At 43.5% G+C, this 72,089-nt stretch overlaps 1 protein-coding gene across 2 annotated transcripts; it reads right to left on the bottom strand.

Annotated features, from left to right (window-relative positions):
• Nucleotides 1–13,403: 13,403 nt before the first annotated feature.
• LOC121569823 (cadherin-20) lies at nucleotides 13,404–57,732 on the bottom strand. 2 transcript variants are annotated; one of them, XM_041881041.2, is made up of 12 exons: nucleotides 57,457–57,732; nucleotides 42,916–43,277; nucleotides 41,619–41,913; nucleotides 40,672–40,791; nucleotides 27,847–28,014; nucleotides 26,677–26,864; nucleotides 26,100–26,353; nucleotides 20,276–20,412; nucleotides 19,203–19,324; nucleotides 18,815–18,932; nucleotides 15,758–16,009; nucleotides 13,404–15,485 (listed from the first exon to the last, which is right to left on the bottom strand). In XM_041881041.2, the coding sequence occupies exons 2-12, from the start codon at nucleotides 43,150–43,152 to the stop codon at nucleotides 14,956–14,958; spliced, it is 2,421 nt and encodes an 806-aa protein (XP_041736975.1). In that variant the 5' UTR covers nucleotides 43,153–43,277; nucleotides 57,457–57,732; the 3' UTR covers nucleotides 13,404–14,955. The 2 variants fall into 2 exon arrangements, with proteins under 2 accessions (XP_041736975.1, XP_045077377.1); XM_045221442.1 differs by lacking the exon at nucleotides 57,457–57,732 and having other exon boundaries at nucleotides 42,916–43,720.
• Between the last annotated feature and the right edge of the window lie 14,357 nt (nucleotides 57,733–72,089).

The raw sequence follows: 72,089 nt of genomic DNA on the forward strand, positions 1-72,089 counted from the left end.
AATCTGTGGCGTAGCAGGACATTCAGATTGCTTGCATCCCCCTTACGGAAAGACCACATGATTTCACATGGAAAATCACATGATTTCACATGTGAAAACACATGTTTTTGGAACATTTCACATTACATTTCACATGTGAAAACATGTGTCTTTGGAACACTTCACATATGACATTTCACATGTGAAAACATGTGATCACGTGAAATCATGTGCTTTTTCCATAAAGGTGAGGACTATGTTAGGATATTTGCAAGAGTTTCTCAAGACATTTGTTTTACCAGTCGTCAGGACGTTACGTATAATACATCTCTACACTTAGCAAAAAAGAGCCATCTGCACAGGTATTTTAGTTATCAATTAATCTGACTATTCTCTCATCATTGATTTAATTTACTTTTTTCAGGAATTTGAGTGTTTTCTTTATAGCTGTCTAATGTTGGTGGGGCATATTATTCTGTTTCAATGTTACTCCTGAATCACTATGATAAACATAATAGTTTTTCTTGAGTTTATTTTAACAAAGCTGAGATTCACTTTGAAGTCTGAAGAATACAGGTGAAATCAGTTATTAACAGAAAGGCTTAGCAGAAAGGGAGGACACGTTGATTAATAACTACTGCAATGTAGCCATGTAAGTTGAACACACTGTACTGCATGTTAAAAGCACTTTGTGTATCATAACAACTAACTTTTGTTTTCCTATGTGAAAAGTCATATGTGAAGTGTTCCAAAAACACGATTTGACATGTGAAATGTCACGTGAAGTGTTCCAAAAAACACGTTTCCTACTTAGCATGTGGTTTTTCCGTAAGGGAGGGAGGCAGCGAGGGAGGGAGAGATAGAGAGAGGAAGAGGGAGGGAGGGAGGGAGGGACTGTCCCATCACCCATTTAATTTATTTACCCTATTATTGATTCAGTTATTTATTGCCATGCATGCCTTACAGCAAATTATTGACCTATACTACAGAGTATTGACTTTATAAACCTTTATTGTCCCATCATCACGTACGCCAGTAAACCATTTTCTGCATACAATACATTTTTTACACTTACACACATTTAAAAATGAGGCATGGAGAGAAGTGCAGTGTGGTGTGAGACCTGTTCCTTGTCAGGCAACGTGGTCTTAGAGCATTTCGTATTATTATGTATGTAAATCCGAGACACTAGTTTGATATGTTACGTTTTGTATGGTATGTATTAATTTGTGATTTCCATCACTCATTTGGTATGATATGTTGCGAATTACAATTCGTATGATATGTTAAGAATTGCAATTCGTACAATATGTTGCAAATGAGCAAAATGTACAATATTTTACGAATATGCAAAAAGTATGATATGTTACGAATTCCAATTTGTTGTTACTAACGTTAGCTAGGTGGCTAACGCTAACGTTAGCTAGCTTTAGGGTTAAGGTTAGGAGTTAGGTTAAAGGGTTAAGGTTAGGTTTAGGGGAATGGTTAGCTAACATGCTAAGTAGCTAAAGAGTAGTACGTAGCCTAGTTACAATGTTGCTAATTAGATAAAATTGTCTGTGACGAGATTCGAACACACAACCTTTGGGTTACTAGACGTCTGTGTTATATGCCTGGCCTCCCTCCCTTCCTTCTTGCCTTAAGTAACCTTCTATCTTATGTAACCATACCAAACATAACATATCATACTCATTTTAGTGTTCTGGATTTACATTTACTATGTTACATCTAGTCTATGAGACCAGTCTTTCTCAGCTCAGCCCTTCTTGCTGCCTTCAGCATGGCTAATCCATCAGAGTGTGGAGAATGCAAGCAGACACATACACACACGCCACATATACACACACACGCACACACACACACAAACACACACACAAACACACACACACACAGACACAAGCACACACACTGTGGAGAAAGCGCTAGACAAGGCATTTTCACTCAATCCCCCTCCATCAAAGTCATCAACCTGCCAGCCTGTTCCCACCTGTCTCTAACTGTGTCCCAAATGGCACACTATTATCTATTTGGTGCACCACTTTTGACCAGGACATATAGGGAATAGAGTGCCATTTGAGACATAACATAACCTGCCCCTGTCTGCCTCAGCTCGCAGGTTTAACATTTCACACACACTGTCACCAGCCCCTGTCACGACTCATCTAATCCGATCTAGCTGATCCGGCTGAGGATGGGATAAGTCGTTAGGAAACGACATGCTGACAGCCTGTCTGCTTCTTTGTGTGAGAGAGGTAATCTGTTTAGGTTTGAGTGTGTTTTCTTGTGTGTATGCTTGTGTCGAAGTTTGTGAAAGAGAACATCAGAGCTCTTAGCAAAGCATTGGTTTATTAATAGGATAGGCAAAGGATGAGGAGGGACTTTCTATGCGTTCCTGTCTCTGTCTGTATCCCTATCCTATCCTGGCAGAGGCCATCGCTGCCCTCTCTTCTGGAGTGCAAGAAGTAGTGTGTGTGTGTGTGTGGGAGGTGGGGGGGCATTTCCTGTCTGTCTGTGTGTTTGTGTGCGTGTGTGCCTGCATGTGAGCATATGAGTCACTGTTCTTATAATATCTGCATCCTTCTGCCCGGTCGTACCGTGACAGATGCCTAGCTGGCGAACATGTGGTAAATGGCGGTGCATGGCAGTTGCATGCCATGGCATGCCTCCCCTGCCCTGTCACACTCCTATGTGAACTCAGGTGGGCTTGGGCCTGACTAATCCATGGATGATGTCATGACTCTCTCCTTGGTGCCATATCAGCTTGGCAAATGGCTGACAGATAGCCAGACCCCCCTCTCTCCCACACGAGAGGAGAAGGGGGAGTTAAAGTGGGGATCTAAAGAATAATCATGTCATATTGTTTATTATTTTGTGATGTCATTAAGGATGGTATCAAGAAATAACTGTAACTCGGAAAGTGTACATATTCTATCTATCAAGTTTACATCTAAATGTTGTATAGAATATATTATTAAGTATGAGAGTATTTTGGTGAAGATAGGAATGTGATTTTAGTCTTCTAATGAGATCATACTTTTTCATATAAACTATGCACAGTGACTATCCACACCCCGAGTGACATCAGAGATTGTGTCATCACGATGGAATGCCCCTTTTACCCAGAGGGCATAAAAAGCCTTGAAAAACAAATCAACCTTTAGACCAGAAAACGTGAGAGTGGCGACTGCACGTTTAGAATGGTTAGAACTTTAACATTGGAGCTGTGGCTACACGGCTTAAAATGGTTGAACCTCTACAGACCAGCCGACGTGCAGCGGGAGCTGAACGTTACAAATGTTTGACACTCTACAGACTAGAAAACATGAGACGGTAGTCCATACGTTTGAAATGGAGAAACTCTGTAACTCTCAATCTCTACACAAGAAGAAGACCACATACTAGACCTTATCATATCAGTCTGCAGCTCTACATGTAAAGTTGTCTAGAACTTTCACTAAAGACACAAGTTGGGAAGGACAATCCCTCTCAGACAACCATTGGTCTGAGAGGTATCTATTCTAACGAACACTCCATTCGAAGACAAGCCAAGTCTCACCGAAGTGGGATAGGACACTCAAACCCTTTTTGAGAAAGTGGTTCAACAGAGAGACGACGATCAAGGACAGCTACGCGTAAATATGCATTGCATTTCTTATCCGAATGAGCGGTGGTTTCCAAATGTCATGATGGTTGAATCTCTTTGTCTCTCCCTTTCACTCTCTTTCTATTGACCCCTCCTTCCCCTAACGAAGCAGTCATGCTATTGGTAGTCCAGTCCACTAGGGACCTGTTTTCATTGTATTATGTTAGTAATCAATAACCTATACAATGTGTGTGTGTGTTTATGTATTCTGTGTTATTATTTAGTTAGTTAGTAAATAGCTAATTAAGCCAATTTGTGTATTGCTGATTCATCAATAAGGTTAGGGTTCTTGCAGGTTCACGGATTATACGACGTTCAGAATGAGACTGATGAGGTAATGATTTAATAAGTGACTGTTATCAATATATAACATATATATCTTCTAAGACTTTAATTTGGGAGATGGTAACTCGTTAAACAACCTCTCAACTGTGTTGCCCCAAATTCCTAATGAGTTAACCTCTTAAGGATTGGACCCTTTTTTTCATTTTTTGCCTAAAATGACATGCCCAAATCTAACTGCCTGTAGCTCAGGACCTGAAGCAAGGATATGCATATTCTTGATACCATTTGAAAGGAAACATTTTGAACTTTGTGGAAATGTGAAATTAATGTAGGAGAATATAACCCATTAGATCTGGTAAAAGATAATGATGTTCCATCATCTTTGAAATACAAGAGAAAGGGCACAATATAATATTGCAATTTAGGTGCAATTTAGATTTTGGCGACTAGATGGCAGTAGTATGTGTGCAAAGTTTCAGATTGATCCAGTGAAGCATTGCAATACTGGACAATTTTATATCAAGTCTGCCCAAATGTGCTGAATTGGTCAATTGATGCATTTTCAAGTACATAACTATAGAGAACATACAAAAATGATATGGTAATATAAAATGTAAGTTTACACACTCCCAGGAATGTCATACATGAGCTTATACACTAACTTTCACACAACTAGATGGCCGGGCGGGGTGGGTGTGGAGCCAGAGACAGCAGGGGTTCAAACTGTAGAACCCAGTTCCTACATTTGAATTTAAAAATAGATTTTATCAAACAAAACTATGCTATATCTTATCTCTGGGACCCTTAGGATGACAAATCAGAGCAAGATTACTGAATGTAAGTACATTATTTACCTTCAGAGGTGAATGTATCAAACCAGTTGCCGTTTTTGTTGTTGTGCACTCTCCTCAAACAATAGCATGGTATCTTTTCACTGTAGTTGCTACTGTAAATTGGACAGTGCAGTTAGATTAACAAGAATTTAAGCTTTCTGCCCATATATGTCATGTCCATGTCCTGGAAGGTTTACTGTTACTTACAACAGTCATGTTAATCACATTATCTCATGTTAGCTCAACCGTCCCGTATATGGGACACCGATCCCGTAGAGGTTCATTGTTCCATTATTAATTTAATAGAGTGACAATTAAACATAGTTAGTTGATTCTATAAATAACAGTCATCACATTAATGCAAGTCACGTCACAACAATGACTTTGCATGTTTGGCATATGTGGGCTGCAGTCGAGGCTGCTGAGGGGAGGACAGCTCATAATAATGGCTGGAACGGAGCAAATGGAATGGCATCAAACACATGTAAACCTATGTGTTTGATGTATTTGATACCATTCCACGAGCCCGTCCTCCCCAATTAAGGTGCCACCGACCTCCTGTGGTGGGCTGAGATGGCCTGTTGTTTTCTATGAGAGACAGGAATTAAGAGAGAGAGATACTGAGAGCTAGAGAGAGAGAAAGAGAGAGCGGAGAGAGAGAGAGAATCAGAGAGAGCGCATCAAAATGAGAAGGCTAGAGAAGGCTTGAGAGTGCATGAAAATGTATGTGTCAGCCTTCCACATCAGTAGTGTTGTTTCTCTATCAAAGTTGTTGCGTCTTCTTGCAGGTAAATATGAGATGCTTTTGACCCTGTTGGCCACCTTGGTTGCTGTGTCTATTTCTACCTGTGCCAATGTATGACATCGATCTGTTTAAGCCTTCAGAACAGAGTGTTAATTAATGCACAGGGGAGACTGGCGAGCGAGCCACGCTGGATTAAAGGAGGTCACGCTCATAACAAATGCACCTAACCCTGGGAATATACATTGTGCTGCTCTGTTTACTCGGTCCTGACAGGATGCTATGTCCTAGACGCTATGTGTGTGTGTGTGTGTGTGCGTGTGTGTGTGTGCGTGTGTGCATGCATTTGTGTGTAGCTCTTCTGACCTGTTCAGTTTCACCAATTAGTTATTCTATCTAGGTCCATACATCAGTGTTCAGTTCTGACTCTCCAGATAAAAGACGCTCATTGGAATAGTCTGGCGAGGTAATTCACCTTGATAAAGTGTGGCTATTATATGAATGACCCTTACTGAAAAACTACATGAATTTCACGTGAACACGTGAAGTGTTCCAAAAACAAATGTTTTCATGTAATCACGTGATGTTATGTGAAGTTTATGTGATAACATGTGAAAACATGTAAAGCAACATGTGAAAACGTGATCACATGTGAAGTGTTCCAAAAATACATGTTTTCACATGATTCCACATGTGAAATCATATGGTTTCTCTGTAAAAGCAATTGCCAATTATATGCTGTGTGTGTACACAATGGCTGCAGACATTGACTTGGCATATGATAAGTATTCAACACAATTATGGAACTGAGGGTGAAAAGCGTAGAATGTAGAATTCACTTGTCAGCACAAGGTTTTGAGAATAACCTGAAAGTGGACTGTTATCATTACAGAAGAATATCTAATAATAGTAAATTCAGGAATAAATGAAAATGTGTTCATTGAGAACTGAAGTGTGATGATATTCATGGTATCTCTCTTATCCTGTCTCATAAGCTGAACCCTGTGATGTGTACTCATAGTACTGGCATGGTCATCTTCTCCAGTCCTTCTCAGAAACAATCCTGGAGTCATCAATACAAGACTCTCTCACGCCCCAGTGCCTTCCGAGCCTGAGGTGAACCCTCTGCCCCGAACTCCCCCTTACCACCTCCTCACCCGCCTCACCCCTGCCTCACCACCTACAATCCAGCTGACTAAACCCCCAAGGATGAAGAGGAACTTGTAAGGAAATTACTTCTGCTGCTCCAAAGCAGGGGGAAATTATAGTCTTTGGTCCCAAATGGCAACATATTCCCTATGGGCCCTGGTCAAAAGTAGTGCACTGTATAGGGAATATGGTGCAATTTGGGACGCAGGCAGGTTCTTAACCCCCCCCCATTGCTGATGTGTGTCGGATCTACTTGAGACAAATTAATACTCACACTCAAGTCCTGAATGTAATCTTAGCCTGTAAGAAATGAAACTCTTACTGACTCATTCTAACACATTTAAAGCTGGAATCCTTGATGGTGAAACCGCCACGTCTGTTTGCAATATTGCGACAACAAATACGTTACTGCAAACAACGAACACTATTCCTTCTGAGATCATTGCACGCGCAATTTTTCTTTAGCAAAAACAATAATGGCCATAGTACGTACAGCGGTGCTGTTTCCCTTACTGCAGATTCCATCTTTAAGGAAGATTAGCGGAACAGTAAAGCTACTAAATTACATTGAATAGTATAGAGGAGAAGAGGCGAAGCATTGGTTCTGTTCTGTCTGTAGGGGTTTCCTTCAGAGACAAAAATATTGATTCTGTAGAATGTCAAACATTGGCAGAGCTAACACAGAAAATACGTTGTCATGCAATATTCCTCTTCCTGCACAATCACAGACAGACAGCCTATTGCTAAATAACATGTGAGGACAGAAGAAGTAAAATAAACAACATTCACAACAATACATTATTCAATTACCACCTTCCTGGGGCCAGATGTTTCCATAACTCCAACTGGTATCGGAAAATTGCCTCAGGAGGAAAGGTAGCAATTCAGTTCTCTGGAAAACAAGCAGGCCGGGAAAAGGGAGGAAGAAAGGAGAGGAAAATAGATGAGAGGAGAGGATTGGAAGGGAGATGAGTAGAGGAGCTCGTAACAACACCCTCACAGAGACGGACAGGTTTATTTCACTCTTCCAGATAATGATCAGACAGGAATACATACAGGCCCACCTACACAAGGCCCTGCCACTGCCATGATGGACGGACTGACAAAATCAAGAAGCACCAACCCAAAAAATGCCAGAGGGCTTGTGAGATTGGCAGCTCAATACAAATGTTATCGGTGTGTGTTGCATACATACCCAAAACTGAACAGTGAACCATATCCTAATCTAACACACTGCCACTGATAAAACTTCATAACAAATGCTCCCAATGCTCCAGATCTCTCTATTTTTTTGCAGTTTTCCTCCACTACTTTTCTATTTGTAGGAAAGTAGCATTTAGTCGTTGTGGGTATTGGGCTAATACACTCCGGGCCAAGTCCTATTTGTCAGATCCGGCTTCTCCCATCAGCTTGGACAGTTTTCTAACAGCACTGAGAGCAACTCTGGGTCCATCTATGATTTGTTTGAAACCAGCAACAAAAATGTGTCATTTTGGAGAGGTGGCAGGGATGGGACGAAGAGGAGATGGAGGAATGGAGAGGGGGAGGGAGCGATAGAGGAGGGTCAGGGGACAGTTAGCTATCCGTTTTACTTACCCTTCTCTGACATAACCCATAGCCTCTGACAAATGCAGTTAACACCCCACATATATCTCTCATTCTCCCCCCTCCCTTCCCCTTCTCCTCCAATCGTCTACTCCTTCTTTCCATGCACGTACAGTATGTGGTGGCAAGATAAAGGTGTCTGTCAGCAGCATTAATAATAAAAGTGCAGAACTGGTAGCTAGCAGGACTAGGACTGTTTGCTGTGTTTGTTATGCAGTAATTTATCCGAATGCATAGAGGGATAGGCTTCATTGGATTAATACCTGATGAAAATGTGTTCTCCTCTTATACAGGCATTACTACTTATCCAGTAAGGTTGCGTCCTAAATGGCACCCGATTCCCTACTTAGTATCAAATCAAATCAAATCAAATTTTATTGGTCACATGCGCCGAATACAACAGGTGCAGACATTACAGTGAAATGCTTACTTACAGCCCTTAACCAACAGTGCATTTATTATAAAACAAAAAAAGTAAGAATAAAAAAATAAAAAAAAAATAAAAAAAAAGTGTTGAGAAAAAAAAGAGCAGAAGTAAAATAAAGTGACAGTAGGGAGGCTATATATACAGGGGGGTACCGTTGCAGAGTCAATGTGCGGGGGCACCGGCTAGTTGAGGTAGTTGAGGTAATATGTACATGTGGGTAGAGTTAAAGTGACTATGCATAAATACTTAACAGAGTAGCAGCAGCGTAAAAAGGATGGGGTGGGGGGGCAGTGCAAATAGTCCGGGTAGCCATGATTAGCTGTTCAGGAGTCTTATGGCTTGGTGGTAGAAGCTGTTGAGAAGTCTTTTGGACATAGACTTGGCACTCCGGTACCGCTTGCCGTGCGGTAGCAGAGAGAACAGTCTATGACTAGGGTGGCTGGAGTCTTTGACAATTTTGAGGGCCTTCCTCTGACACCGCCTGGTATAGAGGTCCTGGATGGCAGGAAGCTTTGCCCCAGTGATGTACTGGGCCGTACGCACTACCCTCTGTAGTATAGGGATTAGGGTGCCATTTGGGATGTAGCCTCAGTCATTTAACCAGCAGCTAGGTACAGTATGAATCCATCCATGACACATCCATCCAGGCCTTTAAAATGTTTGGGGTTATAGTGGATACACAGAGAACACACAGCACAGTTAAACAGATTGACCAAGCAGCAAAAAACACAAGCTCCACTGTAGCTTAGAGAGATAAAGTGTAAATCACTCATCACGCTGCACAGATCTCTCTCTCTTGCTCTCTGTCTGGGGCAAGTTAGTTTGCCTTGCCTCCAGTTTCAGCTGATCGAGGGAGTGAATCTTTTTTGTACAGCATGGTATTAGAGGATGATTCAGTGGGTTCTGCTCTGCTGTGAGTTTACCCTGAGCAGGATTAGTGAAGGGAGCCAGCAGGCGTCTTATTAACTTGTGCTGCAGTTTGAAACCCTCTCATGGGAGACAGAGCACCGAGGCTTAAGACAAATTACCCCTGACGCCTCTGGATAACACTGGGACAGGAGTGTGTGTGTGTGTGTGTGTGTGTGTGTGTGTGTGTGTGTGTGTGTGTGTGTGTGAGTGAGAGAGAGAGAGAGAGTGTGTGCGCATGTGGGGGCATGCCTGTGTGCGTGAGAGGTGGTGGCGGTAGTGATGGAGGGGTAGGAAGGAACAGGGAAACTACAGTAAAGGGTATTGGGAGGATGTTGGAGACAGAGGTGGGGGGTTATTATAATGATACATGCTCTATATGCTCTGTAGAAGGGATTTAGGCCTGTAGCAAGAATGATTAATAAGGAGGTTAATCACAGCACATCATTAATATTTGTCATTTAGAAAAGAGAGGATTCAGGGGAAATGTGAAGTTAACTTACAGAGTATTTGATGTCTGCAAGGTTTTTCTCAGTCATACTAATTAACCACTTCTCGTTTAAACAGATTGACAATTTGCATAATGCTTACATTATCTGATTAATCATATTGGGTGCACTGTATTTTACTAGTTGGCTACAATTTCCATGTTTTCCTTGTTCTTTCTTGTATAGAAGTATCAGATACTTCAAAGGATATAGTGGCTGGACGTGTTCTTTGCAAAATGGAAACGTCATGCACTAAAAACAGGATAAATGACATGCAGGACAATAGGATGTCATTGACCTTCAGAGTGCTAATATGGATGTGCTTATAATACATTAATGTCTACAACAATTTTCATAGAATAGAGCTGAATGTACAGACAAAACAAAACCGTTGGCTTGTAATTTGAGTTTTCCACTGTGATGTGTATGCTTCTCAATGGCTATAAATAACAAGCAGTAGAAAATGTTGTGAACAATGTTCCATTTCTCTCCTCCTATCCTCTCTTTCCTTCCTCTCTGAAAAAAAGTATCATTAATTAATTCAAGTCATTTGAGGCTAGAGGAGCTTACATTAGTGTCACAGAACATAGTAGTGTATCATTGTCTGTTTGTAGGCTAAGTGTGTCTGTTGCAGGGTTGGCTGGTGGGCTCATTGTAATGGCTTGAATTGAATAAATGGAATGGTATCAAACACATGGAAACCAATAGCCTCCTCTGGTCTGTTGCAATGTTAGAGAGAAACACAGACACAAATGCCATATATACAAGGTTCACTTTTTGAATTCCAACAGGGACTTCTTTATGCTTTTAATTAGAATATGGAATTAATATAAACTCTTTGTTTTATCATTACACCAGTGGTTGAAATGGATTTTCATAGTTAGAGTTTCACCTGGGAAGCGTGTCTGTATAATTGTTGTTGTGAAAATAATGGAATGGAAGCCTCCCCGAGTTGCCTGTTAAGCTTTACGCACAGGTACTGATATGAGGAAAACATGGGGAATGAGATTTTAATCAACATTTTAAATCCAACTGCCTCCCAACAAAATAAGTCAAGCAAATTAAGTACTAGAAGAGGCAAATGCAATGAAAATGGAGTCATCTGCAATAACACTTTGGAGAACAATTTAGCATATATGATTGCAAATTTAAATAGCTGCTTTATCTTTTGAAAGCTTACAATTCTGTCATGCTTCAGGGAAATGCTGCCTAATGTTCCTTGCAGGGGAGAGAAGTAATTTATTTTTCCAAAGTATGCTCTCTTTCCAAAGTTATTGCTAAAATACCTGAAGTACAATACCTTTATTTTCTGCTCTCAGAAGCGGAGAATCAAAGCCACGTTGCAGACAAGTACACAGCACTTGACATTTAAAGTCATTTCCACTTGAGCCAACATCTGCAGCATTTACCATGATTGCGATCTCCGCGAATGTCTGAAAAAAGCCACATTGTGTGCAGTGCTTAAACAACACGGATTTCATTGAATCCCAGCCAACTTGGCAACTTGACTTGACGACAGCAAAATGTTTTCTTTTCTTGTTTTATTACCAAGTATACAACAAATATCTACATTCAAATACCACATACTGTAGCATAACTGACACCACACATATTTCAAGTAGAGTCCACCCAATCAAAAACTATCAACATTTCTTCCTATTATTTCACATCATCTTTGAGAAAGAAGTCCCTTTGTTTATTTGGCGTTGTTTTGCTGAAGTAAATGTTTTTCTTTTTTACATTTGGCACTTGAAGAAGCAGATTATCAAAGTTATCCACAGTTGAAGTCGGACGTTTACATACACTTAGGTTGGAGTCATTAAAACTCGTTTTTCAACCACTCCACAAATTTCTTGTTAACAAACTATCGTTTTGGCAAGTCGGTTAGGACATCTACTTTGGGTATGACACAAATAATTTTTCCAACAATTGTTTACAGACACATTATTTCACTTAAAATTCACTGAATCACAATTCCAGTGGGTCAGAAGTTTACATACACTAAGTTAACTGTGTCTTTAAACAGCTTGGACAATTCCAGAAAATGATGTCATGGCTTTAGAAGCTTCTGATAGGCTAATTGACATCATTTGAGTCAATTGGAGGTGTACCTGTGGATGCATTTCAAGGCCTACCTTCAAACTCAGTGCCTCTTTACTTGACTACATGGGAAAATCAAAAGAAATCAGCCAAGACCTCAGAAAAAAAATTGTAGACCTCCACAAGTCTGGTTCATCATTGGGAGCAATTTCCAAATGCCTGAAAGTACCAGGTTCATCTGTACAAACAATAATACGCAAGTATAAACACCATGGGACCACGCAGCCGTCACACCGCTCAGGAAGGAGACGTGTTCTGTCTCCTAGAGATGAACGTACTTTGGTGCGAAAAGTGCAAATCAATCCCAAAACAGCAGCAAAGGACCTTGTGAAGACGCTGGAGGAAACAGGTACAAAAGTATCTATATCCACAGTAAAACAAGTCCTATATCGACATAACCTGAAAGGCCGCTCAGCAAGGAAGAAGCCACTGCTCCAAAACCGTCATAAAAAAGCCAGACTACGGTTTGCAACTGCACATAGGGACAAAGATCGTACTTTTTGGAGAAATGTCCTCTGGTCTGATGAAACAAAAATAGAACTGTTTGGCCATAATGACCATCGTTATGTTTGGGGGGAAAAGGGGGTAGCTTGCAAGCCGAAGAACACCATCCCAAATGTGAAGCACAGGGGTGGAAGCATCATGCTGTGGGGGTGCTTTGCTGTAGGAGGGAATGGTGCACTTCACAAAATAGATGGCATCATGAGGAAGGAAAAGTATGTGGATATATTGAAGCAACATCTCAAGACATCAGTCAGGAAGTTAAAGCTTGGTCGCAAATGGGTCTTCCAAATGGACAATGACCCCAAGCATACTTCCAAAGTTGTGGCAAAATGGCTTAAGGACAACAAAGTCAAGGTATTGGAGTGGCCATCACAAAGCCCTGACCTCACTCTATAGAACATTTGTGGGCAGAACTGAAAAAGTGTGTGCGAGTAAGTAGGCCTACAAACTGAATCAGTTACACCAGCTCTGTAAAGAGGAATGGGCCAAAATTCACCCAACTTATTGTGGGAAGCTTGTGGGAGGCTACCCGACACGTTTGACCCAAGTTAAACTATTTAAAGGCAATGCTACCAAATACTAATTGAGTGTATGTAAACTTCTGACCCACTGGGAATGTGATGAAAGAAATAAAAGGTGAAATAAATCATTCTCTCTACTATTATTCTGACATTTCACATTCTTAAAATAAAGTGGTGATCCTAACTGACCTAAGACAGGGAATTTTCACTAGGATTAAATGTCAGGAATTGTGAAAAACTGAGTTTAAATGTATTGGCTAGGGTGTATGTAAACTTCCAACTTCAACTGTAAGTCCACGGGACGGGATGTGAGGGTTGGGATCAAGCAACAAATGTATGGCGGAGTAGGCCTACACCCCTGATCATGGCTGATACCCTGATTAAATGCTTTTTACCATATCATACATCCCCTGGATTTACTCATCCAGGTATGTTTGTGATGAGTAAAACATTGACGGTAACTGGCCATTCTCCATTTCAGATAAAGATACTGTAATGTCCCACTGTGGTATCATGGACAGTTCATCTCAAAACAAGAGTTTGAAGATTGTGTATGCATCCCAAGTGGCACCCTATTCCCTATATAGTGCACTACTTTGAATATGGTGCAATTTGGGACACACAATGTCCTGATGAATGCATGATCATGCGTTATGCTCCTAACCAGAAGCAAAACAACAATGGGTTCAAACTAACAAAATATGGATCGAAACATTTAACAAATAAATCTTAAAATCCAAAGAGGATTACTGAGTTTCCATCTCCCTTACTATGTCTGAAACAAGACACTGAGAAATGCTGGGAGAAACATTGTCTTTGAAACACAGAATTGCAATTAGACACCATTTAAACATTTATGTTACATCATAACTCTTGAACATATTTGAACATATTTTATGCTGATCCCACAACCTTGGGATAACATCCAACACTAGTCCAGTGTTTGTTTGATTCCCCAAAATAAGTTATACGAAATATAAATACAGCACATGAAAAAAGAAATATATTAATAAGAGCCGGCCACATAATGGAGTTACCATTAATGGAATAAATTGCAGTTCATAAATCAAAATGGCTGCAACAACAATGACAAACAGGTCATCAAAACATTTATCTTATTCTTCTCTTTTTTTTGTCATAGTGGCTTGGAATACAAAACGCAAAATCTTAACCAAAAAAATCGTCAAAACAAACCAACAAAAAAGACATCAGCATTTCGTAGCTGTCTCCTGCGTAAGTGTGGGCAGGAAGGTAAGGCTACGTATGTTGAGTCCCTTGTTTCCCCCTCATTCCCCTCTCTTGTGTTCATCTGAGGGGAATGGGACCCTTAGAACCAAAGAGCTGCTGCCGCCTGTGGCTAGGGCCTGGGTCGGCCAAGAGAGTTAACTAACGTGTGCTTTGAAGCCCTTTGCTTTGAGGGCCTTGTGGCGCTAGCTGTCTGTCAGTCAGTCAGTAAGTCCGTCCAGGCTCCTCTCAAGCCTCTCCTGGAGATGGGGAAGGGTGGTGATGGCAGCTACACAGCTAGGAAGCAACACAGCTCAGGTCCGTCAGGGCTTCCAAGGCTATAGAGAATAGGCGATGCTCAGCGGTGCTATCGCAAATTCTACAGTTACACAGCGAGCACACCTTTCAAACTCATTCTCTCTATTTCTCTCTCTCTATTCCTGTCTCTCTACATGTCTCAGTTTCAGTCAGAGTCTCTCTATGTTTGGGTCTCTTCTTTCCTCTAAGATGTGTGTATATAGGGGTGAGTCTCTCGTTCCTTCCTCCCCTCTACCACATGGGAGGGTTGTTTGTCTCCAGAACCCCATACATCTCTGCCAGTTTCTTAAACCTTGGCCCCCAGTCATTGAGATAATCATACTCGTGATCGGTATTGGAACACCCAGACTGCAGCGAGCTCAGGGACTCGGCCACCGATCCCTCGCCCTCATAGGCGTAGGTCTGCAGGGAGTCGTAAGGCGGGGCGCAGGGGTCCAGATCCGCCTCCAGGAGCTTGGATAGCACATACCCCTGCACATTTCTGTCTCCACCAACACAAACGCTCCCTGGCCAGCCCATACATGCAAGGGGAACGTAGCGCGACAGGCTCTCGATTACGGGAAGCATGTCCTGACGTTGCTTCTCCACTAGGTGGGCCTCGCAGGGGTTCCACATGGCTGCAATGTCGAAGGCCTCTGTGTCTTCCTCTCCGCCCCCTTCGTCATCGTAGCGGACGATGTTCTCGTGGACGTTGTCTTCCTCGTCGTGCAAGTAGGGCTTCTTATGGTGGCTCCGGAGGGACAACATGAGCAAGATCATCACTAGTGGAGAAAGAAGAGACATGGTCAGATACAACATGAACCCCAAATATGGAAGATTATTAATGGTTGCTTCAGTAAATTCACTGAGTTGGTGTACCATACTAAGACATTCAAAAGAAGAAGCAGAGATATGGTAAAAGAGGGTTTCTATAGAGTGGAATATGATGTTACTGTATACATAGACAATACGAACATACAGTAGCTTATGAAGTATGTATAAAGCAGATCAGCAGTGGAGAAAATCACTTCAAAAGAACAAGATCTTGACCTACCGAGCAACACGAAGATACATGCCAGTATGGCAATGAGCGCCCCTCTGCTCAGACTAGCCGGTAGGTGGTAGGCCTCAGCATTACAGGACATAACATTGCCCTCCACATCGCAGCTACACACACGGATGGTCAGGGTGCTGGTGCTGGTCTGGACCGGCAGCTCTCCGTCTGAGATAAAGATAGGAAGGTAGTAGACTGACTGGTCCTGCTGAGACCAGCCCCCACGCCGCGTCAGGATCCATGCTGTGTTGTCTACATCGGGGACAGAGAGAGAGAGGACCCTAGTTAGATACAGTATATACACTGAGTGTACAAAACATTAGGAACATGCTCTTTCCATGTCATAGACTGACCAGGTGAATCCAGATGAAATATATGATCCCTTATTGATGTCACCTGTTAAATCCACATCAATCAGTGTAGATTAAGGGGAGAAGACAGGTTAAATAAGGATTTTTAAGCCTTGAGACAATTGAAACATGGATTGTGTATGTGTGCCATTCAGAGGGTGAATGGGCAAAATAAAATATTTAAGTGCTTTTGAATGGGGTATGGTTTGAGTGTGTCAAGAACTGCAACGCTGCTGCGTTTTTCATGCTCAACAGTTTCCCATGTGTATCAAGAGTGGTACACAATCCAAAGGACATCCAGCCAAATCGACACAACTTTGGGAAACATTGGAGTCAACATGAGCCAGAATCCCTGTGAAATGCTTTCGACACCTTGTAGAGTCCATGCCCCAATGAATTGAGGCTGTTCTGAGGGAAAAGTGGGGTGCAACTCAATATTAGGAAGGTGTTCCTAATGTTTTGTACACTCAGTGTATGTTACATCATTACCAGGAGCAGTGTTTGTCAGATAATGAGACATCCCAAAAATGGTTTTTCTCACGAACAGTTTGACCTACAAACTAGCATGGCCATTCTATGGTTTTGCTCTACGACCCCCACAAGTTTCAGGAGACTCGTCTGAAGTCGGTACCGTCGATGTGCCAACCTCTGTTTGGTAGCGTCCGAACTGTTTGGGCTTCAAACTAAACTCTGTGGAAAGGGGAGATTCTCACGAACACGATGGTGTTCTCCGTTTTGCTCTATGACCCCCACAAGTGTCACGGAACTCGTCTGAAGGTAACCGGTACCGGTTTAAAAAAAACTAATGGAAGTATGAAGTGAACTTTTTTGGGTAGGCGAAAAACGTTTAAAAAAAATATATCTCCTAGATTTAGGACAGACACTTCAAAACCTTGTTTCTTATTATTTATTTTTTGACTGTCCCTTTTTGCCAATGATGAATGTATTATTAATTTAGTTTCCATGCGCTTTAGTAGTAAAGGCAAAAATCAATATTTCATCAAATATATACACTGCTCAAAAAAATAAAGGGAACACTTAAACAACACAATGTAACTCCAAGTCAATCACACTTCTGTGAAATCAAACTGTCCACTTAGGAAGCAACACTGATTGACAATACATTTCACATGCTGTTGTGCAAATGGAATAGACAACAGGTGGAAATTATAGGCAATTAGCAAGACACCCCCAATAAAGGACTGGTTTTGCAGGTGGTGACCACAGACCACTTCTCATTTCCTATGCTTCCTGGCTGATGTTTTGGTCACTTTTGAATGCTGGCGGTGCTTTCACTTTAGTGGTAGCATGAGACGGAGTCTACAACCCACACAAGTGGCTCAGGTAGTGCAGCTCATCCAGGATGGCACATCAATGCGAGCTGTGGCAAGAAGGTTTGTTGTGTCTGTCAGCGTAGTGTCCAGAGCATGGAGGCGCTACCAGGAGACAGGCCAGTACATCAGGAGACGTGGAGGAGGCCGTAGGAGGGCAACAACCCAGCAGCAGGACTGCTACCTCCGCCTTTGTGCAAGGAGGAGCAGGAGGAGCACTGCCAGAGCCCTGCAAAATAACCTCCAGCAGGCCACAAATGTGCATGTGTCTGCTCAAACGGTCAGAAACAGACTCCATGAGGGTGGTATGAGGGCCCGACGTCCACAGGTGGGGGTTGTGCTTATAGCCCAACACCGTGCAGGACGTTTGGCATTTGCCAGAGAACACCAAGATTGGCAAATTCGCCACTGGCGCCCTGTGCTCTTCACAGATGAAAGCAGGTTCACACTGAGCACATGTGACAGACGTGACAGAGTCTGGAGATGCCGTGGAGAACGTTCTGCTGCCTGCAACATCCTCCAGCATGACCGGTTTGGCGGTGGGTCAGTCATGGTGTGGGGTGGCATTTCTTTGGGGGGCCGCACAGCCCTCCATGTGCTCACCAGAGGTAGCCTGACTGCCATTAGGTACCGAGATGAGATACTCAGACCCCTTGTGAGACTATATGCTGGTGCGGTTGGCCCTGGGTTCCTCCTAATGCAAGACAATGCTAGACCTCATGTGGCTGGAGTGTGTCAGCAGTTCCTGCAAGAGGAAGGCATTGATGCTTTAGTCCAGGTCTGGGAGGAGATCCCTCAGGAGACCATCCGCCACCTCATCAGGAGCATGCCCAGGCGTTGTAGGGAGGTCATACATTCACGTGGAGGCCACACACACTACTGAGCCTCATTTTGACTTGTTTTAAGGACATTGCATCAAAGTTGGATCAGCCTGTAGTGTGGTTTTCCACTTTAATTTTGAGGGTGACTCCAAATCCAGACCTCCATGGGTTGATAAATTTGATTTCCATTGATAATTTTTGTGTGGTTTTGTTGTCAGCACATTCAACTATGTAAAGAAAAAAGTATTTAATAAGATTATTTCATTCATTCAGATCTAGGATGTGTTATTTTAGTGTTCCCTTTATTTTTTTGAGCAGTGTATATATTTTTTGGATATCTAAAGGGGTACTAAAGTTCAAAATCAAATATCTATATGATCCATAGTATGACCATTTAAAAACAATTACATGTCAGCACCCCCCAACGTCTTAGACTCTAAATAATTAAGGGCAAAAGGGAAATTATGTCAACAGAAAATGGTGTTGAGTGTTACAAAAAATCCATGTCCAGGTAGTGATGTGGGTTTTACTGCTGTATAAAAAAGCCTTTTTTACCTTGGTTGTCTCTGAGGGTGAAGTTGGGGTTGTTAGCAGCCTCTGGTGCCAGGCTGTAGTAGAAGTGCTGACCTCCCAGAGGATCATCTGGGTCTACCGCCGTCATTGTCTGAATCAGCTTAGGTCACCAGACAACAAGACAACAGTCAGGGGATGGGAGAGAGGGACAGTTAGGTCAGTGATCCTGAGACAGGTTGTGAGTGAAACTGACATATATTACATACAATTCATATTACAGACATTCATATTATGCAGGTATTTCTTTACAGTCTGCAATCATTTTGAATAATTTTTCATATGATAAAATCACAGGTCTGCCTCTGTTTAGGTATTGCGTGTGTATCTTCCGTGTGTGTGTGTGTGTGTATGTGTGTGTGTGCCTCTGTACCTGTCCAGCCTTGGCACTCTCACAGACAAAAGCTTCAAAGTACTGTGTCAGCGATGGAGGGTTATCATTCACGTCCAGAATCTTCACAGCTACAGACACACTCCCGATCATACTGGGGTTATCTGGAAGAAAACACACACACACACACACGGTAGTGTATAAGACACACACACACACACACACACACACACACTAGCCGATGCCGAAAGACCGACTAGGATGAAATACTCAGAATGGTCTCTCAGAATAAGATTAGAATTCAGTTATTCTCCAAAATGGCTATTTGCATACCTTAATCAGCTGTGTAATTGGCAATGGAAATGCTAGCAGGCAGTAACTACTTTCTCAGCTTTTATCAAACAATTGATCAATCAATAGCTTGACTTTGGCACTCTCCTGCTGAGGGTAAATGGCTCTCTGCGCTGCATGTGTGTGTGTGTGTGTGTGTGTGTGTGTGTGTGTGTGTGTGTGTGTGTGTGTGTGTGTGTGTGTGTGTGTGTGTGTGTGTAGACTCCAAGTAACAACTCTCTCTCTCTCTCTCCCCCTCCATCTCTCCCTGGGGCCTACAGCTACAACACAGTCCTTCCACCACACTGGCTAATTTCTATTCCTCTGATATCTTTTGTCACTGTCCCACTCCATTTCCCTCCCTCCCCTTCTGATAACCAAATGAGTCATATGTGCCAATTTGACCCAATTAAGGTGCAGTTTATTCAATGAAGCCGTTAATTAAACAAAGCTCCCCTCGTTAGTGTGCATTCCAAACAAACTAAAACTAAAACAAGGGGACTGAAGGTGACTCTCCTGGGTCCTCAATACACCCGCTGTGTATAAGTCTGTTTTATATTATCACACAATATAATATGGTAATGTGGCCTCATTCAAAATTAACCAGATGTGTGTGTATATAGTATACTGTATGTGGCTTCGTCCCAAATGGCACCCTGTTCCCTATATAGTGCACTTATTTTGTACTATGTAGACAATAGGGTGTCATTTGGGACTCGGACTATAGGTGTGTGTGAACAGTATCAGTGTGTGTGTGCGTGCGTGTGTGTGTGTGTGTGACGTACTCATCTCCATGGCCAGGACGGTGATGTTATGCCAGGATAGCTCTTCTCTGTCCAGCGCCAGCACCGTCATCAACGCCCCGGAAGTGATGTCAATATAGAAATATTTCCCCAGGTCAGTGGTCATCTCTATGGAATACCTGGTGACAGAGGTAAACAAGGGTAAGCAATGTTGAGTAACACTCATCTAGTATCTATATACATTGCCTTCAGAAAGTATTCACACCCCTTGACTTTTTCCACATTTTGTTGTGTTACAAAGTGGGATTACAATGGATTTAATCGTCATTTTTTTCTCAGCGATCTACACAAAATGCTCTGTAATGTGAAAGTGGAAGAACATTTCTAACATTTGTAGAAAGTTCTGAAAAATAAAACACAAATATATCTTGATTAGATAAGTATTAAACCCCCTGAGTCAATACATGTTAGAATCACCTTTGGCAGCGATTATAGCTTTGAGTCTTTCTGGGTAAGTCTCTAAGACAGGGATCATCAACTAGATTCAGCCGCGGGCAGTTTTTTTCTGGAGCGGATGGTTGGGGGGCCATAACACAATTACAAATAATTTGTAGACTGCAAATTGACCGCAAGAAGCCCAAACATATATAATGTTTGACTAAAACATAATAATCTCAAACCTTGCTTACATTTGTATATGATAACCTGTCTCTCTAGTATGCATGGGAAATCGCTTGGAGCTGATTTCCAGCTGTTTTTATAGTATTTTATGTCCAACAATGAAAGTGTTTTTTAAATTGTTATTATTTATAAAACCACCCACGGGCCAAATTCAGCCCGTTGGCCGCCAGTTGGGGAACCCTGCTCTAAGAGCTTACCACACCTGGATTTTGCAACATTTGAGCATTATTCTTTTCAAAATTCTTCAAGCTCTGTCAAATTGGTTGTTGATCATTTTCAGGTCTTTTCAAGCATATTTAAGTAAAAACTGTAACTTGGCCACTCAGGAACATTCACTGTCTTCTTAGTAAGCAACCGGTGTAGATTTGCCCTTGTGTTTTAGGTTATTGTCCTGCTAAAAGGTGAATTAATCTCCCTGTGTCTGATGTTGCCTGTGCTTAGCTCCATTCCATTTTATTTCATCCTGAAAAACTCCCCAATCCATAACGATTACAGCCACCACTATGCTTGAACATATGGAGAGTGGTAATCAGTAATGTGTTGTATTGGATTTGCCACAAATATAACACTTTGTATTCAGGTCAAAAAGTGAATAGCTTTGCCACATTTTTTGTAGTATTAATTCAGTGCCTTGTTTTGGATGCATGTTTTGGAATATTTGTATTCTCTTAATTCTTCCTTCTTTTCACTCTGTCATTTAGGTTAGTATTGTGGAGTAACTACAATGTTGTTGATCCATCCTCAGTTTCCTATCACAACAATTAAACTCTGTAACTGTTTTAATGTTACCATTGGCCTCATGGTGAAATCCCTGAGCGGTTTCCTTCCTCTCCGGCAACTGAGTTTGGAAGGGCACCTGTTTATTTGTAGTGACTGGGTGTATTGATACACCATCCAAAGTGTAATTAATAACTTCCCCATGCTCAATGGGATATTCAGTGTCAGATTTTTTATTTTTACCCATCTACCAATAGGTGCCCTTCTTTGCGAGGCATTGGAAATCATCCCTGGTCTTTGTGGTTGAATCTGTATTTGAAATGTCCATGCAAAAATTGTTTAGGCTTGCCATAACAAAGGGGTTGAATAATTATTGAATCAAGACATTTCAGCTTTGTTTTTCATTAATTGGTTTAAAAAATTTGGAAAACATAATTCTGCTTTGACATGATGGGGTATTGTGTGTAGGCCAGTGACAAAAAAACGCAATTAAATCAATTTGAAATGCAATTTGTTACACAACAAAATGTGGAAAAAGACAAGGGGTGTGAATATTTTCTGTCTGGTGACACCGTTACTATGCAACCACTAGTTGATTGCTTCTGATACATTTAGCTCGTCTGGGTTTGTTGCTGTTAACTAGCACATGGAGAAGCAGTATCTACTGAGTTAGTCAGACATGACATGAATTACCACCATAGCTGGATCTTTCATTTATTTCTGCACTATATATTAAACTTTTATGAGAACAGTCAGCCTTCAAACGCTAGCTAGCTAACATTAGCTTGCAAATAAGAGTTGAAATTATCTAGCTAGCTAGCTATTGTGCACTAGCAGGGATTTTAGCTAGCCAGGTTGTATTTATACCTAATTGAAAGCAAGCTAGCTACATCCCATGAAACCTTACCTGTCCTCTGTTTAGTTTTTTTGCTTCGCTAGCTACTAGCCAATGCCTAGAGAGGTAGGAATAAAGCTAACTAGCTAGACTGTTATGCTAGCGATGATGCTTACTGTTTAGTTAGCTAGCTAGCAAGCTAAACATTTGGCTAGCTGGCACTTGCAGGAGTATGGGGTGACATTACTTACAGTGTGCGGAGGGTGATATATAGCCGTGTATGAACCATCCTGATCTCGCAAGCTTACATTCTGTATCGCTTCACGGATCAGAATGTACGCTCGCAAGGTCAGGATGGTTCGTACCAGGCTAGGTGATTTACATTATTTCTTCAACATCTTGCTCTAGCTAGCTAGTTATTTAACTAGTTGTAGCCAAAGGACTTTCTACAAATCCAAGCAAAGCTAGCTGACAGTCACATTGGCTACCTAGCAACATGACATAACGTCTCATTCTGGGGACACCCTTACGAAAAATGATTGTAGTCAGAGTGCAGTACACTGCAATTACTGCATCCAAAATAACACCGTTTTTTTTACTGCAGTAATTTTGCAGTGTAACTGCAGTTAGAGTAAAGTATAATTTCAGTACACTGCAATTGCTGCGTCCAAAATACCACAGTCGACTGCAGTTACTGCAGTTTCAAAACTGCAATCTTTTTTTGTAAGGGAAACGCAATTCGAGCTAGCCCACTAAGGCCAGCCCAACCCGGGTTGACTTCAAAGTGCCAATGAAAATGCTGCATTAGTGTAATAAGTCATTGTGGTAAAGGTCGGAGGTACGACAAACTGCCCCTCAAACCATCTCAGTTGTGATAAGGTGTAATCAGCGATATCTCTGCCTTCTGCCAAATTGAGCTGGAGACACACAGACCTGCAACACAGAGCTGGGGTGTGTGTGTGTGCTTGTGGTGGGCTTCGCTGTGCTGCACAGACTGGCTCATCTCCTGCCACCACGGGCCACTTTCCAAAGCGCTCCTCAGAGAACGCCACGCAACAATGAGTACAGACAGACACTCAGAGATGAAGCCAGATGAATGGGGGGGAGGGGGGTGGACGCAGTACTTCAGGAAAACCCATATTCAAAGAAGTCTCTCTCTCTCTCTCTCTCTCTCTCTCTCTCTCTCTCTCTCTCTCTCTCTCTCTCTCTCTCTCTCTCTCTCTCTCTCTCTCTCTCTCTCTCTCTCTCTCTCTCTCTCAGTGACAATTTGAGACAGCAAGTGTTGAGATATAGAAAGAGCAGAAGAGGAAAATAGATAGAGACACTGATGAGAGAGGAAGAGTGAGAAGGAGAGAGAAAGGCCTCCTCTCTCCTGTTATATTGCTTCCCCCATTTAAGGTCAACCCTATTCCCAATGGGTCCTGGTCAAAAGTAGTGCGCTACATCGGGAAAAAGGTGCAATTTGGGATGCATACGTTATCTGTCATGTAATAATGTTAGCCGCACCATTTGGCCCCCGTTAAACAATTGCAGGTCAAGGTTGATGCTCTTACTGTAGCCATGCTCACAGGGCTGGTTCATACAGCATTATTTCATTTGCATCCTCACACACATAATGCCCAGAGCTTTTCCTATCTGCTTCAAGTGTGTGTCCCAAATGGCACCCTATTCCCTATTGCACTAAACAGGGAATAGAGTACCATTTGGGACACTTGCTGGGACTGAGGAGCAGTAAAGCTTTCACTAAAGCCACATTATCTAACAGACACTCCCAACCCAGCTTTACGAAGAGTATGTGGACACCCCTTCAAATTAGTGGATTCGGCTATTTCAGCCACACCCGTTGCTGACAGGTGTATAGAAATCGAGCACACAGCCTTGCAATCTCCATAGACAAACATTGCCACTAGAATGTCCTTATTGAAGAGCTCCGTGACTATCAAAGTTGCACCGTCACAGGATACCATCTTTCCAACAAGTCCATTTGTCAAATGTCTGCCCTGCTAGAACTGCCCTGGTCAACTGTAAGTGTTGTTATTGTGAAGTGGAAACGTCTAGGAGCAACAACAACAAATCGTCTGTCCTCGGTTGCAACACTCACAACCCAGTTCCAAACTGCCTCTGGAACCAACATCAGCACAAGAACTGTTTGTTGGGAGCTTCATGAAATGGGTTTCCATGGCCGAGCAGCCGAACACAAGCCTAAGATCGCCATGCGCAATGCCAAGCGTCGGCTGGAGTGGTGTAAAGCTCGCCGCCATTGGACTCTGGAGCAGTGGAAACGTGTTCTCTGGAGTTATGAATAACGCTTCACCATCTGGCAGGCCGACGGACAAATCTGTGTTTGGCGGATGCCAGGAGAACACTACCTATCCCTATGCATAGTGCCAACTGTAAAGTTTGGTGGAGGAGGATTAATGGTCTGGGGCTAGACCCCTTAGTTCCAGTGAAGGGAAATCTTAATGCTACAGCATACAGTTACATTCTAGATGATTCTGTGCTTCCAACTTTGTGGCAACAGTTTGGGGAAGGCCCTTTCCTGTTTCAGCATGACAATGCCCCCATGCACAAAGCGAGGTCCATACAGAAATTGTTTGTCGAGATCGGTGTGGAAGAACTTGACTGGCCTGCACAGAGCCCTGACCTCAACCCCATCGAACACCTTTGGTATGAATTGGTACACACCGACATCTAGTGGAAAGCCTTCCCAGAAGAGTGGAGGCTGTTTTAGCAGCAAAGGGGGGACCATTCCATGATTTTGGAATGAGATGTTCGACGAGCAGGTGTCCACATACTTTTGGTAAGGTAGTGTATGTGGCTCCAGTTGAAATGAGCATATTGAAAGATTTTCAAATCTGACAATCCAAAAATGTTTAGTCTCAAGTTCTCATGTGAATGTTGAGAAGTAGCAGTTTCAGATGAGCCCGTGACCCTTAGTGTATTTCCCAGCCCTAGATTCAGCCGCGAGACAATTTTTTATTATTATTTTTTATTTTATTTTTTCACCTTTATTTATCCAGGTAAGCCAGTTGAGAACAAGTTCTCATTTACAACTGCGACCTGGCCAAGATAAAGCAAAGCAGTGTGATAAAAACAACAACACAGAGTTATATATGGGGTAAAACAAAACATAAAGTCAATTATCTTCTTCTTGAGCGGATGGTCAGGGAAATTGTAAATCGCTGCAAATTGACCTCAAGAAGCCCAAACAGATATAACATTTGACTGAAAGTAATGAACTATATAAAGAATAGGGTGCCATTTGGGATGCACAGTGAAACTACACTCAACTCTAACACAACATCTGCTCTGTGAGTGAGGTAAACACACTCTGCATAATTGAAAACAATGAGAAAGTCTCCTAATACCACACAATCCAGTACGCTTTGACTGATTAGGGTCCTTAAAAACGCCAGATCATCATCATTAACACCATCCTCATCTCCAATTAACTAAAATCGCATAGCCCATTGTCTATCACTCAGAGCTGTCACTGTCACATCACCTCAATGGTTTTTGAACACAGCCTTGTACACTCCAATATCATACTGACACCATCTGGCCAGAAGATGACATTACATGACATTGGTTAAAACATTTTGGGTGTTATTTTGTTGTTAACGCTATCCTCACCTGATGGAGTTATTGGCAGCATCAGGGTCTCTGGCAGAGACCGTCTTGAACACTGTGCCGATCTCTGCTTCTTCAGAGACCTCTATGTAATACGCAGCAGAGACAAACTCTGGGGGCTCGTCTATATCCTCTACGCTGATGTGAACAATGGTGACATGGCTGAACGGGCCCTTGTCCAGGAAATGGTGGTCCGGGTGTGTGTTGGCTCCTTCTATCTTCAGAGTGTAACTTGCTTTGCTCTCAAAGTTCAGAGGCTAGAGGGGAGAGAGACATGTTTACCGCATTAGTAGGTACGTTGTATCATAGGTATAATTCATATAAATAGTTAAATAAAGAGGTTGTGGAGGTTTCTGTGCATTTAGGCACCTCCACTAAACAAGGAGAGGTTTATAGGTGTGTTGAGAAAGAATCCACAAGGAGAAGATCAGCAAATAATTATTGTAAATTAAATTGAGTTAAATGTGACTTATTACATTTACATTCTAGTCATTTACTGCTGTGTGTGTGTGTGTGTGTGTGTGTGTGTGTGTGTGTGTTTTCATTGACGTAACCTTTCATTGATGTCTACCCTCTGTACCTTTTTGATGGTGATGATGCCAAACAGGTTGGTGGGGTCTGTGCTGATGTCGAAGGTGTCCCTCCCGTCTCCGTCGATGATGCTGTACCTCATCTCTGCGTTGATGCCAATGTCACGATCCTTCGCCCGGATACGACCCACAACAGACCCCACCGGAGCCGACTCCAGAACACTCATCTGATACAGCTCTGAGAAGGGCAAGGAGAGAGTGGAGAGAGAGAGAGTTAAATACATTTCTTTAGTTGATGAAGTATTGTTATAACATGTGTTTGCCCATTCTTCCTCTAGAGGGTGCCAAATGTTTCTAATTACACCAGGATATTAGAAGGAGAGACCACAGACCGTTGAGCACAAATTGGTTCACTCTGAGAAACGGTTCGTAAATTGGGTTATATTGTCTTATGGTTCAACGAGAATTCATTTCAAGAATTTAACCTCTTTTCAAAAACAGGGGTGACAGTGGTTCCCAATTTGCCGTACTCCTTCTGTCCGAACTGAAACGGTCACACATTATGGTTGTCAGACAAGTGCACCTGAAGCTCCTCACAATGTATTAAAGTCTCACTTAAGCGATGTGACTAATTGGAGAGAAGAGAAGGGGGCAAGAGGGAAATAAGGGGGGAGAGAGAGGAAGAGACAAGGCCACCAGTCAGGCAGACAGCTAGGGGATGGCCGAGGATAGACAGATGAGAGAGAGAGAGATGACCTGCTGATGTCTCATTGAACGGTAATGTGGAGAGCAGGAATGGGGCCAATCAAAGAGACAGAGAGAAAGAGGGGGGTGGGGGCATGGGCAACTGGTGGCCGAGGAGGGATGGAAAGAGGGAGAGCAGCGAGAGTGTTGGGGAGGGGGGTAGATGGAGGGATGATGAGGACAGAAAGAGTAATGTGAGAGTGGGGAGGGTTAACGGGATGGTGACTGACTGGTGGCCAAAGATGATGATGAGGAGGGAGGAGAGCGAGAGCATGGACTGAAGGAGATGGACAAGGGAGGCTGTTGATGAAGTGGTGGAGAGCGCTGGAGAGAAAGAGCAAGAGGAGAGGAAGATGATAGGACAGCAGAGATGGAAGAGGAAGCGAGACATCCCGCTCCCATTTTTTCTGGCTCATATAGAGTCAATGAACTAAGTAGACCAGACCCAGGAGAAGAGAGGAGGCTCTGCTTCTTACTCTGATCAAACATGGGTGGGTTATCGTTGACGTCACTGAGGGTGATGTTAACGACGGTGGTTCCAGCCAGACCCCCTAGCTGGCCTCCCATGTCCTTGGCCTGGATGATGACGGAATAGTTCTCTCTGACCTCTCGGTCCATGCCCGCCAGAGACACACGCACCACGCCTGGGGGGACAGAGAGAGAGAGACAGACAGAGAGAGAGACAGAGAGAGAGAGAGGCGGGGGTGAGAGGAGAGAGAGGTCACAATTACAAATGGTGTGATGGGAGGGTTAGCAGTGTAGTAGATGACGGGTCGTCAGGCAGATTAGGGATATGTCTTAGTCTGCGCCCAAAATGGCACCCTATAACAATGTAGTGCAATTTATTTTTAGCTGAGCCCTATAGTGCACAAGGGAATAGGGGAGTGCCATTTCGGTAGCAGCCAGTGTCTTCTTTTAATGAATGAAGTCAGAACGTTATATTGTAGCTCAGGGATCATCAACTAGATTCAACTGCAGGGAATTTTTTCTTGAGCGGATGGTCAGGAGGCCAGAACATAATTACAAATAATTTGTAGACTGCAAATTGACCACAAGAAGGCCAAAAAAATATAACATTAGACTAAAACATAATAATTTCAAATCTTGCTTACATTTGTATTCGATCACATATACAGTGCATTCGGAAAGTATTCAGACCTCTTCACTTTTTCCACATTTTGTTACGTTACAGCATTATTCTAAAATGTATTAAATTGTTTTTTTTCCCACAACAAAATACACACAATACCCCATAATTACAAAGCAAAAACAGCTTTTTAGATGTTTTTTGCAAATGTATAAAAATAAATAAAAATAAATATCACATTTACATAAGTATTCAGATCCTTTATTCAGTACTTTGTTTAAGCACCTTTGGCAGCGATTACAGCATTGTCTTTTTTATTTTATTTTAAATTTTACATCATTTAGCAGACGCTCTTATCCAGAGCGACTTACAAATTGGTGCATTCAACTTATGATAGCCAGTGGGAAAACCACCAATTTCTTTTTAATTTATGTATTTATTTACTATTTATTTTTTGTATCAGGGGTGAGGGAAGAAGGATTACTTTATACTATTCCAGGTATTCCTTAAAGAGGTAGGATTTCAAGTGTCTCCGGAAGGTGGTCAGTGACTCCGCTGTCCTGGCGTTGTGGGGGAGCTTGTTCCACCATTGGGGTGCCAGAGCAGCGAATAGCTTTGACTGGGCTGAGCAGGAACTGTGCTTCCGTAGAGGTAGGGGAGCTAGCAGGCCAGAGGTGGATGAACATAGTGCCCTCGTTTGGGTGTAGGGTCTGACCAGAGCCTGAAGTTAAGGAGGTGCCGTTCCCCTCACAGCTCCGTAGGCAAGCACCATGGTCTTGTAGTAGATGCGAGCTTCAACTGGAAGCCAGTGGAGTGTGAGGAGCGGGTTGACATGAGAGAACTTGGGAAGGTTGAACACGAGCGTCCTGGATAAGTTGTAGGGGTTTAATGGCACAGGCAGGGAGCCCAGCCAACAGCGAGTTGCAGTAATCCAGACGGGAGATGACAAGCGCCTGGATTAGGACCTGTGCCGCTTTCTGTGTAAGGTAGGGTCGTACTCTGCGAATGTTGTAGAGCATGAACCTGCAGGATCGGGTCACCACTTTGATGTTAGCGGAGAACGACAGGGTGTTGTCCAGGGTCACGCCAAGGTTATTTGCACTCTGGGAGGAGGACACAATGGAGTTGTCAACCATGATGGCGAGATCATGGAGCGGGCAATCCTTCCCCGGGAGGAAGAGCAGCTCCGTCTTGCCGAGGTTCAGCTTGAGGTGGTGTTCCGACATCCACACTGATATGTCTGCCAGACATGCAGAGATGTGATTCGCCACCTGGTTATCAGGGAAAGGAGAAAATTAATTGTGTGTCGTCTGCGTAGCAATGATAGGAGAGACCATGTGAGGATATGACAGAGCCAAGTGACTTGGTGTCTTGGTGTCTTCTTGGGTATGATGCTACAACCTTGGCACACATGCATTTGGGGAGTTTCTCTCATTCTTCTTTGCAGATCATCTCAAGCTCTGTCAGGTTGGATGGGGAGTGTCGCCGCACAACAATTTTCAGGTTTCTCCAGAGATGTTCGATCGGGTTCAAGTCCGGGCTCTGGCTGGGCCACTCAAGGACATTCAGAAACTTGTCCCGAAGCCACTCCTGTGTTGTCTTGGCTGTGTGCTTAGGGCCGTTGTCCTGTTGGAAGATGAACCTTCGCCCCAGTCTGAGGTCCTGAGTGCTCTGGAGCAGGTTTTCATCAAGGATCTCTCTGTACTTTGCTCCATTCATCTTTCCTTCGATCCTGAATAGTCTCCCAGTCCCTGCCGCTGAAGAACATCCCCACAGCATTATGCTGACACCACCATGCTTCACCGTAGGGATGGTATTGGCCAGGTGATGAGCATGAGGCTTGGCATTCAGGCCAAAGAGTTCAATCTTGGTTTCATCAGACCAGATAATCTTGTTTCTCATGGTCTGAGAGTCCTTTAGCTGCCTTTTGGCAAACTCCAAGTGGGCTGTCATCTGACTTTCACTAAAGGATTGGCTTCTGTCTGGCCACTCTATCACAAAAGGCCTGATTGGTGAAGTGCTGCAGAGATGGTTGTCCTTCTGGAAGGTTCTCCCATCTCCACAGAGGAACTCTTGAACTCTGACAGAGTGACTATTGGGTTCTTGGTCACCTCCCTTACCAAGGCCCTTCTCCCCCGATTGCTCAGATCTGCCAGCTCTAGAATGAGTCTTTGTGGTTCCAAACTGTGTTCTTGGGGACATTCAATGCTGCAGAAATATTTTGCAATCCATATCTGTGCCTCGACACAATCCTGTCTCGGAGCTCTACGGACAATTCCTTCGACATCATGGCTTGGTTTTTGCTCTGACATGCAGTCAACTGTGGGACCTTACATAGTGGCTTGCGAAAGTATTCACCCCCATTGGCATATTTCCTATTTTGTTGCCTTACAACCTGGAATTAAAATGGATTTTGTTGGGGTTTGTATCATTTGATTTACACAACATGCCTACCACTTTGAAGATGCACAATATTAGTTGTATTGCAATTACAGCTTTAAGTCTCTTGGGGTATGTCTCTATAAGCTTGGCACATCTAGCCACTTGGAATTTTGCCCATTCTTCAAGGCAAAACTGCTCCAGCTCCTACAAGTTGGATGGGTTCCGCTGGTGTATAGCAATCTTTAAGTCATACCACAGAATCTCAATTGGATTGAGGTTTGGGCTTTGACTAGGCCATTCCAAGACATTTAAATGTTTCCCCTTAAACCACTCGAGTGTTGCTTTCACAGTTTGTATAGGGTCATTGTCCTGCTGGAAGGTAAACCTCTGTCCCAGTCTCAAATCTCTGGAAGACTGAAACAGGTTTCCCCCAAGAATTTCCCTGTTTTTAGCACCATCCATCAATCCTTAAATTCTGACCAGTTTCCCAGTCCCTGCCGATGAAAAACATGCCCACAGCATGTTGCTGCTACCACCAAGCTTCACTGTGAGGATGGTGTTAATGGGGTGATGAGAGGTGTTGGGTTTGCGATGGCCAAAAAGCTCAATTTTAGTCTCATCTGACCAGAGCACCTTCTTCCATATGTTTTGGGAGTCTCCCACATTCCCTTTGGCAATCACCACGTGTTTGCTTATTTTTTTCTTTAAGTAATGGCTTTTTTCTTGCCACTCTTCCGTAACCCCAGCACAGTGGAGTGTACGGCTTAAAGCTTTGCAGCTCCTTCAGGGTTATCTTTGGTCTCTTTGTTGCCTCTCTGATTAATATCCTCCTTGCCTGGTCTGTGAGTTTTGGTGTGCGGCCCTCTCTTGTCAGGTTTATTGTGGTGCCATATTCTTTCCATGTTTTAATAATGGATTTAATGGTGCTCCGTGGGATGTTCAAAGTTTTTGATATTTTTTATAACCCAACCCTGATCTGTACTTCTCCACAACTTTGTCCCTGACCTGTTTGGAGAGCTCCTTGGTCTTCATGGTGCCGCTTGCTTGGTGGTGCCCCTTGCTTAGTGGTGTTGCAGACTCTGGGTCCTTTCAGAACAGGTGTACGGTGAGGGAAAAAAATATTTCAACCCATGCTGATTTTGTACGTTTGCCCACTGACAAAGAAATTATCAGGCTATCATTTTAATGGTAGGTTTATTTGAACAGTGAGAGACAGAATAACAAAAATATCAGAAAAACGCATGTAAAAAATATTCTAAATTGATTTGCATTTTATTGAGGGAAATAAGTATTTGACCCCCTCTCAATCAGAAAGATTTCTGGCTCCCAGGTGTCTTTTATACAGGTAACGAGCTGACATTAGGAGCACACTCTTAAAGGGAGTGCTCCTAATCTCAGCGTGTTACTTGTATAAAAGACACCTGTCCACAGAAGCAATCAATCAGATTCCCAAATCTCCACCATGGTCAAGACCAAAGAGCTCTCCAAGGATGGCAGGGACAAGATTGTAGACCTACACAAGGCTGGAATGGGCTGCAAGACCATCGCCAAGCAGCTTGGTGAGAAGGTGACAACAGTTGGTGCGACTATTCGGAAATGGAAGAAACACAAAATAACTGTCAATCTCCCTCGGCCTGGGGCTCCATGCAAGATCGTTTTATTTTATTTCACCTTTATTTAACCAGGTAAGCCAGTTGAGAACAAGTTCTCATTTACAACTGCGACCTGGCCAAGATAATGCAAAGCAGTGCGATAAATACAACAACACAGAGTTACATATGGGGTAAACATAACATAAAGTCAAAAATACAACAGAAAATATATATACAGTGTGTGCAAATGTAGCAAGTTATGGAGGTAAGGCAATAAATAGGCCATAGTGCAAAATAATTACAATTAATATTAACACTGGAATGATAGCTGTGCAAGAGTTGATGTGCAAATAGAGATACTGGGGTGCAAGTGAGCAAAATAAATAACAAACAATATGGGGATGAGGTAGTTGGGTGGGCTATTTTCAGATGGGCAGTGATCGGTAAGGTGCTCTGAGAACTGATGCTTAAAGTTAGTGAGGGAGATAAGAGTCTCCAGCTTCAGAGATTTTTGCAGTTCGTTCCAGTCATTGGCAGCAGAGAACTGGAAGGAATGGCGGCCAAAGGAGGTGTTGGCTTTGGGGATGACCAGTGAGATATACCTGCTGGAGCGCATACGGGTGGGTGTTGCTATGGTGACCAATGAGCTAAGATAAGGAGGGGATTTGCCTAGCAGTGATTTATAGATGGCCTGGAGCCAGTGGGTTTGGCAAATATGTAGTGAGGACCAGCCAACAAGAGCGTACAGGTCACAGTGGTGGGTAGTATATGGGGCTTTGGTGACAAAACGGATGGCACTGTCATAGACTACATCCAATTTGCTGAGTAGAGTGTTGGAGGCTATTTTGTAAATGACATCGCCGAAGTCAAGGATCAGTAGGATAGTCAGTTTTATGAGGGCATGTTTGGCAGCATGAGTGAAGGAGGCTTTATTGCGAAATAGGAAGCCGATTCTAGATTTAACTTTGATTTGGAGATTCTTAATGTCAGTCTGGAAGGAGAGTTTACAGTCTAACCAGACACCTAGGTATTTGTAGTTGTCCACATACTCTAGGTCAGACCTGTCGAGAGTAGTGATTCTAGTCGGGTGGGCGGGTGCCAGCAGCGTTCGATTGAAGAGCATGCATTTAGTTTTACTAGCATTTAAGAGCAGTTGGAGGCTACGGAAGGAGTGTTGTATGGCATTGAAGCTCGTTTGGAGGTTTGTTAACAGTGTCCAATGAAGGGCCAGATGTATAAAAAATGGTGTCGTCTGCGTAGAGGTGGATCTGAGAATCACCAGCAGCAAGAGCGACATCATTGATATACACAGAGAAAAGAGTCGGCCCAAGAATTGAACCCTGTGGCACCCCCATAGAGACTGCCATAGGTCCAGACAACAGGCCCTCCGATTTGACACATTGAACTCTATCTGAGAAGTAGTTGGTGAACCAGGCGAGGCAGTCATTTGAGAAACCAAGGCTATTTAGTCTGCCAATAAGAATGCGGTGGTTGACAGAGTCGAAAGCCTTGGCCAGGTTGATGAAGACGGCTGCACAGTACTGTCTATTATCGAGCGCGGTTATAATATCGTTTAGGACCTTGAGCGTGGCTGAGGTGCACCCATGACCAGCTCGGAAACCGGATTGCATAGCGGAGAATGTACGGTGTGATTTGAAATGGTCGGTGATCTGTTTGTTAACTTGGCTTTCATAAACTTTTGAAAGGCAGGGCAGGATGGATATAGGTCTGTAACAGTTTGGATCTAGACTGTCACCCCCTTTGAAGAGCGGGATGACCGCGGCAGCTTTCCAATCTCTGGGGATCTCAGACGTTACGAAAGAGAGGTTGAACAGGCTAGTAATAGGGGTTGCGACAATTTCGGCAGCTAATTTTAGAAAGAAAGGGTCCAGATTGTCTAGCCCAGATGATTTGTAGGGGTCCAGATGTTGCAGCTCTTTCAGAACATCAGCTGTATGAATTTGTGCGAAGGAGAAGCGGGGGGGCATGGGCAAGTTGCAGCGGAGGGTGCAGAGCTGGTGACCGGGTTATTGGTAGACAGGTGGAAAGCATTGCCAGCCGTAGCAAAATGCTTGTTGAAATTCTCGATTATTGTAGATTTATCGGTGGTGATAGTGTTTCCTAGCCTCAGTGCAGTGGGCAGCTGGGAGGTGGTGCTCTTATTCTCCATGGACTTTACAGTGTCCCAAAACATTTTGGAGTTAGTGCTACAGGATGCAAATTTCTGTTTGAAAAAGCTAGCCTTTGATTTTCTAACTGCTTGTGTATATCGGTTCCTAACTTCCCTGAAAAGTTGCATACCGCGGGGGCTATTCAATGCTAATGCAGTATGCCACAGGATGTTTTTGTGCTGGTCAAGGGCAGTCAAGTCTGAGGAGAACCAGGGGCTATATCTGTTCTTAGTTCTGAATTTTTTGAATGGGGCATGCTTATTTAAGATTGAGAGGAAAGCACTTTTAAAGAACAACCAGGCATCCTCTACTGACGGAATGAGATCGACATCCATCCAGGATACCTGGGCCAGGTCAATTAGGAAGGCCTGCTAGCTAAAGTGTTTTAGGGAGAGTTTGACCGTGATGAGGGGTGGTCGTTTGACCGCAGACCCATTACAGATGCAGGCAATAAGGCAGTTATCGCTGAGATCCTGGTTGAAGACAGCGGAGGTGTATTTAGAGGGTAAGTTAGTCAGGATGATATTTATAAGGGTGCCCATGTTTATGGATTTAGGGTTGTGCCTGGTAGGTTCCTTGATAATTTGTGTGAGATTGAGGGCATCTAGTTTGGATTGTAGGATGGCCGGGGTGTTAAGCATATCCCAGTTTAGGTCACCAAGCAGTACGAACACTGAGGATAGATGGGGGGCAATCAATTCACATATGGTGTCCAGGGCCCAGCTGGGGGCTGAGTGGGGTCTGTAGCAAGCGGCAACAGTGAGAGACTTATTTCTGGAAAGGTGGATTTTTAGAAGTAGGAGCTCAAACTGTTTGGGCACAGACCTGGATAGTATGATAGAGCTCTGCAGGCGATCTCTACATCAGATTGCAACTCTGCCCCCTTTGGCAGTTCAATCTAGACGGAAAATGTTGTAGTTGGGGATGGACATTTCTGAGTTTTTGGTGGCCTAAGCTAGGATTCAGACACTGCTAGAACATCAGGGTTGGCGAAGTGTGCTAACGCAGTGAATAACTCAAACTTAGGGAGGAGGCTTCTGACGTTAACATGCAAAAAACCAATGCTTTTACGGTTACAGAAGTCAACAAATGATAGCTCCTGGGGAGTAGAAGTGATACTGGGGGCTGCAGGGCCTGGGTTAACCTCTACATCACCAGAGGAACATAGGAGGACTAGAATAAGGATACGGCTAAAGGCTTTAAGAACTGGTCTTCTAGTGCGTTGGGTACAGAGAGTAAAGGGGACAGATTTTCGGCGTTGTAGAATAGATTCAGGGCATTATGTACAGACAAGGATATGGAAGGATATGAGTACAGTGGAGGTAAACCTAAGCGTTGGGTAACAATGAAAGCGATAGCATCACTGGAGGCACCGATTGAGCCGGTCTCCGCGTGTATGGGGGGTGGAACAAAGGAGCTATTTGAGGCAGTTTGAGAGGGACTTGGGGCTTTACAGTGAAATTGTATAATAAGAACTAAATGGAACAGCAATAGGGAAGGCATATTGACATGGGAGAGAGGCATAAAGTAATCACAGGTGTTATTTGAGAGAGCTAAGACAACAGCTGGTAATGGCGATGAAAGTTTGGGCTGAGGCTAAACAGATAAACAGGACAGGGTACCGTGTAAAGGAACAGTCCAGCAGGCGTCAGCTGTGCAGCTGAGTGATCATAAGGTCCAGTGAACAGCAATATGTGAGTCCGAGAGCAGTTCGAATTGGTGCTACAGCACAGGCTAGCAGGAAGCACGGCTGTTTGCGTGTGTTAGCAGGCCGGGGCTAGCAGATGGATCTTCGTGGTCATCGCAAAGGGAAACCTGTTGAAACCACAGACGATTACGTCGGCAGACCAGTCGTGATGGATCGGCGGGGCTCCGTGTCGACTCTAGGAGGTCCCGTCCGGTTGACAGAGAGGTAGATAGCCGGGAGATGGGCCTGGCTCGAGGCTAGCTCAAGGCTGATTAGCCTACAACAACATCCATTTGGTTGCTGCTAGCTAGTTGCGATGATCCGGAGTTAAAGGACCAGTGATTCAGTGATTCTGACAGAAAAACCGATATGTTCTGGGTTCGATAACGCGCTGTGCAGACAGTGCAGGCTGGCCGATAATAGTCCAGGCTAGAGCTGGCTGGTAGGTAGTGCAGGCCACGGACAATGGTGAAAAACCGCTAACGGTGGCTAATAGCAAGTAGCTAGTTAGCTGGCTACTCCCATCCGGTAGACAGAGAGGTAGATAGCCGGGATATGGGTCTGGCTCGAGGCTAGCTCAAGGCTAACTGGTGCTTGCTTCGGGGGCAGTGGTGATTAGCCAACAGCAACATCCATTCGATTGTGGCTAGCTAGTTGCGATCCGGTGTTAATGTCCAGTGATTCAGTTATTCCGGCAGAAAATCTGATGTTCTGGGTGAAAACTGCTAATGGTGGCTAATAGCAAGTAGCTAGTTAGCTTGCTAGCTAGTTTCAACTGGAGATTCTAGATAAAAGGTAAGTCAATAATAGAATCCGTTCCACATTGAGTGAGGCGGGTTGCATGAAAGTATATTTAGTAAAAGGATGAAAAGTGTGATAGGGAAATATGTACGAAAAATACAAAAAACTGGCTATTTACACGGACACACACACAGAGTACACGACCGCACTGCTACGCCATCTTGGAGATCTGACCTCGTGGAGTTGCAATGATCATGAGAACGGTGAGGAATCAGCCCAGAACTACACGGGAGGATCTTGTATATGATCTCAAGGCAGCTGGGACCATAGTCACCAAGAAAACAATTGGTAACACACTACGCCGTGAAGGACTGAAATCCTGCAGCGCCCGCAAGGTCCCCCTGCTCAAGAAAGCACATATACAGGGCCGTCTGAAGTTTTCCAATGAACATCTGAATGATTCAGAGGAGAACTGGGTGAAAGTGTTGTGGTCAGATGAGACCAAAATCGAGCTCTTTGGCATCAACTCAACTCGCCGTGTTTGGAGGAGGAGGAATGCTGCCTATGACCCCAAGAACACCATCCCCACTGTCAAACATGGAGGTGGAAACATTATGCTTTGGGGGTGTTTTTCTGCTAAGGGGACAGGACAACTTCACTGCATCAAAGGGACGATGGACCGTCAAATCTTGGGTGAGAACCTCCTTCCCTCAGCCAGGGCATTAAAAATGGGTCGTGGATGGGTATTCCAGCATGACAATGACCCAAAACACACGGCCAAGGCAACAAAAGAGTGCCTCAAGAAGAAGCACATTAAGGTCCTGGAGTGGCCTAGCCAGTCTCCAGACCTTAATCCCATAGAAAATCTGTGAAGGGAGCTGAAGGTTCGAGTTGCCAAACATCAGCCTCGAAACCTTAATGACTTGGAGAAGATCTGCAAAGAGGAGTGGAACAAAATCCCTCCTGAGATGTGTGCAAACCTGGTGGCCAACTACAAGAAACGTCTGACCTCTGTGATTGCCAACAAGGGTTTTGACACCAAGTACATGTTTTGCAGAGGGGTCAAATACTTATTTCCTTCATTAAAATGCAAATCAATTTATAACATTTTTGACATGCATTTTTCTTTTTTTGTTGTTGTTGTTATTCTGTCTCTCACTGTTCAAATAAACCTACCATTAAAATTATAGACTGATCATGTCTTTGTCAGTGGGCAAACGTACAAAATCAGCAGGGGATCAAATACTTTTTTCCCCTGACTGTATATATACACTGAGATCTTGTGACAGATGATGTGACACTTGGATTGCACACAGGTGGACGTTATTTAACTAATTATGTGACTTCTGAAGGTAATTGGTTGCACCAGATCTTATTTAGGGGTTTCATAGCGAAAGGGGTGAATACATATGCACGCACCACTTTTCCGTTATTTATTTTTTAGAATTTATTGAAACAAGTAATTTTTTCATTTCACTTCACCAATTTGAACTATTTTGTGTATGTCTATTACATTGAATCCAAATAAAAATCCTTTTAAATTACAGGTTGTAATGCAACAAAATAGGAAAAACGCAAAGGAGGATAAATACTTTTGCAAAGCACTGTATATACAGGTGTGTGCTTTTCCAAATCATGTCCAATAAGTTGAATTTGCCACAGGTGGACTCCAATCAAGTTGTAGAAACATCTCAAAGGATGATCAATGGAAACAGGATGCACCTGAGCTCAATTTTGAGTCACATAGCAAAGGGTCTGAATACTTATGTAAATAAGGTATTTCTGTTGTTTATTTTTTATACATTTGCAAAAATGTCTCAAAATCTGTTTCGCTTTGTCATTATGGGGTATTGTGTGTAGATTGATGAGGAAATTCATTTTAGAATAAGGCTGTAACGTAACAAAATGTGGAAAAAGTGAAGGAGTTTGAATAATTTCCTAATGCTCTGTATGTCTCCATTATGTGTGGGAATTCTTTTGAACATATTTCCAAAATTATAAATCACTTGGAGCTGATTTGCTGGTGTTTTTACAGTCTTTATGTCCAACAATAAATATACAGGAGACCCTCTCAGTGTGAGATGGTCTCCTGTATATTTAGAATTCATTTAGAATTCAAGATACACTTAACCAGCATGGCTACCACAGCATTCTGCAGCGATACGCCATCCCATCTGGTTTGTGCTTAGTGGGACTATCATTTGTTTTTCTACAGGACAATGACCTAAAACACACCTCCATGCTGTGTAATGGCTATTTGACCAAGAAGGAGAGTGATGGAGTGCTGCATCAGATGACCTGGCCTCCACAATCACCTGACCTTAACCCAATTGAGAGGGTTTGGGATGAGTTGGATCGCAGAGTGAAGGAAAAGCAGCCAATAACTGCTCAGCATATGTGGGAACTCCTTCAAAACTGTTGGAAATGTATTCCAAGAGAAGCTGGTTGAGAGAATGCCAAGAGTGTGTAAAGCTGTCATCAAGGCAAAGGGTGGCTACTTTGAAGAATCTCAAATATAAAAACTTGGTGTGCCAAATAAAATCAACCGCAGGCCAAATTCAGCTTGCTGGCCGCCAGTTGGGGAACTCTGCTGTAGCTACTGTATTTGCCCATTCATTTTGGATTTGCCAGTTGTTACCATTGGCAGCCACAAGAGGGTATTCTTAACCCTGTCTATATGTGCCATATGAGTTTACGTTCAAACTCTATTGTATTACATTCAGCCTTTATGTGTGTGTTTGTTTCCTTGAGGAGAAGACGGGAGTGCCTCATCTCTGTGCCAAAACATGGAAGTCTACTAACATAACTAAAGCACATCCATTGTAACTACTATTGTTAATGCAGGTCTGTTACGTGTGACGTGTTTTTCTTTCTCCCCATTTTCCTGTGTAGTGTGTTTGTGTGTTCTGGGCATTACATTTGGGCTGAGTTGCGGCTGACGATGGTGGGCGTGGCTTCGGTCCGCAGTCCTGGCAGCTGTGGCTAATTGATGAGAGTATACCTGTTTGCCGTGTGAGCTCGAAGAGGAGGGGAGAGGACACTTGTTGTTTGGCTGTGTTAATGTATCTTTGTTTGTGTTCCAGCCTGTCCTCCTGATGTACTCCACCCTACCTAGGTCCTGGAGAAGGGAAAGGTAGATCTGCCCATGGGTGTACATTCCCACGTAGATAACCCATTGTTTTATACACTAGGTTAGCCGGGCGGGTGTCACCCCTGTATTTTTTGGTAAACAGGCAGGAAAGTGGGTTAGGGTTAGAGTGTGATTGGAAGGTTTAGGTGTGTAGAAGAGGGACCTTTTGTTTATTTTCATTAATTGGACCCCGTTCCCAAATATTGCCTTCTCTTACCTTCCCTGGTTTGTTTGATAGATTTTTGTTTCAATACAGTTTCTGTATGGGCGTTGTATATTTTAAGTAGCTTACTAAACGTCCCCCGAGGGCTAATCTTGAGATCTGGATGTTGTCTGGTTATTTTAGTTCATGACACCCCACATTTCTTCCCCATCCATCTAGTTTACCTTGTGTGCGCAGGCACAGGCATTTACGTCTCCTCCTCAGATGAACTACACCCGAGGGGAGAACGTAACAAGGTCTGACGATGTTTTGGACACTTTTGGTGTTGGTTCCCCTGTGCTTACATACCAGTCTTGGGCTCCACAGAGAAGTATGGCTGTCCTTGCAGGATGCTGTAGACCACCCTGGCACTGTTACCATATGTAGGGTCATCAGCGTCTGTAGCGGTCAGCCGAATCACCTCAGTGCCTGGGGAAGGAGGGAGGAAGGGAGAAGTAGAAAGAGAGTGACTTGGTGAGCAAAATTATTTCCACACAACTGGAATGACTCATTCTGTTTCTATATGGTTATTTCAACAAGGTCTGTTTACAAAAAGGATTGTTCCATCTGCATAAAACTGCTTCAGTGTTGCCGATGGGTGTAGGCTATTAGGGGTAACTGTGGAGTTATGTTCCGCCTCAAAGTATCTGCACTCACTGGTGGATTTATAAATATTGTATTCCACTGGTGAAGTGTGTAAGCAGAGACATCATTTTGATGGCATAATGACGATATTGCAAAGACATAATTATCTTGGCTATTGTGTGCACGTAACCAAACATCCTCATCTCCTTCCCAACGTACACTACTCACAGAAACACACTGCTGTGAATAACCAGCACAACAGAGACATACTGTATAATAGAAAAACAGAGTTTGCTAACTGAACTACTAGAACTAAAACTAATGCAAAGACTGTTCATGAATGAATGAATGAAACATTTAGAGGCAGCAGCATGACGTCCAGCTACACTCTCTAGCTGTGTTTCTGAAATGGTCCTGACCAAATGTAGTGCACTATATAGGGAATAGGCTGCCATTTTAGATGCACACTGTGGCTTTATGTGCCAATTCTCCCACAATGTGCACTTGCACACTGTCATGGATTTAAAAACATTGGTGTAACCATTTGCTTGAGGGAGTTTCCACTATTGTAAAATCCATTCAAGACAGTGTGCAAGTGCACACTTTTGGAGAAGGGTGGGGAATCAGGACTCAACCTATGTCTCCGACTACTACAATCTCTACTGACTCACCTATGGTTGACATCTCAGGTATGGTGGCTTGGTAGGGCCCATCCAGGAACTTAGGTTCATTATCATTGATGTCCTGGATCTTGACAATGAACTCAGATTCGGGCTCTAGGGGTCGATCTGTCTGTCTGTTCCAGGCCTGGGCTCGCAGCAGGTACTGGGCCTTGACCTCGCGGTCCAGCCTCTTGATGGCATGGATGTCCCCCGTACTGTCGTCAATGGTGAAGGTGGTGCCCGCACCATCTCCTGATAGTATGTACTTGATTGAGCCATCCCCTAGGTCCATGTCTGAGTGGAGCTGTGGGGGTCACAGGTCAGAGGTTAGGGGTCAGAGGTTAGAAAGTATTTTGAGGTGCGTTTGAAGCACACACACACACACACACACACACCTTTGTTGTCATGACGATGGTTACAATTATCATGTGTGTGTGGCGAGGTGACAACCCAGTCTCTGTATACTGTAGATTCTCAATAAGCACCCTACTTTACCCCTATGGGCCCTGGTCAAAAGTAGTGCACTATAGGGAATAGGGTGCCATTTGGGACACAGACTGAATATGAATATATTATGCTATTATTTGACTTTACTGAATTTGTGACGTTTCACTACTTCATTGTTTCACGTCACAAGGTGATGGTTCAGAAGATTTCTGTAAAAGAAAAGAATAGAACATGGAATACAGTCCTTTTTTGGAACAGTTCCACCATCTACAAATCTAAAGTTTAACCCCTGGCTAGACACCTTTCACACTGAGAGGGTTTCCTCTGCTTTGTTAGATAGGCTCAGACAAAAAGGAAAGTGTGAAGTAAATGGAACGAAAGATACTCTAGACACTCATCCACACTACTGCTCCATAGAAACTAGTGTGGCATGTACTGTATAGGCAAAGGCTGTGTCCCAAATGGCACCCTATTCCCTACATAGTGTATTACTCTTGACCATGGCCATATGGGAACCCTATGGGCCCTCGCCAAAAGTAGTGCACTACATAGGGAATAGGGTACCATTTGGGAGGCAGACAGAGATTCATTGGCACAAGAGGATACCTTGACCACTCAAGTGTTAAAGTGGATTGAACATTTTATCAATGATGATAAACCCTGCAGCCATCAGAGACCACGTCCAGCCGACCACGACGACATTGATTGAAAAGTTGAGAGCTGTCATCAAACAGTTCAATAGTAATGATGGTGGGCATTTAGCAGATGCTTTCATCCAAAGTGACATGCAGTTAACACATTTATTTATTCAGTGTGTTTGTGTGTGTGTGTTCATGCATGTGTGTGTGCGCCAACTCACCTTTCCGATGTATAGCGGCTCCAGTCCAGTGTACTCCTCCAGCACAAAGAACTGGTTCCATACCCAGCCTCTCTTCACCCTCCTCAACAGCCCTGCTCTACTTTCCTCCTCTGTCCTGGCTCTATCCATACGACCCTGGGCCTCAGACAACAGGGTCAGCAGGGCTAGAGCTAGTGGGAGTAGTAGGATGTAGACAGGCCTTCCACCCCCAAGATGGTGGTGAATTCGATATCCCATGATGGATACTCAACCACAAACCAAATTGTTGTTTTTAAAGTAGGGTTTTGTGTTTTCTTTAGGGATCCAGTGACCCACCGATGATATGCCTTTATCTATTGTGTCCTGGGATGGTCCTCAAATGGCTAGAGAAAAGAGAGAGCAGAGATTAATTTCAAACCCTTCCAAATGTAGCTGTCATTGTTGTGTCATGACACTAATGTCCTTGGTCTGTAAGCTCCGTTGCTGTTTTGTTCTTCTCTGAAACTATGAGTGATAATGTTGTGTGTGTGTGTGTATATGTGTGCTTGCGTCTGTGTGTGTGCGTATTTGAGGTGGAAGTGCATGCATGTGTGCGCGTGTGTGTGTGGTAGAGAGATAGAGAGCTTTATTAAAACTCAATGGCTGGAGTCTCTCACACTGCAGATGAGGTGTGTGTAGAGTAGGAGCGGAGAGGGGAGAGAAGAGAAAAGAGATGGGGGAGAGGTTCATCCACTAGGGGCTAAGGGTTAAACTGAGAGGGGCCAGGCATGATGTTAAACTCTGATACCGGCTTGAACACTAAACCCTTCTCCATTTAGCTTCTTCCTTCCCCATTCATTGTTTTGTGCTTAGACCAAGGGGCTCCAACAGGTAGATCGCAAGCTACCAGTAGCTCTCAGCCCACAAGAAGCTCGCCAAACAAATCTGAAAGTACATTTTTCACGAGTTCCATTGCAAACTGTCATAAACACATCTCACAAATATCAGACACTGCACGCTCCCGGCGTGTGGTAGGCCTGATTACCAACAACAACAAGACAGTCTACAGGGTGGAGGTGAACGCCCTGGCGGAGTGGTGCCAGGAAAATAATCTCTCCCTTAATGTCAACAAAATGAAGGAGCTGATCATGGACTTCAGGAGACAACAGAGAGAGCACGCCCCCATTCAAATTGAAGGGGCCACAGTTGACTGTTTGAAAAGCTTGAAGTTCCTTGGCGTGCACATCACGGACAACCTGAAATGGCCCATCCACACAGACAGTGTTGTGAAGAAGGCGGAACAGCAACAGCACCTCTTCAACCTCAGGAGGCTGGAGAAATTCGGCTTGGCCCCTAAGACCCTCATGAACTTCTACAGATGCACCATTGAGAGCCTCCTGTCGGGCTGTATCACCGCCTGGTTTGGCAATTGCACCGTCCGCAACCGCAGGGTTCTCCAGAGGGTGGTGCGGTCAGCCCAACGCATCACAGGGGACACACTGCCTGCTCTCCAGGACATCTACAGTGCCTGGTGTCACAGGAAGGCCAATAAGATCCTCAAGGACCTCAGACACCCGAGCCATGGCCTATTCACCCCACTAACATCTAGAAGGCAGAGACAGTACAGGTGCATCAAAGCTGGGACCGAGAGACTGAAAAATAGCTTTTATCTCCAGGACATTGGACTGTTAAATAGTCACCACTAGCCTGCCCTGAACCAAGTCACTGTTACTAGCTGGCTACCACCCGGTACTATACCCTGCACCTTATCGACTGCTGCCCTATGTACATAGACATTAAACACTGGTCACTTTAATAATGTTTACACTGAGTGTACAAAACATTATGAACACCTTCCTAATATTGAGTTGTACCCCCTTTTGCCCTCAGAACAGCCTAAATTCGTTTGGGCATGGAATCTACAAGGTGTCGAAACCATTCCACAGGGATATTGGCCCATGTTGACTCCAATGCTTCCCACAGTTGTATTAAGTTGGCTGGATGTCATTCTTGATACACACAGGGAACTGTTGAGCGTGAAAAACCCAGCAGCATCGCAGTTCTTGACACACTCAAAATGGTGCACCTGGCACCTACTACCATACCCCGTTCAAAAGGCACCTAAATCTTTTGTCTTGCCCATTCACCCTCTGAATGGCACACATAGACAATCCATGTCTCAATTGTCTCAAGGCTTTAAAATCCTGTCTCCTCCCCTCATCTACACTGATTGAAGTGGATTTAACAGGTGACATTCCATAGCTTTCACCTGGGCAGTCTGTATCATGGAAAACCTAATGTTTATGTACACTCAGTGTATATACTGTTTTACCCACTTCATATGTACAGTGAGGGGAAAAAAAGTATTTGATCCCCTGCTGATTTTGTACGTTTGCCCACTGACAAAGAAATGATCAGTCTATAATTTAAAAGGTTGGTTTATTTGAACAGTGAGAGACAGAATAATAACAAAAAAATCCAGAAAAACACATGTCAAAAATGTTATGAATTGATTTGCATTTTAAATGAGGGAAATAAGTATTTGACCCCTTCTCAATCAGAAAGATTTCTGGCTCCCAGGTTTCTTATATACAGGTAACGAGCTGAGATTAGGAGCACACTGTTAAAGGGAGTGCTCCTAATCTCAGCTTGTTACCTGTATAAAAGACACCTGTCCACAGAAGCAATCAATCAATCAGATTCCAAACTCTCCACCATGGCCAAGACCAAAGAGCTCTCCAAGGATGTCAGGGACAAGATTGTAGACCTACACAAGGCTGGAATGGGCTACAAGACCATAGGCACGCAGCTTGGTGAGAAGGTGAAAACAGTTGGTGTGATTATTCGCAAATGGAAGAAACACAAAATAACTGTCAATCTCCCTCGGCCTGGGGCTCCATGCAAGATCTCACCTCGTGGATTTGCAATGATCATGAGAACGGTGAGGAATCAGCCCAGAACTACATGGGAGGATCTTGTCAATGATCTCAAGGCAGCTGGGACCATAGTCACCAAGAAAACAATTGGTAACACACTACGCCGTGAAGGACTGAAATCCTGCAGCGCCCGCAAGGTCCACCTGCTCAAGAAAGCAGATATACAGGCCCGTCTGAAGTTTGCCAATGAACATCTGAATCATTCAGAGGAGAACTGGGTGAAAGTGTTGTGGTCAGATGAGACCAAAATCGAGCTCTTTGGCATCAACTCAACTCGCCGTGTTTGGAGGAGGAGGAATGCTGCCTATGACCCCAAGAACACCATCCCCACTGTCAAACATGGAGGTGGAAACATTATGCTTTGGGGGTGTTTTTCTGCTAAGGGGACAGGACAACTTCACTGCATCAAAGGGACGATGGACCGTCAAATCTTGGGTGAGAACCTCCTTCCCTCAGCCAGGGCATTAAAAATGGGTCGTGGATGGGTATTCCAGCATGACAATGACCCAAAACACACGGCCAAGGCAACAAAAGAGTGCCTCAAGAAGAAGCACATTAAGGTCCTGGACTTGGCAACAACTTAACTCGCCGTGTTTGGAGGAATGCTGCCTATGACCCCAAGAACACCATCCCCTCCGTCAATCATGGAGGTGGAAACATGATGCTTTGGGGGTGTTTTTCTGCTAAGAGAACACGACAACTTCACTGCATCAAAGGGACGATGGACGGGGCCATGTACCATCAAATCTTGGGTGAGAACCTCCTTCCCTCAGCCAGGGCATTGAAAATGGGTCGTGGATGGGTATTCCAGCATGACAATGATCCAAAACATTAAGGTCCTGGAGTGGCCTAGCCAGTCTCCAGACCTTAATCCCATAGAAAATCTGTGGAGGGAGCTGAAGGTTCGAGTTGCCAAACGTCAGCCTCGAAACCTTAATGACTTGGAGTAGATCTGCTAAGAGGTGTGGGACAAAATCCCTCCTGAGAGGTGTGCAAACCTGGTGGCCAACTACAAGAAACGTCTGACCTCTGTGATTGCCAACAAGGGTTTTGCCACCAAGTACTAAGTCATGTTTTGCAGAGGGGTCAAATACTTATTTCCCACATTAAAATGCAAATCAATTTATAACATTCTTGACATGCATTATTCTGGATTATTTTGTTGTTATTCTGTCTCTCACTGTTGAAATAAATCTACCATTAAAATTATAGACTGATCATGTTGTGATGTCACGAGAGGCTGTGTCCTGGAGGGACGTTACATCCCCCTGAGGTGGCTGCAAACCCAGACAGCTATGGCTCCATCTGCTGGTATGGTCGGGAACTCCACCCCCAATCTTCCCACGCAGCTGAAACAAATGAGGAGCTGATGAGCTGAAGGTTTGGGAAGGGAAGAGACACAGTCTCCAAGCTGGGCTCTCGGGAGGACAAGAGTGCTGCACGTCCACTTCCATGAGGAATATAAGGATTTGGAGATACTTACCTTTGGGAAATACTCACCTTTGGATATATGCACCTGTGGAAATACGTGAGAGACATTTGGAAGGACTTTTTGCTGGGTTGGCCACTAGCTGCAACGTGGACTACAGTAAGGCTGGGGAAAAGTTATCTGAGCGAGTGAGAATTATGATTTTGGATGTGGAAGAGACATCCCTGAACTGTTAACCCTTAAAGAGCCACAAGAGAACAGAATTTTGTTATATTTTCGTTAATTTCCCAAGACCTATAATAAAATCCTTGTTTTGTTTGAACCTTGTCTCCTTGCACTACTTGAGCAATCCCGCTGAAAGCTGTGTAGCCTCTCGTGACGTCACAGATGGTGGAGAATACGGGCACGCTCAAGCGTTAATAGTGCATGTCAGAGGAGGATACCGAAGGTTTGATCACCCAGTTTTCCAAGTTGGCCGTAGGCTCCCCGCCGACTGAAATGGAGGACATATTGAAAGCCCTTGTTGCTGGCCAGCACGCCCAGATGCAAGCAAACGTGGCTCTCTTGGAGGAGCAAAAGAAAGCCAACCTTCTGAAGGCAGAGGAATTGCAGTTGCAGAGACAGAGGGTTGTCCAAAATACCCGCCCAATAAAGGCAAGTGACTTTATATCTAAGATGGGAGCTACCGATGACATTGAGGCATACCTGCATGCATTTGAGGCCACGGCCACTAGGGAAGCCTGGCCCAAGCAACAGTGGGTTGGTCTGTTAGCCCCCTTTCTAACCGGGGAATCGCTGAATGCTGTCCGGGACCTGGGCCCTGACCAGGTTACTGACTATGATGCCCTGAAGTCTGAGATCCTCAGCAGATATGGACTCACAAAGTTTGGTATGGCCCAGCGCTTTCACAGCAGGACCTTCCAACCAGACCAACCTCCTCGGGCGCAGATGCATGAACTTGTCCGAATCGCAAGGAAATGGCTGGATCCGCAGAGGAATACAGCAGCGGCGGTGGTGGAGGCCGTTGTGGTGGATCGTTACCTACGCGCCCTGCCTTATGAGGCAAAACGGTTCATCAGTCAACAGGCCTTGACCACGGCTGATCTGACCGTGGAAGCTGTGGAAAAGTACCAGGCCACAGCGGAGATGCTGAATGCTTCCCGAAAAGACCCCAGGAGTGCGGCCCCACCACAAATGGGAAGAACCCGTCCAAAGGACCCCCAAGGTCTCGAACCCAGCCACGTCAGGACTTATCCCGGCTCCAGGGGGAGCCAGAAACCAGGCGGGTCCAAGAAGAGTACACCAGGAGGGGGAAACTCGACAGTGTTACCGGTGTGGGGAGATGGGACATATCTCCTGGCAGTGTGGGAAACCAGCCGATGAACCTATGCCCACTGCGGAGTCCTCCAGCTCAGCACCCACACACCGTTTTGCCTCGCTCTTGGGAGTCGTAGATGGCGGCCCAGATCGACCCCCACCTGCCCGGTAACTGTGAATCACCATGATGTGGAGGCCTTACTGGATTCTGGTAGCCGGGCCACCCTGGTGCGTAAGGATTTGGTGGGCCCAACGTGTCTGACCCCGGGGAAAGTCCTCCCAGTTTCCTGTGTCCATGGAGACACCAGAGAATACCCCATGACTGAACTTACAATGACCAGCACACGGGGAACCATACACACGACGGCGGGGGTGGTTGATTCCCTCCCCGTCCCTGTCCTAATTGGACGAGACTGCCCAGCCTTTTACCCACTCTGGAGAGAGTCTCAGGAGAGGATAACCCGAGTACCTCGGAAACGGAGAGGCAAGACTCATCCTGGGAAGGCTCCGGTGCAATCCTCCGAGTTACTCACTCCCGCCCGGGCTCTGATAGGGATGGCAGGTGCCCAGACCGACACAGAGACGGAGCTACAGAATCTGGACAAAGAACTGTCTGGTCTGAAGGGGACCGCTGAGAGGTATCGTTTGTTAAAGCAACAGTTAGACATGAAGACAGAAGAGTTAGATATCCTCCAGGCTAAACTCCAACAGAGCTCCTTCCCTAAGCAACCGGAGGAGCTGGAGAGGCTGCGCAGGACCATCGAGGAGTGTGAGGAGACCCTGCGCAGTAGTAAGGAGGTCCAGAAGAAGGCAGAGGAGAAGTACAAGGTGTTGGAGAACAAGATGAAGAATGCGGAGGCAGAGAGAGAGAAGGAACTGAAAGCTGCTCAACAGAAGCTAAACTCTGCTAAAACCAAGGCTGATGCGTTCAGTAAGAAACTCAAGGAGAGACAACAGGAGGCTGAGTCCCTGGTCCTAGAGTTGGAGGAGTTGAAGAGAGAGCAGTCTGGCAAGCACCACGGCAATGCAGACGCCCTCTCCGGCGTGATGCCTTCTTCGCTGCCTTTACCCGACGAGGACGTCGGTCCCGAGGAGGGGGATGTGTGATGTCACGAGAGGCTGTGTCCTGGAGGGACGTTACATCCCCCTGAGGTGGCTGCAAACCCAGACAGCTATGGCTCCATCTGCTGGTATGGTCGGGAACTCCACCCCTCTATGGCCAATCTTCCCACGCAGCTGAAACAAATGAGGAGCTGATGAGCTGAAGGTTTGGGAAGGGAAGAGACACAGTCTCCAAGCTGGGCTCTCGGGAGGACAAGAGTGCTGCACGTCCACTTCCATGAGGAATATAAGGATTTGGAGATACTTACCTTTGGGAAATACTCACCTTTGGATATATGCACCTGTGGAAATACGTGAGAGACATTTGGAAGGACTTTTTGCTGGGTTGGCCACTAGCTGCAACGTGGACTACAGTAAGGCTGGGGAAAAGTTATCTGAGCGAGTGAGAATTATGATTTTGGATGTGGAAGAGACATCCCTGAACTGTTAACCCTTAAAGAGCCACAAGAGAACAGAATTTTGTTATATTTTCGTTAATTTCCCAAGACCTATAATAAAATCCTTGTTTTGTTTGAACCTTGTCTCCTTGCACTACTTGAGCAATCCCGCTGAAAGCTGTGTAGCCTCTCGTGACGTCACAATGTCTTTGTTAGTGGGCAAATACTTTTTTCCCTCACTGTATATACTGTATTCTAGTCAAGGCTCATCCTATATAACTACTGCTGTACACACATTTTCTATTCATATACTGTCCATAAAGTCTATACACACACCATCATACAGTATACATATTTATTATGGACTCTGATATTGCTCGTTCTGATATTTCTTAATTCCTTTCTTTCAATTTTTTGTATTTGTGTGTATTGTTGTGTATTGTTAGGTATTACTGCACTTCACAAATAAAGTAGGCCTACATGACAATGATATCATGATTATTTGTATCAGTCAAGTTCACATTTGTTTTGCGAATTCTGCCATGATGTGTGCAGTACAGAAACATTGCTAGCCAAAAACAGTCCGCTCTCGCTAGGTGCGCAAATAAAGGGAAATTACACTTTGTTTTATCGCCCAGACAACGGTCTGGTGATGTGATGTACACATTTACATGCACTCTGAATATCCAACTGTGTTGTTTCTCTATATAAATTGTAATATTTTGAGCAAAAAAAAAAGAAAACAATTCAAAACCACGAAAAATACAACAGAGAAAACGGAATTTGGGAAAAAATGTAATGCATTTTATAGGGTTCAACTTACAATTGTTGATTAACCATTATAAAAAATATTATACAGCAAAGACCTGGGGAAGAGTTGCAGGGGAGAAAATAATGTGCGTATTTCAATGCTAAATATATTTGTAGCTGGCACATCATTCTTTTAAAAAGTAGTTATTATACTAAAAAAGGTTGCAGACACCTCTCCCTCTCTCCCTCCCCCCAAATTCTAAGAACAGCGGTAACTTCTCTTATTTCTCTCTGGCTGCCTTATCTAAAGCATGTACAGTTGAAGTCGGAAGTTTACATACACTTAGGTTGGTGTCATTAAAACTAGTTTTTCAACCACTCCACAAATGTCTTGTTAACAAACTATAGTTTTGGCAAGTCGGTTAGGACATCTACTTTGTGCATGACAAGTAATTTTTCCAACAATTGTTTACAGACAGATTATTTAACTTATAATTCACTGTATCACAATTCCAGTGCGTCAGAAGTTGACATACACTAAGTTGACTGTGCCTTTAAACAGCTTGGAAAATTCCAGAGAATGATGTCATGGCTTTAGAAGCTTCTGATAGGCTAATTGACATCATTTGAGTCAATTGGAGGTGTACCTGTGGATGTATTTCAGGGCCTACCTTCAAACTCAGTGTCTCTTTGCTTGACATCATCGGAAAATGAAAAGAAATCAGCCAAGACCTCAGAAAAAATGTAGACCTCCACAAGTCTGGTTCATCCTTGGGAGCAATTTCCAAACGCCTGAAGGTACCATGTTCATCTGTACAAACAATAGTACACAAGTATAAACACCATGGGACCACGCAGCCGTCATACCGCTCAGGAAGGAGACGCGTTCTGTCTCCTAGAGATGAATGTACTTTGGTGCGAAAAGTGCAAATCAATCCCAGAACAACAGCAAAAGGACCTTGTGAAGATGCTGGAGGAAACCGGTACAAAAGTATCTTTATCCACAGTAAAACAAGTCCTATATCGACATAACCTGAAAGGCCGCTCAGCAAGGAAGAAGCCACTGCTCCAAAATTGCCATAAAAAATCCAGACTACGGTTTGCAACTGCACATGGGGGACAAAGATCGTACTTTTTGGAGAAATGTCCTCTGGTCTGATTAAACAAAAATAGAACTGTTTGGCCATAATGACCATCACTATGTTTGGATGAAAAAGGGGGGACTTGCAAGCCGAAGAACATCCTCCCAACCGTGAAGCACGGGGGTGACAGCATCATGCTGTGGGGGTGCGTTGGTGCAGGAGGGAATGGTGCACTTCACAAAATAGATGGCATCATGAGGAAGGAAAATTATGTGGATATATTGAAGAAACATCTCAAGACATCAGTCAGGAAGTTAAAGCTTGGTCGCAAATGGGTCTTCCAAATGGACAATGACCCCAAGCATACTTCCAAAGTTGTGGCAAAATGGCTTAAGGACAACAAAGTTAAGGTATTGGAGTGGCGATCACAAAACCCTGACCTCAATCTATAGAACATTTGTGGGCAGAACTGAAAAAGCGTGTGCGAGCAAGGAGGCCTACAAACCTGACTCCGTTATACCAGCTCTGTCAGGAGGAATGGGCCAAAATTCACCCAACTTAATGTGGGAAGCTTGTGGAAGGCTACCCGAAACATTTGACCAAAGTTAAACAATTTAAAGGCAATGCTACCAGATACTAATTGAGTGTATGTAAACGTCTGACCCACTGGGAATGTGATAAAAGAAATAAAAGCTGAAATAAATGATTCTCTCTACTATTATTATGACATTTCACATTCTTAAAATAAAGTGGTGATCGTAACTGACCTTAGACAGGGACTTTTTGCTGGGTTTAAATGTCAGGAATTGTGAAAAACTGAGTATAAATGTATTGGCTAAGGTGTATGTAAACTTCTGACTCTCGCTTTCCATTTTCTGTCATAGAGTAGGTGAGAGGTGCGCTGCAGTTTCTTCCTGCTGCACTCTCTCCCCCGTTCTCCTCTCTCTCTCTCTCTCCCATCTCTCTCCCTCTTTCCCTCTCCCCTCTCTCTTTCCGCTGCTTTAGTAGAGGAGGTGATAGGTGCGCTGTCTGCCTTCTGCTAACGGCCTCAGGGTGTGATGTCATGAGATTGGAGTGTTTCTGTCTGCATAGCATTCACGCCGTGTACAACATGCTCCTCACACCGTGAACTACACGCTACTGCCTGACAGGACAACATACAACAAGTGGCACATCATTCCACAGAGTAGAGTTCGGCAAGGAGAAAGTGGAGAGCTTTGGAGAGTGAGAAAGACAGAGCAAGAGTCTTTCCACCATTTCTCAAGTGTAGGCACCGACTTGATAACTGATTTCTACATGTCAAGTTTATTTGCCAAAGTTATACTTCCTGCACTCAAACAGCCCACAATAAATCAGAGCAAGCAAGGTCAATCATTATTTCATGGTGCTGTGGATTTGTTGATGTTTTGTATTGATTTCAAGTAATGTTTTACATTTAAATCAATGTCTTTTATATGCTCTACTCAAATTGTGCCTTTATGACTCTTGTTTTTCTTTCCATTCATCAGTGCGATGGTCACATCTGTTTGCCTCCACCACAATCTATTCCCTCTCTTTTAACAAGCTGCACGGGGTGGAAAACAGACAGATTCGTCGTGATAATGCAGAGACGGGAAAGGGAAAAGAGCAGTGGGCGTGGAGAGAGAGATGGAAAGTGTGGGGGGGGACAAAAAGAGAGAGGGAGAGCAGAGAAAGAGAGACTATGTTGAGCTCTATTATATAGTGTAACAGAGCTCATTGTGCCGCAGTGGACACTCTCTGAATCTCCAAACACAGTTAATCATTATTGAAAAGTCACAAAGAGACTGGTGGCTAGGGAAGGGTGCTGGGCGTGGTGGTATTGTTACAGAGCCCCTGACAGGAGAGGGGTATATGGCTATGAGCCACCCTGGCCCTCCAACTCAGGGGATGTGTACCAAATGGCACCCTATTGGGCCCGATTCAAAAGTAGTGCACTATATAAGGAATGGGGTGCCATTTGGGATGTAATCTTGGACTCAGAGCCCCACGAGGGCCCCTTGCAGGCTGGGTGAGCCCTGACCCCCATGGGCCCCTCCTGGCCCTACCCTATTCTGTCTGTCTCCATTCTCTCTCCATTCTTTCTATTCAAGTGGCCCTGTTGTTCATTATGAAGTCAAATTATCTCCTTGCTAAACCCTTCACCCCCCCAGCCCCTCCCTCTCAGGGTTCACTACTGTGTGTGTGTGTGTGTGTGTGTGTGTATATGTGCTGCTCCTGGCAGAGGCCAGGGCATGCACCCATTGCATTTTACCTCCTTTTTGTTGTGTCTGATGAGGTGACATGCAACATAATTGTACTGGCTAAACATTCCACATATTCCCTCAGACTAATCTGATGTCTCTTCAGCTGCTCTTGCTGCTCCTGCCTTTACGACCTGCCACAGAAGATGCCCCATGTCATGAACAGAGGAATGGATGGATGTATGGTAGGAGGAGGGTGGAGGGATGAGGAGGGTGGAGGAGACATCATATGAGAAAGCTTTGCAAGACTTAAGAGGAGGTATTTTCCCACCACAATGACATTTTCTACCGACTTGAGGATTTCGTAGGGAATGGTAAAAGTTAAACTTTCAAAGAGAACAGTTCGCCTTATAAAAATGTGTGTATCATCTCAGTCGTTCTCAAAGCATCCTGTTGCACGGTCTATGTGTGTGTTTGTGTGTGTTCATGCATGTTTGTGTGTGTGTAACCGGTGTGAAATGTCTAGCTAGATAGCAGTGCGCACTAGTGGCATTTCAATCGGTGACGTCACTCGCTCTGAGACCTTGAAGTAGTAGTTTCCCTTGCTCTGCAAGCGCCGCGGCTTTTGTGGAGCGACGGGTAACGGTGCTTCGAGGGTGACTGTTGTCGATGTGTGCAGAGGGTCCCTGGTTCAAACCCAGGTAGGGGCGAGGAGAGGGACGGAAGCAACACTGTTACGTGTGTGTGTGTGTGTGTATTTGATGTGTGTGTCAATCAAGGAGGGGATGTAACAATCAACAGGAGTAGCAGCTGGTGTTCGAGGAATTGAAGGACCATATTGTTGAGTCATCAAATTCTCAGTCATTCTGTCAGCATGGCACCCTTTTCCCTATATAGTGCACTACTTTTGACCAGGTCCCAATAGGGTGCCATTAAAGACCGTGCACTACTATTTGGCGAAAAAAATACCTTCAACACCAAATTTGTAGTTCACTACTACTTTCCCTCTCCCCTTCCCTTAGGCCTATTAAAGAGGAAAACACCACACATGAAACAAGGCTATCACAACTAACAGAACTGTACAAAACCCTCTGCCTTTAGTTACTCAGACTCTGTGAACTTTTGTGTTCTGCTGCAGATCATATGAAAATTATTTATATATTTTTTACAAAGTAAATCTTGTATGATGGTTGCCTACTTCCTATCGAGAGAGCACTTCCTTCTCGGGAGCAGTGGTGTACTTGTCCAAAACAGAGTTATACGCTTACCAAACCATCAACAACAACATTCCAACAATGCAGCCATTGAACACTGAACAGATAACTTTGACTTTCTCTCAATTCTGTGTGTGGTAACAACAGCGTGGTCAACAATGTATCTGTTGACTAGATACCTTTCAGATATATTAATATGGTGAAGCAGTGTGTGGTTGAAGACATATGTCACAATGTAGGCCTACCTATTGAAGAGATAACTTTCAGACTTTCTCCCAACTTTGTGTGTGGTCCTATTTCCTATGTAGGCCCAGGTCTGCCTTTTAGGTCATTAATAAGGCTTGATTTCACAGTGGACATGTCCGTATCCTCCATTCACCCCTATCTAAGAGGACCCCCATTCCTAAATGGACCATTAATGATGGAGTCACCATGAAAGAGGGGCGGAGTTGGGGCTGCCAGCATCGCAAAATCCCCCATGGGGAACCACAGGGACATACGTCATGGCTAAGGACCATTGGCTGCTTTGTTAACCACAATTGATTTTGCATGGTGGAGAAAGTAGCCACCACTGAGAAACTTCACATCTTTGACCCCTGAGAAAGATGGATGTACAGTATCTGGGTTCTTTAAGGCAGTATTGATGGGTAACATCATGTTGTGGGTGGCCATATTCCCACCTATGCTAGACTGAGAAAACATAAGAAAAGTTATAGAATTATAGATTTTCGTAAACTATTAAAAGTAGTTGAAATTTGGAATGTACCTTCCTGCCTCTATGTGTTCTAGGGGCCACGTGTGAAAATTATAGGATATCTGTCTGTAGCTACATTTAATCTCTCTCTCTCTCTCTCTCTCTCTCTCTCTCTCAAATTAAATCACACAAACTGGCATTCATCACAACCACTGGTGCATGGAAATTATGTCACGGGGCATGAGTGTCATCGGGAAAGTTTGCTATCAGTGTTACTCCAACACAAATTAACCAGCAGAGTCCTGGGTTGCATCCCAAAGGCATCATATTCCCTGTATCGTGCACTACTTCTAACAAGGGCCCTAGTCAAAAGTAGTGCACTATATAGGGATTAGGGTGCCATTTGGGATGGAGCCCTGCAGACAGCAGAGGGCCTATTCAGTACACTAATAGACCTACAGAATCACTCCAAAACATCTCTGCAGGTGGAGATATAGGGCTAGGTTGTTAAGATAGAGAGGATATGTATTTATTCTCTGCACTGCATAGATGCTTGAGCATTTAGCGATTCCTTTTCTATTATCATGTCTGTCTGTGTTGGAATGTTGTTTAAAAAGACGACTGCATGACTGGGAGGAGAGTAGAGCGTCAAAACGTCTGGGTGTGCATCTCAAATGTTACCCTATTCCCTATGTAGTGCACTACTAACCCTGGGACGCTGTTGTTAGTTATTATCGAGACTACACAGCAACACATCAGCATAATGTGCGTCACTCAGTTCTGTAAATGAGCGTTAAATCGGCCCAACTTCTGACACGGATAGTAGCCACAATGTCTTTGTGCCCTAGCTATGTCTGAGCACACTTGTCAATCCTGCTTATTTCCCAGCTTCGGATTTACAAGACAGTAGACAGCTTAATGGTTATGAATTGGAGTGAAAAAAGTCCAAGTCATGTTGAAAAATTAAAGCCTTCACTGTGACTGAGGTGTGAGGTTTGAATACTAAACTAAAGTCCAGACTTTAAATACAGCGTGTTTGAATTGCCGACAGGGCTAGACGTGTACTGAATGACCCCATACAATTTTGAGCCCAGGTTTATATTCAAGTTCTACAAGTTTGTGCTTTGCCACAAGCATTCTCACAAACCAATACTCTCCCCTCATATTACTCAAGTCCTTTCTTGACAACTAAATATACTGTACAATATGAACATACATTATAAACAGGGTACAGCTTCAGTTAGCTAGTCTCACTTTGCACAGATTTCTCATTTCCTTTTCTGCATTAAAATTTTCTTTCAATATTTTAACATGCAGAAAAGGATATGAGAAACCATTGTCATTGACTGCAATTTCCCAACAGTAACACCTATTGAAGCATTTACTTGAAATCTCTCATTGATGATCATGTAGAAAAGCATTCTACCGAGAAGTCAAAATATAAAAAATTCCATACCTTACCTTATTTCTCTGTCCTTTTTAGACCGTTTTTGCTCTTTTTTTCTTCTTCTCTTATGTCTCTTCTCCTTCTTTTCTCTCCACTCTCACTAAATTCCACTTGGTAAAGTTGTGGAAGTAACTGCCTGCAGAGCATCAGTTCCCCTAAAGTTACTTTGGGTCCATGCTCCCTCTTAACCACACTGGCTGTCCTTCTTTGTAAAGTTTCTACTTCTATCGCTCCTTGTCTCTCTCCGCTCTCTCTCCAAGCTCTCTCCCTTTTGCTTTCCACGTGCTCTCTCTCTCTCTCGCTCTCCAACTCTCTCTTTCTGTCTCCACGCTCTCATCCACAGTGTCATCCTGCCCAGGAGCCAATCAGACTTAAGGACCATTGGCTGCTGTGTGCAATCAGGGGTCCGCCCCCTGGATCCATTGTAATCCAGCAACCAGCAATCTGCAACCTGAGGCAGGGGATAGGAATGCTTCTCAGAGCAGAGCAAGAGAGAGCGAGAGGCACCAGCGATGGAAAGACAGAAAGTGCAAGAGGGCTGGAATAAGACAATGAGCGTGAGAGAAAAGGACAAAAAGAAATTATATTTTTATACAGGGTGGGCAGGGGTGGGTTAACCTCCCGAGTGGCGCAGTGGTCTAAGGCACTGCATCGCAGTGCTAACTGTGCCACTAGAGATCCTGGTTCGAATCCAGGCTCTGCTGTAGCCGGCCGCAACCGGGAGACCAATGGGGCGGCGCACAATTGGCCCAGGGTAGGGGAGGGAATGGCCGGCAGGGAGGTAGCTCAGTTGGTAGAGCATGGCGTTTGCAACGCCAGGGTTGTGGGTTCGATTCCCATGGGGGGCCAGTATGAAAAAATTAATTAAAAAATAAAATAAAGAATGTATGCACTAACTGTAATTTGCTCTGGATAAGAGTGTCTGCTAAATCACGTAAATGTAAATGGTTATTGTGCCACAAAAGCCACACATTTTATCTTTCAGTATTTGCAAGTGAATAAAGTACCTTGTGTGGAGGTGGAGGCAGAGAGGGGTGACGTATTTCCTTGAGCAGCGAAGTAGAAAACAGAGAAAGACGAAGAGAGAGGAAAGGAAGAAAGATACATTTTCTTATATTTTTTCCTCTCTCTTGCGCGAACAAACCTGCCTTTATGCATTTTAATGAGAGTATGTCCTACACAGGGATTTATAGGCACAAAGGATGAAGCTTAAAACTACATTATATTTCCCTGCCTTGCCCAGTCAGAGACAAAGCAATTAGTTTTTCAAATTGGCGTAAAGATTTGGGAAATTAGACGGACACACAAAGCACACAGCCTCCATTAGACATGGTCACAGAAAATCTGATCGCTGTTTAGAATAGAGAAAGAGGAGGAGGAGGAAGAAAACACTATCTTTCATTTAAAGCAATCATTAATTTAATATAGTGAAGTGTTGAGTGTTTCTTGTGTGTGTCCCAATATGGGCCTTGGTCAAAAGTAGTGCACTATACAGTACAGGGAATAGGATGCCATTTGGGATGCCACCTTTGTGCATGCCGGTTTTTTACTTCTTTCCACTTCAGAACAAAGTGGGAGAGGAATTACTCAACCATGCTTAGACAGAAAATTCAAATATATTAGCTAGAGGAAGGAAGTGTAACGTGGCGTGGCTTTGTTCAAGCACTCTGGGTTTGTGAAATGTACTATACCAAATAAAATGCTTTATCATTAGTATCTCATTAGTAGCATATTATTATGTGACCGGTGGCTCTTATTATCAACTGTTCCATGCTATTTTGATATTGGAAAAAGTGATGTACCTACAGTACTCCAAACATAACTGCGGTGGCAGGTAACATAGCGGTTAAGAGTGTTGGGCCAGTAATCAAAATGTTGCTGGTTCGAAACCCCGAGCTGACTAGGTGACACATCTGCTGATGTGCCCTTGAGCAAGGCACTTAACCCTAATTGCTCCTGTAAGTCACTCTGGATAAGAGCATCTGCTAAATTATGTAAATTACCCATATTTGCACTGTAAGTCATGTTTCTTTTCTTTTCTGTCAACATATTTTCTCTGTGAACAGTTGGCTCTTTTTTCCTTCCTCTCCAAGCCTTTCCAGTCTCTTTCATCTTCCTGACAGCGTAATTTAGTCTGTTGTATGGTACTAAAAATACAGATGTCCTCCACAGCACAGATGGTCAAAAGGTTACTCTCTCCATCAGTTCAATATGTGTTTTCCCCCCTCTACCTCCTTCAACTCCTCTCTTGTCCCTTTCAATATGTCTCTTTCTCATTTGCCAGCCCATTCTTATTCTCCCGGTCTCCCCCGAGCTCTTTGTTTCTTTGAAGACCTGACTGGTTAGTGCCTCAGCCAATCTGTCAGACAATTCTTGACTGGGCCCCCAGAAAAGGCAGGGGGTCTCGGCCCCTCTCAGTCCCTCTTGGTCTTGCTTTGTGCGGTAGGGGGAGAGGGGTGGGGTGGGACAGGGTGGCATTCCACCCCATTGAGCAGCGCCCTCCATCACACTGGCAGGCCGGCAGATCGTAATTGGCAGAACAAATTGAACGTATGGACTTATCAAAAGCAAGGCCTCTTTCTGGGGTATTTTCAATGTTCTAGGGGTGGAGGAAGTCCGGGGAAACAAGACTCCAGAGGGGGTCCACCACAATAGTCTTAGATACAGCGTAGAAATAGATTGGATACAGTTGTGTTCTGGTTGTTCTGCTAATCTGGCCATAGGTTGGTGTGATATGCAGAATGTTATAGGGACACAATGTGTTGTCATGCCTTCTGGATAATCTCTGCCCACTCAAAAGGTTTAGAGTTGTCGATTAGCCAAGGAGGAGGAAGAAACACCTTGTTCCTGTCACCTGGTAGTTACATGAAGAAATTGGTCATGATACGGTAGAACTATAAGACTATAAGATTTGTAACCTTTCAGTTACTCCTCACCCAACTGCCTTTACTGCTGAATATGACAGATCACTAATTTAAAACAGACAGAGGTGTGATGGCACTAATTTGGAACCTTAACTAGATTAAACATTTGATGTGGCCTGGGCTGAATAAAGAATAAAGTATGAGGATTAATGTCACTACCACTGGGGACGGCATGAAAGAGGGAGAGATATCAAAAGAAAAGAAAAGACAAAAGGAGAGAGTGCAAATCCTCAATGTTGTCTGACTGAGATGAGAGATGAGAGAAAAGAAAGCAGCCTGTCCTTTCTGCCCAAGATTAAAAGTGGCACAGACCAAGAAAATGACAAAGTGATCCCTCATGTCTTTGGGGCACACAGACAAAGCTTTTCATGTCTATCTCCACTTACAGGTAGAAACAAAGGAACATTAAGAGAGGAAGTGTTGACTCCTAGCACAGCAGATCAGATATATGCATCTGTTTGTCTGTGATTGTGGAGTTGAGTTGTGTACAACATGGTCGTCACCAATGTACCAGAGATACAGTTGAAGTCGGAAGTGTACATACACTTAGGTTGGAGTCATTAAAACTCGTTTTTCAACCACTCCACAAATTTCTTGTTAACAAACTATAGTTTTGGCAAGTCGGTTAGGACATCTACTTTGTGCATGACACAGGTTATTTTTCCAACAATTGTTTACAGACGGATTATTTCACTTATAATTCACTGTATCACAATTCCAGTGGGTCAGAAGTTTACATACACTAAGTTGACTGTGCTTTTAAACATCTTGGAAAATTCCAGAAAATGATGTCATGGCTTTAGAAGCTTCTGATAGGCTAATTGACATCATTTGAGTCAATTGGAGGTATTTCAGGGCCTACCTTCAAACTCAGTGCCTCTTTGTTTGACATCATGGGAAAATCAAAAGAAATCAGCCAAGACCTTTGAAAAGAAATTGTAGACTAGTCTGGTTCATCCTTGGGAGCAATTTCCAAACGCCTGAAGGTACCACGTTCATCTGTACAAACAATAGCACGCAAGTATAAACACCATGGGACCACGCAACAGTCATACCGCTCAGGAAGAAGACACATTCTGTCTCCTAGAGATGAACGTACTTTGGTGTGAAAGTGCAAATCAATCCCAGAACACCAGCAAAGGACCTTGTGAAGATGCTGGAGCAAACAGGTACAAAAGTATCTATATCCACGAGTCCAATATCGACATAACCTGAAAGGCCGCTCAGCAAGGAAGAAGCCAGTAACCCCTACTCTCTATGACCCTGTCCTTGTCCTTGCAATATGCTGTGCCGCTATGCAGTGGAATCAGAGAAAGGAAAGAGGAACCATGGAAGCTGACATAAAAGGTGCAGACCTAAAGGACTGATGATGACCATCATCAGGAAATGCAGTAACGTACAAACAAACATTTAAACACACAGAGGATGAATGAATGCATCCCTTTTGTCCTGTGTTTACTGGCTTACACTGTATTGGTTCTCCAATGATCCAAGAGAGGAGGGATACTTCAGAAGGATAAACTGAGTCTGGCTGGAAACAACCCTGGGGTGAGTTCCAAATGGCACCCTATTTCCTTTATAGTGCACTACTGTTGACCAGGATCCATAGGGAATAGGGTGCCATTTGGGATGCAGCCCTGGCTTACCACCATGGAAAAAGAGGAAGTCGTTATTAACGTTTCTTTGCCAAGTCAGTCATGAAGTTTCCATGTAGCTGTCCAGATAGAGAAACATGATAAACATTAGCTTTTTACACAGTTTTTGGTCAGCCACAACGCCTTGCCCATTTGTCAGACGAAAAGTAATTCCACTCCTTCAGTAATTCACGGATCACTTTAACCCACTCACGGGGTCATATCTCAATAACCTAATATCAATAACCCAACCTTGCTCTTTTTAAAGAAAACAACCCAACTAAGTGACCCAATGCCTGCAACCCAGCAAATGGGTAATCCAAACAACCCAGGATTTTTTAGTGTATGTACTGTATGTGCTGAAGGCAGCGGACCTAACCGCTATTGGGGTTATTCAACTCTTACCCTACGAGGTCCAAAGCCTCCTGGTTTTCTGTTCTACCTGATAATGAATTACACCCACCTGGTGTCACAGGTCTAAATCAGTGCCTGATTAGATTGGAACAATGAAAAAAGTTAATGGCACTGGGTGGGTGTAATTAATTAGCAGGTAGAACAGAAAACCAGCAGGCTCTGGACCTTGTAGGGTAAGAGTTGAATACCCCTGATAACGTTATTAACGTTCAGAGAACGTTCTAATAATATTATTTAAAAACATGCATTCCGTTCTCAGGAACAACAAAACTCTCTCTATCCTCTATCTTGTTAAGTGTGTTCAGGTGTGTTGGCCACTCCCACTAATTGGCCACACCTGATCTTATGAGTGCCTGTTTGAATAGACTAAAATAAACAGTTTGTATGCATAAAAATACATGGCATGCTAGCTCCATCCGGGTGTCACAGTGGACTAATTCCATGGATAGAGAAGAGAAAATCATAGGTTTGAATTTCACTGACGAAATGTGTTTGCATGATTAATGCCTAAGGAGATGAGATTCTTTCTGTGCTTGGAGTTCAAAAAAGTTAACAAAAATAAGCTAGCAGTGTTATTAAAAGTTATTTTAAGCCAAATAACCTATAATTTCCATTCTCAGAGGGTTAAGAAAACCTCCCAGGAAAACGTTCAACAAACCAGAGTAAAATATTCTCAGAACCTCCCTGCAACCTAAAAAATAAACGTTCCTAGAACAGGTGAAAGTTTCACTTCTGTTCTCAGAATGTTTAAAATAATGTTCCGTTTAGCGGTCAGGAAACGTATGGCTTCGTTCCCACAACCAATGTGAAACCAAAAACATACATTCCAAAAACTTCCAAGGAACCACATGTACTATCTGGGTTGTTTAGAGTCCTGGATGCCAACAAATGTAACTTGTTCAACTTTAGTTCAGCTACTCCAAGCATCACAAGTTACTTTTTTTCGGGGGGGACCCATTTTCTTATTTTTTATTGGACACTGTCTGTCACTGGCCTCAATAACAACTCTGACACTGATTCGTCTGAACTGGTATTGAAGTGAACCTTTACTGTATAATAGGTCATCTGGCCCCCCCAAAATATCTGCGTCTCAAATGGCACCGTATTCCTTTTTTAGTTCACTACTTTTGACTAGGGCCCAGAGGGCTCTGGTCAAAAGTAGTGCAATACAGATATAGGATCTTAATTTGAACCAGTTTACTACAGCAGGAATATAATCCTGCAGCAACAGGACATTTTATTTATTATGTGGATTATAATGAATGTACATTTTTGTAGGGGTTGATACAACTCTGAAGGTTCAAAGTGGAATTTACAAACTTTAGAAGTCTTTTTCAAACTACAAGTTTGCATTTCCTGCCGTGCAGGAAAATTCTCAGCATCAAAAGATTGACCAAATTAAGATCCTACATCTGTATGTATGCAATATGGTGCCATTTGGGATGCACACATCTTGTACTACTGACCCCACCATCTCGGCAGCTATCCATCCACACTTTTTTTTTTTACTGCAAAGACAACGACAGCAGAAGGGAAGGAATCTTAACCCCCTCCCCCTTCAACCCTTTATCCCCAAGCTTGTGGCATGTTCATTTCTCCTCTTTGTGTGATTACATTGAATGACCCGTTGTTGACTAATTAGCTTCCAAAAGGAGCAGGGGATGTGTGTGTGCCTGTGTGTGTATGTGTGTGTGGCAAGACTGAATAAAAAAATTACGCTGAAAGAGGTCTAGCTGTGTTTCACAAAAGAGCAGAACATATTGTTGAAAGTTCAAGAATAGGTAAACAAGAAGACACAAAACAATGCTCTCCCTGTCAGCTTGATAAAAATACACTTTGGCACCTGTTTTACCAACAGATTTAATTATGTATCATAATCACTCAACTCTGGATCACAACCCCAGGGGCCGGTGACAGAACCATGTCAAATCATCTCAATGACAGAATGCAGTAACAATCACACTACTGTGTTCAGACCCCATAGTTATCCTACAGACTGGTGCTCTAAATGTTGCTCTGACTGGAACGGTCGCTATCAATTATTTCACAAAGAGAGATGCCTCTGAACCAGATAGGCAGTCAGAGAACTGGGGAGTTTTGTGAATTTCCTGTCTCAGGTGACGCAATTCCCTGTGTGGTCTTCTCTATGGTTATTTATCACTAGGCTATTTGGCTGAAATACCAACACTTTGGTTTGTGTAGCCCCAATAGGGCTCTGGTCAAAAGTAGTGCACTATGATGTGAATAGGGTGCCATTTGGGATGCATCCTAGGTCTATAGATAATTCAAGTTTCTATGGCCCTTTCAACCAGGGGCTATGAGTTTAAGGTAATGTGACATTTCTGGGACTTCTGTATCCTCCTATTATGACATTCTACTCCAGAAGAAGAAAGGAATATATTCCTTGGAGTAAAATCACATTGCTATGTATCTGAGACTGTATCAAATGGCACCTTATTCCCTACCTAGGGCCCTGTTCAAAAGTAGCACACTACAAAGGGAATAGAATGCGATTTTGAGACGCAGGCTAATGCTCTCATGATTCCTTACTAACTGTAATGATCAAATCTTTACTATGCTTAGAGGGGGGTGGTGGGACCAAGGAGGTTGTAAACCATAAGAGATTAGATTACTTTAGGATGTTGACAGTTTGGGAACACCTGTCCCTGTGTATGAAGAGATATAAACAAGGGTTGGACTGAGTCACCTGACAAAACAAGACACATATACTTTAAGATGAAGGACAGAGCTCGACATATCTCTTTACCTCTCTCTCTCTCTATGTACTGTGTATGTCTTTCACGGTCCTTTAAGATGGATGACCACTTTCTGCTCATAAAGCTGAATGACCGAAAGTTTCATTCTAGCATATGTTTACTGTTTCGTGAGTCAAAATAACAGCAAAAGTGGCACCAAAATAGTACCTTACCAGTAGGTCATATTGCCCTTTCTAGAGGGAAGCCATATCTTCTGAGATATTGGAGTCGACCTAAACATATTACAACATACAGTAAGTGCAGCGCTCAATTGAGCACCGGCTCCTCAATTCTTCATCTGCTACAGCTGCTGCACCTCTTACAGAATATTAGATCAAAAGTATTGTGAAGATCCAGCACCTAAATATAAAGAGTACCAGAAAACAACATGAGTCAAAGCAAATTCTCCAGTGTTAAATCAACACTGAACCATAGACCATATACAGTGCATTTGGAAAGTATTCAGACCCCTTTACTTTTTCCACATTTTATTACGTTACAGCTTTATACTAAAAATCATTAAATCGTTGTTGTTTTTTCTCATAAATCTACACACAATACCCCTTAATGACAAAGAAAAAACTGGTTTTTAGAAAATTTAGCAAATATCACATTTACATAAAGTTGAAGTCGGAAGTTTACATACACTTAGGTTGGAGTCATTACAGTTTTTTTTGATTGCTTAAGCACGATTTTCAAAACAGGGCCCGTGTTTTCAAAACACTACACACAATTAGCACAACCACACACCCAATTAGCAAAACACTACAGATCCTTTGCAAAATTAAACACTCTTGTAAAAACTATACACTTCTTTTTAAAAACCACACTTTGTTACCATATGAAACACACACGTTTCACATTACTATACTCTGTTTGCACGAGTTACACTCTGCTGTGATAAACCTAAAACACTTTTAGCACTTCTACTTCCCTATGATTAGAGTAGGCTACTCTCAACAAAGTACAAATATAATGTAAATTCACCAAACACTACACAAGACCAATGTTGCAGACTGAAGAAACTCATTTATTTCTCAACACGCCCAAAATGTTGACATGGAGATTCATAATACTGTAACCAAACGTCACTTTACGTATTGTAAGTTCAAAAAAAATAAAAAAAATAACTAGACATTGTCTCTTCGCCTAGCTGGATCTGGCCAGAGAATTTCATCAACATCGCAGGCAATGTTGTCATTAGCAAGACACCTTGGAAAGAAACGTCTTGAATGACGAATCCATCCTTGCATTGCTGCTACCTCCATCTGGTCACAGGCCTCCTCCATGGCTTGGATGAGGGGTACCTCAGCCTGGAGACGGAGATCATATACCTTCCACCGCCATGCCGAGAAAAACTCTTCTATAGGGTTGAGGAATGGAGAGTATGGTGGAAGATATAGGACGGTGAAATGTGGATGTTGCTGAAACCAGTTCTGAACCAGAGCAGAGCGGTGGAAAGACACATTGTCCCAGACAACAATGTATTGCATATGATCGATTTGATTTGCTGCTGTTATGTTGTGCAATTGGTCCAAGAATGTAAGTATGAGTGCTGTGTTGTAAGGGCCCATATGGGCATGGCGGTGGAGGACCCCATTCTGTGTAATGGCTGCACAGAGTGTTATATTACCCCCACGTTGCCCTGGGACATTGACTATAGCCCTGTGGCCAATGATGTTTCTTCCCCTCCTTCGTGTTCTCGTCAGGTTGAACCCAGCCTCATCTACGTAAATGAACTCATGCTGGATCTCCTCTCCATCCATTCGTAAAACTCTCTGAAAAACAGTGTCAGGCAAAAGTGTGTAGTTCAGTGTAGATCTAGTATACATATTACAGTACAGTAAAAGATTATGAGACAGTATGCAAGATCACACTGCTAAAGTGAATACATACCTCTGCATAATCATGCCGCAGTCGTTTCACCCTTTCGGAATTGCGCTCGAAAGGCACTCGATAAATTTGCTTCATTTGAATATGTTATTTTTTTAGGATGCGTGCCAGTGTTGATGTTGAGACCTGATGGTATCGTTGAAAATGGCGTGGTTATTGACAATGTTAGCTTGGAGCTGCTTGAGTGTTATAGCATTGTTGGCCAAAACCATGTTTACTATCTCCCTCTCTTGCTGTTCTGTGAACATAGGAGGCCTTCCCCCTTGTCGTCCCTGACCCTCAATCCTATGTAGAAAAAAAAACAGTATACAATAGTACAGTAATTTCACAGGAAAAGGTAACAGAAGTGCTGATAGTGCATAGAATATAGTACTGTAAGCAGTTACTGAAACCGTGCAGATGTTTTTGATATGATGATATTTTTACAATACCTATTTTCCAGTCGAAATGTTCTCATCACACTTGCCACTGTATATCGGCTTAGATTTGGCTGTACTCGCAGTCCAGCCTCCCTCAGCGTCAGGCCGTGGTTGACAATGTGGTCAACCAGTGTTGCGCGGATCTCATTTGTCAGATTCGGTCCTCTTTGAGCACCTTCTTGTCTTCCTCTTCCTCTTCCTCTTCCTCCCCTTCCTCCTCCTCCTCCTCCTCCTCGTCTTACTCTTTCTCTGACTCTTTCCATTGTGCTTGAAGACCGATGAACTCACCTGCTGCTTTTTATAGTGCTTATACACCTGATTGGTGTGTCTACAATTAAGCAAACGAGTGTTTGCACACCTGATGACTGTGTTGAACCAATTGGTTGGACGGTGTGGTAATTTGACAGTCAGTGCTTTGGTATTGCAAGGACGTGACTTCATGATAGATTTTTGTGTGTAATGTATGTTAAGTGTGTTTAGTGTTTTGCAAATCACTGTGTGTAGAGTTTTGCAACAAGTGTAAGGTTGACAATGTGTTTATAGTTGTGCAAATATGGGCTGATGTTTTGCTTCTTGAGTGTAAGGTTTTGCTAATAGTGTACTACTTTTAATTTTAGTGTGTAAGCAATCCAAAAAAACTGTAAAACTCATTTTTCAACCACTCCACAAATTTCATATTAACAAACTATCGTTTTGGCAAGTCGGTTAGGACATCTACTTTGTGTATGACACAAATAATTTTTCCAACAATTGTTTACAGACACATTATTTCACTTAAAATTCACTGAATCACAATTCCAGTGGGTCAGAAGTTTACATACACTAAGTTGACTGTGCCTTTAAAAAGCTTGGAAAATTCCAGAAAATGATGTCATGGCTTTAGAAGCTTCTGATAGGCAAATTGACATCATTTGAGTCAATTGAAGGTGTACCTGTGGATGTATTTCAAGGCCTACCTTCAAACTCAGTGCCTCTTTGACATCATGGGAAAATCAAAAGAAATCAGCCAAGACCTCATAAAAAAAATGTAGACCTCCACAAGTCTGGTTCATCCTTGGGAGCAATTTCCAAATGCCTGAAGGTACCACGTTAATCTGTACAAACAATAGTACGCAAGTATAAACACCTTGGGACCAAGCAGCCATCATAACGCTCAGGAAGGAGAGGTGTTCTGTCTCCTAGAGATGTACTTTGGTGCGAAAAGTGCAAATCAATCCCAGAACAACAGCAAAGGACCTTGTGAAGATGCTGAAGGAAACAGGTACAAAAGTATATATATCCACAGTAAAACGAGTCCTATATCGACATAACCTGAAAGGCCGCTCAGCAAGGAAGAAGCCACTGCTCCAAAACCGCCATAAAAAAGACAGACTACGGTTTGCAACTGCACATGGGGACAAAGATCGTACTTTTTGGAGAAATGTCCTCTGGTCTGATGAAACAAGAATAGAACTGTTTGGCCATAATGACCATCGCTATGTTTGGATGAAAAAGGGGGCGGCTTGCAAGCCGAAGAACACCATCCCAACTGTAAAGCAAGGGGGTGGCAGCATCATGCTGTGGGGGTGCTTTGCTGCAGAAGGGACTGGTGCACTTCACAAAATAGATGGCATCATGAGGAAGGAAAATTATGTGGATATATTGAAGCAACATCTGAAGACATCAGTCAGGAAGTTAAAGCTTGGTCGTAAATGGGTCTTCCAAATGGACAATGACCCCAAGCATACTTCCAAAGTTGTGGCAAAATGGCTTAAGGACAACAAAGTCAAGGTATTGGAGTGGCCATCACAAAGCCCTGACCTCAATCCTATAGAAAATGTGTGGGCAGAACTGAAAAAGCGTGTGCGAGAAAGGAGGCCTACAAACCTGACTCAGTTACACCAGTTCTGTCAGGAGGAATTGGCCAAAATTCACACAACCTATTGTGGGAAGCTTGTGGAAGGCTACCCGAAACATTTGACCCAAGTTAAACAATTTTAAAGGCAATGCTACCAAATATTAATTGAGTGTATGTAAACTTCTGACCCACATTGAATGTGATGAAATAAATAAAAGCTGAAAGAAATCATTCTCTCTACTATTATTCTGACATTTCACATTCTTAAAGTAAAGTGGTGATTCTAACTGACCTAAGTCAGTGAATATTTACTAGGATTAAATGTCAGGAATTGTGAAAAACTGAGTTTAAATGTATTTGGCTAAGGTGTATGTAAACTTCCGACGTCAACTGTAAGTATTCAGACCCTTTACTCAGCACTTTGTTGAACCACCTTTGGCATCGATTACAGCCTCCCATTATCCTCTGCAGTTCCTCTCAAGCTCTGTCAGGTTGGATGGGGAGCATCGCTGCACACCTATTTTCAGGTCTCTCCAGATATGTTAGACCGGATTGAAGTCCGGGCTCTGGCTGGGCCACTCAAGGACATTAAGAGACTTGTCCCGAAGCCACTCCTGTGTTGTCTTGGCTGTGTGCTTAGGGTTGATGTCCTGATGGAAGGTGAATCTTCGCCCACAGTCTGAGGTCCTGAGTGCTCCAGAGCAGGTTTTCATCAAGGATCTCTCTGTACGTTGCTCCTTTCATCTTTCCCTCGATCCTGACCAGTTTCCCAGTCCCTGTCGCTTAAAAACATCCCCACAGCATGATGCTGCCACCACCATGCTTCAATGTAGGGATGGTGCCAGGTTTTCTCCAGGCGTGACACTTGGCATTCAGGCCAAAGAGTTCAATATTGGTTTAATCAGACCAGAGAATCTTGTTTCTCATGGTCCGAGAGTCTTTAGGTGCCTTTTGGCAAACTCCAAGCGGGCTGTCATGTGACTTTTACTGAGGAGTGGCTTCCGTTTGGCCACTCTAACATAAAAGCCTGATTGGTGGAGTGTTGCAAAGATGGTTGTCCTTCTGGAAGGTTCTCCCATCTCCACAGAGGAACACTGGAGCTCTGTCAGAGTGACTAACGGGTTCTTGGTCACCTCCCTGACCAAGGTCCTTCTCCCCCGATTGCTCAGTTTGGCCGGGCGGCCAGCTCTAGGAAGAGTCTTGGTGGTTCCAAACTTCTTCCATTTAAGAATGATGGAGGCCACTGTGTTCTTGGGGACCTTCAATGCTGCAGAAATGTTTTGGTACCCTTCCCCAGATCTGTGCTTAGACACAATCCTGTCTCGGAGCTCTACGGACAATTCCTTCGACCTCATGGCTTGGGTTTTGCTCTGACATTTACTGTCAACTGTGGGACCTTATATAGACAGGTGTGTGCCTTTCCAAATAATGTCCAGTTAATTGAATTTACCACAGGTGGACTCCAGTCAAGTTGTAGAAACATCTCAAGGATGATCCATGGAAACTGGATCCACCTGAGCTCCATTTCGAGTCATAGCAAAGGGTCTGAATACTTATGTGAATAAGGTATTTCTGTTTTTTATTTGCAATATATTTGCAAAGAATTCTAAAAACCTGTTTTCTCTTTGATATTATGGGGTATTGTGTGTATAGATTGATGAAGAAAACATTTAATTGTATCAATTTAAGAATAAGGCTGGATTGTAACAAAATGTGGAAAAAGTCAAAGGGTCTGAATACCTTCCGAATTCACTGCATAGCGTTTTGGAATGACATGTATTGGGTCGTTGAGAGATTGGATAAAATCTGATCCTCTGCCCATTTCAAAGAGCTTCTTCAATGTCAGCATCCCAAATGACACCCTATTCCCTTGTGGGCTTTGGTCAGAAATGTTGCACTAAATAGGGAATAGGGTGCAGTTTGTGACACACAAGTATCAACCACGGTAACTGGACAAAAAACTGTACTGTTGTTAAGGCTCATCTAATCAGAAGCACTGATGAACAAGATCCAAATCTGCTCATCCTACGTTTTTTTTTTTCAGATAAAAACAACCCAGCAGATTTGTGTGAATGTTACCTAAAGGTGATTTGTTATTTTCTAATGTATTTGGTTTAGTATAATATAATGCTGAGCTGGGGAGAGTAATAAGCAATTAGGCCTTGTTTATCCCCACAACTCAGAAAGCAGTAATCTGGACTAAACAGCCTGGGGCCAAAAATATTGCTATTAAAACCTCTTAAGGATCTGACCCTTTTTTTCAATATCCGCCTAAAATGACATACCCAAATCTAACTGCCTGTAGCTCAGGACCTGAAGCAAGGATATGCATATTCTTGATACCATTTGAAAAGAAACACTTTGAAGTTTGTGGAAATGTGAAAATAATGTAGGAGAATATAACACATTAGATCTGGTAAAAGACAATATAAAAAATATATATATATTGTTTTCGATATATTTTTTTGTTCCATCATCTTTGAAATTCAAGAAAAAGTCCACAATATAATATTGCAGTTTAGGCGCACTAGATGGTAGCCATGTGTGTGCATAGTATCAGATTGATCCAGTGAAGCATTGCAATACTGGACTATTTTGTATCAAGTCTGCCCAAATGTGCCGAATTGGTCAATTGATATATTTCAAATCAAATCATATCACATTTTATTTGTCACATACACGTGTTTAGCAGATGTTATTGCGGGTGTAGCGAAATGCTTGTGCTTCTAGCTCCAACAGTGCAGTAATATCTAACAACTAATATCTAACA

Source organism: Coregonus clupeaformis, chromosome 7 (assembly GCF_020615455.1).
Source record: "Coregonus clupeaformis isolate EN_2021a chromosome 7, ASM2061545v1, whole genome shotgun sequence".
NCBI lineage: Eukaryota > Metazoa > Chordata > Actinopteri > Salmoniformes > Salmonidae > Coregonus > Coregonus clupeaformis.

Coding starts and splice junctions, on each gene's coding strand:
- LOC121569823 (XM_041881041.2), bottom strand. CDS start 43,152: ATGGGATATCGAATTCACCACCATCTTGGGGGTGGAAGGCCTGTCTAC. Junction 40,792..41,618: donor ACCTGAGATGTCAACCATAG/GTGAGTCAGTAG, acceptor CTCCTTCCCCAG/GCACTGAGGTGATTCGGCTG. Junction 20,413..26,099: donor GCTGCCAATAACTCCATCAG/GTGAGGATAGCG, acceptor CTCTGTCACCAG/GTATTCCATAGAGATGACCA.